The sequence below is a fragment of the Bacillus rossius genome, chromosome 1, assembly GCF_032445375.1.
Source record: "Bacillus rossius redtenbacheri isolate Brsri chromosome 1, Brsri_v3, whole genome shotgun sequence".
Taxonomy (NCBI): Eukaryota; Metazoa; Arthropoda; class Insecta; order Phasmatodea; family Bacillidae; genus Bacillus; species Bacillus rossius.
Window position 1 is genome coordinate 38,964,937 of NC_086330.1, and position 72,089 is coordinate 39,037,025.

The 72,089-nt window shown below is 36.1% G+C and overlaps 5 protein-coding genes across 5 annotated transcripts; 3 read left to right on the top strand and 2 right to left on the bottom strand.

Moving 5' to 3' along the window:
* Nucleotides 1–6,371: 6,371 nt before the first annotated feature.
* LOC134528401 (pro-resilin-like) lies at nucleotides 6,372–9,153 on the top strand. The gene is made up of 3 exons (XM_063362003.1): nucleotides 6,372–6,454; nucleotides 7,858–8,694; nucleotides 8,776–9,153. Exons 1-3 carry the CDS (start codon nucleotides 6,434–6,436, stop codon nucleotides 9,031–9,033), a joined length of 1,116 nt encoding a protein of 371 aa, XP_063218073.1. The 5' UTR covers nucleotides 6,372–6,433; the 3' UTR covers nucleotides 9,034–9,153.
* Nucleotides 9,154–18,554: 9,401 nt separating this feature from the next.
* Nucleotides 18,555–21,574, bottom strand: LOC134528411 (pro-resilin-like). The gene is made up of 3 exons (XM_063362012.1): nucleotides 21,510–21,574; nucleotides 19,051–19,728; nucleotides 18,555–18,967 (listed from the first exon to the last, which is right to left on the bottom strand). The coding sequence occupies exons 1-3, from the start codon at nucleotides 21,516–21,518 to the stop codon at nucleotides 18,710–18,712; spliced, it is 945 nt and encodes a 314-aa protein (XP_063218082.1). The 5' UTR covers nucleotides 21,519–21,574; the 3' UTR covers nucleotides 18,555–18,709.
* A 3,346-nt stretch (nucleotides 21,575–24,920) lies between these two features.
* LOC134528420 (pro-resilin-like) lies at nucleotides 24,921–29,193 on the top strand. The gene is made up of 3 exons (XM_063362024.1): nucleotides 24,921–24,981; nucleotides 28,183–28,734; nucleotides 28,816–29,193. The coding sequence occupies exons 1-3, from the start codon at nucleotides 24,970–24,972 to the stop codon at nucleotides 29,071–29,073; spliced, it is 822 nt and encodes a 273-aa protein (XP_063218094.1). The 5' UTR covers nucleotides 24,921–24,969; the 3' UTR covers nucleotides 29,074–29,193.
* An 11,677-nt stretch (nucleotides 29,194–40,870) lies between these two features.
* Nucleotides 40,871–44,608, top strand: LOC134528428 (pro-resilin-like). The gene is made up of 3 exons (XM_063362037.1): nucleotides 40,871–40,909; nucleotides 43,132–43,959; nucleotides 44,043–44,608. The coding sequence occupies exons 1-3, from the start codon at nucleotides 40,901–40,903 to the stop codon at nucleotides 44,298–44,300; spliced, it is 1,095 nt and encodes a 364-aa protein (XP_063218107.1). The 5' UTR covers nucleotides 40,871–40,900; the 3' UTR covers nucleotides 44,301–44,608.
* Nucleotides 44,609–65,401: 20,793 nt separating this feature from the next.
* LOC134528438 (pro-resilin-like) lies at nucleotides 65,402–71,455 on the bottom strand. The gene is made up of 3 exons (XM_063362050.1): nucleotides 71,418–71,455; nucleotides 66,122–67,273; nucleotides 65,402–66,038 (listed from the first exon to the last, which is right to left on the bottom strand). Exons 1-3 carry the CDS (start codon nucleotides 71,424–71,426, stop codon nucleotides 65,781–65,783), a joined length of 1,419 nt encoding a protein of 472 aa, XP_063218120.1. The 5' UTR covers nucleotides 71,427–71,455; the 3' UTR covers nucleotides 65,402–65,780.
* Between the last annotated feature and the right edge of the window lie 634 nt (nucleotides 71,456–72,089).

Here is a 72,089-nt window from a genome sequence, read left to right on the forward strand (position 1 = left end):
AATAAATATATATAATCAGAACTCGTTTCCATTTTTTAAAATAAAACTCTACTAAAAAAATGTAAAATTATTCCAAATATTGAATTTTGGTGCCTTTGCTAGAATATTTTCAACGTTAATATTTTTCTAAACGTGTAATTTATAAATTATTTATTTGTGACAATCACATGTTGCAAGAACACAATTTCAACTTTAGTATTTTTCTAAACGGGAATTTATAAACAATTTATTTTTGGCATTCACATGTACCACGAACACATTTCTACATTAAAAACAATGTTAGAAAAAAATTGTGTTCTTTGAATGATTCTAACTATGGGGAAGAATATTTTGAACCATTATGTAAATACACCATTGATGGTTGTCACTGTAGATCAAAGGAAACCATAAGAATTGACATGAACGATGCACGCATAACCATATTAACAAGTAGCAATTAGCCGAGGTCAAATGTTAAAAACATATACAGCACAAAGAATTCTGTGGACGGAATTAATCGGAAAAATTATAACAATACAGTCTAACACAGTGGGCTGACAAGGGACGAGACATTTGTATTTTATATCCAGTAAAAACCAACAATATTATATATCTATATCTATGTTAAAAATTATATATGAGTTACACATATGCTTAGTATAATTATTTCTAATAATTTAAAGGCCCTATATAAGGAAAAAAGTAATCTTAATTTGTAGTTTATTTTTCACTTCATCCTCATAAATATGTGAACAGAATGTTTAATAAAACGTCATACTTTGTACTGCCTAATCGTTAGTAACATTAGTTCACGTTTTCTCATCACTGCAGGACTTCCAACTAAGACTTGCATTAGTTTTAAGCAGTTGCGTAAACTTTTACGTAAATACTGGCTTGTTAATATTCCTGCTATTTTGCATTGGAACTACCCCTGTGTGTGCTGGTGTGTTTGTGTGACCTACATATTCTGTAACTGTATTTAAATGTTTCTATGCTGAATTACGTACGCCATTTAGATTGCACATTACGGTGGATTAAGCCTCGCCATCTTGAAATTTAAATTGTTTTGATATCGCTGGAAATAAAGATCTCGTGATCAATAATTAGATGATTTATTCAGTATACTTTATTTAAGTTGTGTGCAAAGCAAAAACCGCGTACCGTATTTATAAATACCTTATTTTTAGTTTTAAAACATTCTTGATTACAATTTAATAAGAAATAATGTTTTAAAAATATTTTTGTCATTATATTTGCAAAATTCAAAGCTTCATTTACCACACACCCAGATACGTTTTTTTTAAATACAATAATTTTCGTAGGAGAATTAATTTCCCTGGTGGCTGCAAAACTACGGATCTTAGCCTTTGGCATTGTGGCTCTCGCTACTTGTTGAAGACAACACTTGTTAACTTGTGTGATCATTATGGTAGTTGAAGTCACCCACGTGAAATAATAAGTTATTTCCTCACGGCGCTTACAGACTAGAGCCTGTTAGTAAACACGTGGTTGCAAAAAAAATAGAATGTCTGGGATATATGATTTATGCTTCATATGACACAAATTGGGAAATATAGTTCAATACTAGAATTATAGCTAAATGAAAAACAATTCCAAAATGGCGTCGCTCAACAACACAAGACGACGGGACATACAAGAAAAGAGAAGCGCCGAACCACATAGGTGCCGACTCACTGCTTATGAATGAGTCATATCGAGGTTTAGGACCGATCCGAGACCCACGTCACACGAAAATGGACTTAAAAGACTTCGATCTCCAAAGTATTTCCGATGATGACGAGATATCCTAGCACAAAGATATGGGTATGTAATTTGCATGTCTCCCAGTAGATCTGAGACAGTGTTCCATTTATTTAAATAATGTGTGCACAGAGGATCCAAAGGCAAATCATGAGGGGAACAATTATATTACATATTATTACTTCGGAATTAGACATTAGGGCATGGTTTTGATGTGGAAACATCTTAGCTCACGGTATGCTGATTTTTTGTAGTAGTAATTACGTGAAAATTGAACGGAAGTCAATAAAAAAAAGTTACACAAAGAAGGCAGACCCACGTGTAGCAACATCAACCCGTATATAGTCGCTTTCGTAAACATTAGGGCACACAACAAACGTATTAATGTGCCAAGTGAATCATAATGTTATTGAAACTACAGTGAAATATATTTGGTAAATTGAAATAATCATAGTAAAAAATAAACTCAAGTTTAAAGATATTTTGAAAAAAGACATTACAATAATTATAGTACATATTCTCCTTATTATATGTATACGATCTCGGCAGTAGCCTACAGCGGAAAAAAGGCGAGCTAGTTAACCTTAATCTCGTCACCGGAGAATTTTTTAAAAACATTTTAACATATTATAAACTAATCATGTTGATTCAGCTCAGTAAGGTTAAGATTTCTTTGCAGTAAAAATTTACAGATTGATTTCAGTCATTTAAGAATAATAAATTGTGAAACATATATTTGGTGATAGGGTAGCCCGGGGCTATTTCGAACATGGGGCTATTTCGAACACACCAAGTGTTTTGTCACACTGCGCACATATCTTGCGCATTGGCTTCGCCATGTTGTGTACAGTTGTTAGGTAAGGGTCGCGGAAGAAGTTTATTGTAATGTGTCTGCGATTGCTACATAGATTCGGCTGCGACGTTGGATTTATTCGGTGAAGGTATGTACCACAACCGAAAAATTTAGCCAAATTAAACTTTCTAGCTATACAAATTAAGGCATAACTCTTAAACGACCTAATTTTTCGCCGTGGGTTAATCAGGTGTGTTTACTTGCAAGACTTCTTTTTTATCGTACATTTTAGTTTTGTCATAATTCTGAGTGGTTATAGGGTGGCTAATTTATTCGAATTTGGTTAAATTCGGGGCTATTTCGATCACTGATACTGAGACTAGACTAATCACTTGATTATACTTATTAATTAATTTGAAAAATCGTAGAATTTTGGTAGAACTCATATGAAGTTAATAAAAATGTCCTAAGTAAACAGAAAAAAACAAATAAAATCTGCTGGAAAATTAAGTACTGCCTTTAATGTTTGTTAAAGTAATTCAACATGATCTATTTTTGTTTCTATTTTGCTAAATAATTGCTTTCTTTAAACAAAAATTTTTATATTTACATTTAATGTTAACAGGGTAACAATTGTTTCGGTGGTGAAATGGTATTATGCGCGGCTCGGAATCTAGACGGCTTGGGTTTGAACCCCGCCTGAGCTGAGGAAATTGTTTTCTTAATATTTTGTTCTGAAAAAATATTCAGATGTCAGTATCATTAACGTAATGCAAAATGTTGCCAAAACTAACCAACGAAAAGATTATTTAAGTAAGCAACCATGTAAAATATATAATTAAAAATTATGCTGTATAAAATCTGATTAAACCTATGTAATGCCAATCGGTACCTATTGGTTTAGGATCAGCATAAACTATTGCTTGGTATAACTACTCGTCTTGTGTTAAGAGACTTTCAGTTAATTCCATCTTATTGTTGCTGTGAAAAATGATATAAATGGTCGTGCCATAGCTTTTCATTCGTTAATTAGGCTACTTTTGAAAAATGTTAATGTAATTTTGTTTGAAACAAATTTTTATGGCCTACCTGAATTAACGTCTCTTTGAATGTTTTATGTCAGTTGAAAAAAGGAAAAAGAAGTTTTCAAGAGAGAAAAGTACACGTACAGCCAGTACTTCATCTAGGCCAAAAAAAAAAAAAGAAATTCATCAAAAAAATATTTTCTACCAATGATGAAGAATCTTCCATTGAGATCTCGGACGAGGACGAGGAAAATGTTCCCTGTGACTTCTGTGGTTTAAGATATTTTTCCAAACAGAGTGCATCAAATGGTGACTGGATATGGTGCCAGAAATGCAAAAAGTGGTTTCACGAGATTTGTGTACGTGCTGCTGGTAAAAAACAATTTATCTGTGGAAAGTGCAACTGAAAAACATGTTAGTGCCAGTGATCGGCAATAGCCCCAACTATGATCGGAATTACCCCGCACATGTGAAAAATTTTGTACTTTACACACATTAAGTTTTAAATTTTTATTTCCCATTAGGATTGCTTTGGAAACTCTTTAAAGTATATTAATGTGTAGCTAAGATATCTGTGTGTCATGTCCTTTAATATAAAAATAACATATTTTAGTAGTTTAACAGAAATTCGGGTTTGAATATGAAATGATCGATATAGCCCCGGGCTACCCTATTTGTGTTTTTAAATTTTTTAGTTTTATATATTTAGCAATGCCATAAAAGTATTACTTCTAACGTGGCGGAACATCAAAGTATTAACTATTAAGTGAATTTTAAAAAAATGAACATAATTGTAACAAATATTTTTTTGCAGAAATGTTTATTTCCAACATGAACAACATCAGAACACATTTATTTTTTCGTTACCGAGGTAAAATGTTTACATTTTACTGGCGAGTACTAAAAGACTCAAATATTTTATTGAAATACTTATAAAAACCCTTTCATAATCATTATTAACATCGTCTGTATCTAATATCTAGAAATAATTATTAGTACCTAGAAATTAAATCTATTAGGCTCAATACATAAAATAACTTAATATTTTTGGTTGTATAATTCAGGGATGTCCTAATATATTTTCAATATATTTATGAGGGTATTATAACGAATGAAATAGTGTAGTTACACATTAATTACATTAAAAATACTATTCTAACGAAAACTTTCCTGGTTCTCATGTATTATTGGAGAGGGGATATTCCAGATTCACGGTGCCTTCCAATTCTTCTCCCCATTTTTTTTTCCACGCGGATAAGTCAATCCTGTATCTGCCTCAGACTGTTTTTAAAGGATGAGGGACGTTTTCAACTCCGGAGAAAATGTGCTGCACGGATATGGGGATATTCGTGAAGTGGAAACATCCTACCTCACGGTATGCTGATTTTTTTAAGTAGTAATTTTGTGAAAATTGAACGGAAGTCTTTCAAAAGTAATGTCACACAAATAAGGCAGACCCACGTTTAGCAACATAAACCCGTATATAGTCGCTTTCATAAACATTAGGGCACACCACAAACGTATTGGCTGAAAAAGTGAAACTTAATGTTAATGAAACTACAGCGAAATATATTTGGTAAATTGAAATAATCATAGTAAAAAATAAACTCAAATTAAAAATATTTTGTAAAACTAGCATTACAATAATTATAATACTTAGCCTCCTTATTATATGTATACGATCTTGGCAGTACAGCGGAAAAAGGGCGAGCTAGTTAATCTTAAGGGACGTGATTTGAAAATCGTCACTGGAGATTTTTTAATAACATTTTAATATATTATATACTAGTCATATTTATTCAGCTCAATTAGGTTATGATGTGTTCGCAGTAAAACTTAACAGACTGATTTCAGTCATTTAGGCAAAATCAATTATAAAAATATACTAAATTATATTTGTGTTTTAAAATGTTTTAGTTTTATGAATTTAGCAATGCCATAAATGTATTACTTCGAACGTGGCAGAAACATTAAAGTATTAAATATTTAGTGAATTTAAACAAAACAAAAATAATTTAAATTTTTTACCGAATGTTTATTTCCAACATAAACAACATGAGAACACATTAATTTTCTCGTTACCAAGGTCAGATGTTTACATTTTACTGACGAGCACTGAAAGTCTCATTTAAATATTTATTTATTTCCAATACTGATCAAAAACATTGTATGAACATTATTAATAACATTGTCTGGATCTAATATCTATTAAAATTATTAGTATCTAAAACTTAAATCAATTTAGCTCAATACTAGATATCACTGAAATTTTTTGTTATATAATTTATGGATTTCCTAATATATTTTAATATTTTTAGAATGGTATTCTAAGGGATGAAAAAATGTAGTTACCCTTTAATTACATTTAAAAAATTTTCTAAAAAATATTTTGCCGGTCCTCAGGTTTTCCAGATTCACAGTGCATTCCAATTCCCCTCCTCATTTTTCGTCTCCGCGGATAAGTCAATCCTGTATCTGCCTCTGACTGTGTTTGAAGGATGAGGGACGTTTTACACTCCAGAGAATATGTGCTTCTCGGATGTTCAAGTGAAGGTGAGCTCTCCATTATTGTGTGTGTGAGAGAGATGAAAGACTAGAGCGGTACCGGCTGGCCCCGCCGTGGACCGTCAACACCAGCCGCCCACGAAAACTAGTTCACCCGCCGTTGCGACACCTCCGGCCACGCGCGCAAGAAGAGGGGAGGAGTGGGGGGATGCATCGGCGAAGACGGCACCCCGCGTGTATCGCAGCATGGCCGTGACGAAACACCCGGGACGATGCGACGATCCCCTTCGCTTTATAAGCCCCTGCGCGGTCCGGCAGTGGTCAGTCGCTTTCGGGCATCGCTCCTCTCGCTTGTCCCTGGCAGCAGCAAATGGCTCTCACGATGGCGAAGGTAAGGCCCACGTGGGGGTTTATGTTTCAGATATAGCACAGAAACGAAACAATCGTCCACTGATACGCTGTGAAGATTCTGCAAGGTTTTAGAAATATTTCTGAACCATTGGATTTGTTAATTTGATACAATTTAAATCTTTTTTATCGTTAGTAAAAAATAGACTAATTAAGTAGCATGCACATGTTACTGGAACATGGAATCGATCAGTAACCAGCAGTGAGGACTAATGAGAGATAAATAACATTTACAATATCAATTTTACTCCCGGTTTAGTATTCTTAGTTTTTGCTGAATCATTTCTTGTGTTATTTTCAGTAGTGTCAGAATCACATTTTGCCCCAAATTTTTTTCACCATAGATTGATTCCAGCACTGTGTATATTCATAGCAGCTATCTGGTTGAATGAAATACAAGCAACATAATTTACTGTTTTAAATATTCAGAGCAAAATCAATTAATATATTTTTATTTACATATTTGAAGTGAAGTAAATCTAACATGAAAATATAATAAGTGTCTATAAAAGACTATTCAATAAAATAAAGCAATTTCATAAGTTTATTTATTAAAGATAGCATGAAAACTAAAAACAAAGAACCAAAAAATTTTATGAGGTGATTATATCATAAACTGTCTCATTACACAAAAAATCAATTTTTCCTCAAACTCGAAAACAAACCATATTTTTTTATGCTAACAAAACTTATATTAAGTGATTCCAATTTAAATAATTTAGTAAAATATATTGCTTTTTACTATCGTTCAAATTTTCAGAATATAATAATAACTCATTTTAAATTATAGTCGTGTTTAATGACTGGTAGTGCAAATAAACCTGAAAACAGTATATTATAGTGTATATGCACTGATATATACTAACTCAAAATATTTAGATAATCAAATAAAGTTGTGGCTAAGTAGTACACGAATGAAAAAAATAATTTTAAAAAACTATTTTGAGCAAAATATTCGACAAATACTGTTTAATTTCTAGAATAATGAAAGAGTGTTTACAAAACTGTTTAGGCTAAAGGGGGTTATTTACAATTACAAAACCTTAATTTTTAATATCAAAATAATTGTGACTTTTAATTATACTTTGAAGTTAAACATATCCTCAATATTTTCCAATAATACATTGATTTACCAAAACAGTTTCATCATAAGTTTATAGGGATTTTTCTGTTTACAAAAGACAATAAAGAACATCACCATATAAACTTGGGACAAAATAAACATCAACCAAAATAATTTATATGAATATTTAATCAAAGTATGCACCAATATGTCTCATATTGTACACTAATTTACTTAGAAATATATATTTTGTTCGTAATAATTATAATATTGGCTCTACAAACCAATAAATATGAGGTTAACAATTTCCATTTTTTCCACAGGTTTCACTGTCAGTGGTTATCGCTCTAATCAGCTGCGTAGTGGCAGAGCCGCCAGTGGGAAGGCAGTATCTACCTCCTGCTCAACGAAATGGTGGACTTCCATTTGGATCTCTTCTCTCCGGCAGAAACGGCGCGCTATCAGCGAGATACGGGGCACCCTCTCCCTCCGCTGGTGCGTTTGGTCGTGGTTACAACACTCCTCTCTCGTACAACAGTCGCCTGAACATCCCCAGCTCCATCTCCATGCAGTACGGTGTCCCCAGCGGGGTTCCTGCTGCCGCGTCTGCCTTCAACGCCTTCAACGCTCCTATTCCTGCAGGCCCTCTGGCTGGCCCTGCCTTCCTGTCCACACAGTACGGCGCTCCCGCCGCCTCCAGCAGGTTTGGTGGACTGAACGGTCTCTCCGCCCAATACGGCGCTCCCGCCGCCTCCAGCAGGTTTGGTGGAGTGAACGGTCTCTCCACTCAATACGGCGCTCCTGATGTTTCTAGCAGGTTTGGTGGAGTTAACGGTCTCTCCGCCCAATACGGCGCTCCCGCCGCCTCCAGCAGGTTTAGTGGAGTGAACGGTCTCTCCACTCAATACGGCGCTCCTGATGTCTCTAGCAGGTTTGGTGGAGTGAACGGTCTCTCCTCCCAGTACGGCGGTCCCGCCGCCTCCAGCAGGTTTGGTGGAGTGAACGGTCTCTCCGCCCAGTACGGCGCGCCCGCCACCGGAAGGTCTGGCCTCGCCAACACGTACGGCGCCCCCGCCGACTTCTCCCGCAACTCCGGACTGCCGGCCGCCCAGTACGGCGCTCCTCTCGCCGGCTACAGCGCCCAGGAGGACCCTCTAGCCGTGAGTAGCCTCCGCCTGCTCACATGTGTGTGAACACTGGCGGCTAGGGACGGCGCAGTGAGGACGTGGCGTGTGTTGCAGGAGCCCGCCAACTACCAGTTCTCGTACGCCGTGCAGGACGAGGAGTCGGGTAGCGAGTTCGGGCAAGAGGAGACTCGGCAGCTGGAGACCGCCCAGGGCTCGTACCGCGTGCTGCTGCCGGACGGGCGGCTGCAGGTGGTGGAGTATCAGGCGGACGAGGAGGGCTACAAGCCCGAGGTGCGGTACGAGGAGACGGCTGTGTCGCGGGGCGCCGGCGGGCCGTACCCCGCCTCCAGGGCGCTGCAGGGACCGTACTGACACGTGAAGCACCAGTATCTGATCCATGACGGTGTTTTGTAAATATTGACTATTTCCTTGCATATATCATTGTAATTTATGTTTTATTTGTAGAAAAATAAATTTTCAATATTAAAAAAATATGATTTTTATTTTTCTCCCAAAAATATGTATATATTTATTTTGAACAAATGTTTTTTTTTTTATAAAATATTACTATGCCAGGAAGTCCTAAGGCCGAAATAGTTTTCTCCTACCCTATAATATAATATAAAAATTATGTTCAATCTTCTCGCTATATTTAAGGATTAATTGTAGTAAATATTTACAGAGTGAATTTATACGTTTGAGCCAAATCAGATACATACATTTCTTCTTAGTGTTATAATAAGTTTTTAAAAATGTCTCAGGTTAATATTTTAGTGATTTCATAGAAGAATAAATTCTAATGTAAGAGGAAAATTTGAAGGATTGGGGCCGGTCTCATCGGGAAAAAACACACCTCTCACTGGAATATTTGATTCTGGTTACCAAGTTTACTCCTTAAAAATTACAATGTAAACAAGACGTACCCAGATGGGGCCTTACCTGTATATGTAAAGTCAAATTCAATGTAAAACTAACCTAATGCGTAGTTAATTACAAGGTGGCAAAGCATTCTCAAGAATTTAACAATATTTGTTTTATTTTTCTCTCTTCAAGAAAAACCATACTACAATAAACAGTATAATAGCCAATGTGTTCATTCATCAGTTCCTTGAAAATAATGTTTCTGATTTTATATTGTGTTTGAAACAACACATTCCAAAATATAGGCAACTGATTATAAGCCAACAAGAAAAAACATTTAGGGCTGTAAAAATCAAAAAGATAAACTTGGCAGTATAAATAACATATATAATATAACTTCTAACACAAGTGGTTGGCGAGCTTAAGAAAAAAACAATTAACTGAATTAAGTATGGACACCATAACTTGTTTTCTCAAATTACGAAAATAGATAAATGCCAACTAGAAAGCAACATGGCATTAATAGCATTCAACAAAACTCTTTAACACTTTTACCTTTAAGCAGAAGGCATCGCAAGAAAACAAACTAAGTCCAATCGATGCCACATCAAGCAAAAGTACAACTACCATTCAAAGACTAAGTACAACAACAATATTATATATAACTTAGGAAATTACTGCTGGCCATTGCATACACAAACTTTATACTTACTATCAAACACCCATTCCAACTATGCTGACCCCCCTCCCCTTTTCACTCTCTTTGTGTTTAATATTCCATGGTCGGCTGATGGTCCTGCTGCTCTCTAGTCTAGCTGCCCAAATCATGAGTACATATACCTTAATTACCCCCCCCCCCTCAAACTAACAATTGCCACTATATTCTCCAGGAGAATATCAAGTTTTAGAGAATGATACCAAAAATTCTAGAAGGATCTTCACTATAGTCAAAACAATTGTTACACAGACGAGTCTTTCAGTTATTTTTTCTTCTTCTTATTAAGATATCGGTTGATATCCCTTAGTTAGAAGCTGTTTTGGAAGGAACTCTGATGTTTTTTCTTGAAGTGTACATTATTTTCCCGCACACAGCAGTAACCTATCGATGACTTATGATGGTCACATGATGTAAAACATCTGCATGTAAACAGGTAAGGTTAAGTGTTTTTCTTGTGTCCTTAAATGTTTTTAGAGGTAGAAATTAAAGAGACAAGTCTTGTGACCAAATACACATGGTCACAGTAATAACGGTTTAGTGAATTTCAATAAGATGGACTGTATTTTAGTAAATATTCTTGTGGCAATGAAGGCCAAAGTCGGGGTTTAGAATTTTTTCCATTTTTGTTTATTTTTATGGGAGCCGTTTATAATAAAATTTCGGGTTGTCTCGTGCTGCCATCTGTGGGTGATAAAGCGAGCAAAAGTTATGATTCATGCAGCGAATTCTAGTGGCGGGCGCAGAAAGTAAATATGCAATACATTTAGAAATTTTTGTGTGTACTTTAAATTTATATATTTTATTGTTAAGAATATTTATCATACTCGGCATTATTTTATAATTTTGTACTTTTAATTTTATGTCCCCATTTCGTATTTTAATTTTATGGGTTTATTTGTAACATGAACGACATAAGATCACATGAATTGGCTCGTTACCGTGGTTAGATGTTCACACATCACTAGCAAGTACTGAAAGACTCACATGTTGGTTTCTTTGTGTTTTTGTTTTTTTATACAAATCTGTTCTTTATTACTACCTGGATAAAATATTGCACTCTTAATGTGCAAAACAAGGGAAAAATCACTTTACATCTCATTTCGAAAATAATACCCATATCCTTCTTTCTAATCTTTTAAATAAGGAATTTTGCTCACTTATGTTAACAAGGGTGGTAAATTTTTGTCTACACCTGATTAAAGAAATCTGTCTAACTCCGTGTCCATATGAGATTTCTGAAAACCACCTAATCCCCCTTTCCTTTACCTTTAACAGAATTTTAGTGTTAACTGAAATAATTGTGTGGGTAATTCTCATGAAATTCCGAAATTAGGTAGAAATAAATTAATAGAAAAAATTTAATTAATTTGAAATTTTTTCTGTCAATTTTGTAGTACTTATGTAACTAGATTGTACTAATATAGTGGTCCCTAGAATAAACTTATTTTTAGCGATTTACAAGAATGATTTAAAAACTTGAAAGTGAGGGAATTATGACTAATGTGAGGGAATTATCTTTACAAGCAATTCATGAACCTTAATCAATAAAAAATATTAGTTTTTATAGAAAACCTTGTTATTTATTTTCAAAATATTTTTATAACTTTTCTAAGGAATATTAACTTAAAAATTATAAAGTTTTGCTAATATTGCAATATAAAGATGATATTACTTTACTTGAAACTTAATTTTGTATATGGCACTTAGTCACAATGGAATTGCAAAAATAACCTATAAATGGACGATTAACAAGAAATATATTACTTCCTGAGACTCTTTCAAAATTTCTTATAGAGATTTTAAAACATGCTTTTAAAATCATAATAATAGCCTATTCAGTCTCAAAGATAATACTATAATAGTCGTTCATAGATTACACAGTCTACATTACAATATTGCTATCGAGTCTAACATTAAATCTTACAACTTGAGCTGATCTATTTCTCTTACTGAATAACATCCTCTTCTGATCGATTTTGGAGGTTTAATTTTCTGTAGAACATCTGTCCAGGGGTACAACTGCTCATCCTTGATTGTTGGCCACCAGGATTTTCATACACTTTATGAAAGCGGCTTCTTCAGAAACTGAAATTAAATTTCGTAGTTCTATTTGATAAGAACATGATCACCTATATCATAGGTTACATCGATGAGAGAATCGTTACCGACAGAAAACATATTAGAAGAATGTCCACAGTGAGACCGTGTTTGTAATTTATTACTCTTTGCTAAAATACAAGGATTTTTTGGAGACGAGTAGTATCCCAGATGAAAATGACTACATTTTATCACACATTGAGAACAAAAAAGGCTTCTGAATTCCAGCATATCACCAGTAAACACAAACTGGTGAATTTTTTGAGTTCCACGGAATGTAATGATGGTTTTATGAAGTTTTCCTATCGTATTATTTTTGTTTATAATTTTTCTTCTGCGTCAGATTATTTATTTTTCTTGCCATTATTTGTTCCTGAAACAAGGTAAAAAAATGATGAATTCAAGGACTACACAAGCAAAGAAATAAAAAAAGCCAAGTTAGACTAGTTTAAAGGTCATTCATTACCTCATAAATCGCCATTCCCTTTCAAATTGGAATGAGGGAATGACGGTGAGCGAATGACGAAATGAAACATAGTCTAAAAAATCTTGCAACATAATCTTTTGTTACATCTGAATTTTTGTGTCCGTTCACTATCTCTAAAAACCTACTTCACAGTGCAATTTTTATTTAGATATAGTAAATACCTCTGTTTTTCTTCTATGTGATGGAATGATGGCTGAAAATGCAACTTTTGAATAATTTTCATAATTAACTTTTGCTACAGATACTCTAACACGCATAAGACCAATTAATTGGCGATTTAGAACAATTGCCAGTACTGCCAACTATCAAAAACCAATGAGAGCGTTCTTAAAAAATTCAAAGTGCGTTCATGTATCGACTGATGGTAAGGGTGTGAGGGAATGAATTTTTTTGATGGGACATGTGTAAAAAATGTATTTGTAAACTTGTTCAATACTTTTATTCCAAATTGAAATAATTTTTAAAAATCCGTTGTATTTTTAATATATTAGTCAAATTTGCAAACATTTTTTTGAAAATATTTTGATTTAAAAATTCGAGAGTATTACAATCTGTTGCTTGGGTCATAGTGAGGGAATAATAATCAGGGTAATATATTTATTTATTTAATTTTTTAAAGATACCATTATGGTTCAAATATTATAACCAACACTATTAGCCTCAGTAATGTTCTTTTCAAGGAAAACAATAATTACCATTATATGTCGGTTAGATTTTTGTAACAACTGTAAGGACAATAATTTCGAGATTTCATGAGAATCACCCATGTCTACTTAACAATAAAAATGTTTATAAATAATTGAACTACATTTGATTTAAAAAAAAAAGCAAGATTTCGAAAAACCACTCTAACACCTTTCCCACCTTTCAAATTAGAATTTTGGTACTACTTGATAACATTTGCATGGGGAAAATTACTCTTATCATCTGATAAACTTTCTTCATCACAACAAAATACCACATAAATATCTTAATTTTACTTAGCCTAGAAGAAATTTTGCACACTTAGGGGTTAAAATTTAAATGAAATTTATGTATATATCTAATAAAAAAAACCTTTTCCCTAAATGTATGATTTTTTTTGCCTGAATTACTCACTGACTATATATATATATGTATATATATGTATAATTCATTGTTCAGTAAAATAAGTTTCCGTTACAAATTTAGGTAGGTACTAATTTTTTATTTCTCTTGTAACAAATAACTTCAAATTTGTTTAGTAATTTTAATCCAAAACAGAATAACTTCTAACCCACGAACTTAATAATACGATTTAGGTGTTTTTTTTCCTTTTGATAAAGACTTGTGTTACTTTTGCAGTTTCTTTTTTTTTAATATTTCGTCCAAGTATGTTTTTGATAATGGTACTGATTTTTAACGTCCTCTTTTATTACAATATTTTGAAATGGATTAGTTATTCAAAAACATATAGATTGCAGTGGTACCTGTATTTTATGGTTTTGAATTCGTCTCCACCATTTGTTCGATGGTTATTTTCTAATAAATTGTATGTTAATTCTTATATTGATACCTTTTTGCCCTGTAATTTTATTTATTTTAATTGTGTTATCTTTCCTTGTGCTGATTTCTATTAATGTTAAAGAATTACGAACAATTATTTAAAATCATACATCCATAATATTCTAAAATTGCTTTCAAACTAAAGAGAAATAATATGTATCATGATGAAAGTAGAAGGCCTGTAAACCGGTTTACTTGCCACCTTGTGTGCCTAACAGTGAGTAGTGATATTGCAGAGAATGCGTGCAATGCGCAGGGGCCGGCGAACTACGAGTTCTCGTACCAGGTGCTGGACGAGCAGTCGGGCAGCGAGTACGGGCACCAGGAGAGCCGGCAGGGCGAGGTGGCGCAGGGCTCCTACCACGTGCTGCTGCCCGACGGCCGGCGCCAGGTGGTCGACTACCAGGCCGACGAGCACGGCTACCGCCCCGTCGTGCGCTACGAGGACTCCAGCCGGGGCGGCTTCTCCGGGGCCAGGAGCGGCCGCCACAGTAGGCGCATTTATATCTAGAAGCCTGAGTAACCGTTACGGCCAGGACAAGCAGGTCGCTTGGAGGGGGTTAACCTTGTGACTGTGCATGCGCAGGTCGCTTGCAAGGGGGTTGATCAGGTGACCGCGCATGCGCAGAGCGTATGGGTTAGGCTCATACTATCGAACCAAAAAATATAAACCTTTTTTCTGTAGTTTCTGTGCAGGATAATTTATAATGTATTGTCATTTATGGAGAACGAAGCTAAAACTATGGAACCATCTATTCCAAAAGAAAAGGCACAGCTGAGGACAGCTGCAGCCACTGGCGTGTCTCGTAGCACAGTGCAGAGAATAAAAGTGGAAGCAAAAAGGCTGAGCATCGGAGAAGGATGTTATTTCGTTACACCTGATAAGAAGAGACATAAGACCTGTAAATGCGATCTAGATAATTTTGACCAAGCAGTACTTCGCATAACTGTATATAATTTTTATGTAACAGAAAAATGTGTCCCCACAGTGGAAAAAAATACGAACAAAACTGCAACAGGACATTAATTTCCAAGTTGTAAAACAACTTTACGGAACAATTAAAAAAAAGTTTGGTTTTCGGTGGCGAAAAAATAAGTCGCAACGTCTCATTTTGATTGAAAAGTCTGATATACGACAGAAGAGAATCGAGTATTTGAGAAATATACGTAGTTTCGGAAACGGAAATCGTAATATTGTGTAATGGACGAGTCTTATGATTTGTCATCCAATGTGTAACAGAAATCCTGGAGCGATGGCTCGATCCACGGCCTGTTGACACCTGTTTCTAAAGCACAAACACAAATAAATGGTTCATGCTGGCAGTTGAAAATTGTTTTGTCCCTAATGCCTTAGTGATGTGGAAATCTCAACAGGCTACATGAGACTACCATCACAACATGAATCAACAAATGTACGAAATGTGGGTAAAAGAAAATCTTATACCCAATCTTCTTGCTAATACTGTTGTTGTTTTCGACAATAAACCGTATCACAACGTCAAGATAAATAAGTCACAAACATCTAACTCGACTAAACTCTACATGCAACAGTGGTTACGTGAGCATGTTATTCATTTTGAAGATGACATTTTCAAGCCAACACTTTACGCAATTATTAAGCAGCATAAGCCGAAGCAAACACCTTTTTCAGTAGATGAAATTTTTAAATGCTACGGGCATACAATACTGTGTTGGCCACCATATCACCTTGAATTAAATCCCATCGAAAATATATGGCCAAAAGTGAAAGGCAAAGTTGCATCGCACAATGTAACCTTTAATTTACAAGACGTAAAACAGCTCTGCGAAGAAATATTTCATAGTATGGGGGCAGACGACTGGAAACCATACTGCGAGCATGTGAAAAAAAAAACTTGAAAACGATTACTACGACCGGGATGCACATTTCGACATAGATTTTGATCCCATTATTATTAAACTAGGAGGTGTGGACAGTGACAGTGGCAGTGGTAGAAGTTATGGCGACTGTAATACGGATTATTCAAGCGACGAAATGAAAGGTATTGCTCCATTGCCAGTGAGCGGTGAATAGATCAGGTGAGAAGTCAAAATTTTTAGTTACGATATAGACTTTTCGGTTGCCTCCCCACCTTGTTCCCTCCCTCCTTTGTCGCACCCCCCACTACTGTAAATCTGTGAAGTGTCCCAAGCTTCTAGAATCCTGCGCTTACTGTAATGAGAGTCCCCTCCACCTCTGCCCTCCCGCCATGCACTAGGTGCTTCACTCCGCCCGTTCCCAAATCCGGGAGCTAGAACACTGGTAGAAGTCGTCGTCTACTCCTCCGCGTCTAGCAGTTAGCAGTTCCCGAAACGTCGCTTGTTTTCTGTTTTAGAAAACTGTTGTGTTTGTTTCGTCTTTTAGTTTGGTCGTGTTTTTGTCTCGTTTTGACTGTTGTGCTGAATTTTTTGGGTTCGGTATTTTTTGCTGTCATCATTTGTGTTTTTTTTTTCGTTCTGTTAGTCCATTTTTCTTTGTTTTTCTTTGTTTGTTGACCATATTCCTGTTGTGGAGTATTGTGTGGCGTTAAGTCCTGACAACAGCAATTTTTTGCTTAATTCGTGTTTTTGTCATTTGTGTTTTTTTGTAGTTTTCTTCTATAGACATATATATGCTAAGCAATGGCGTATGTCCAAAAGCTTACATCAAGTATAGTATTTTTGGTTTCATATTTCACCAGTATTCTCACACAAATTTTAGTAGTCGAAAATGAAATATTTAAATAGGTATGTAATGAAAATGCTTTTTTATTTAATGAATTTACTCTCTGTGGATTAGCTAGCAGGATCACGTTGTGTGAACAAGCGCGAAGATTTTTAAAACGCAGATAAAAATTATATAAAATAAGTAAAAAAATCTACACAATTGATGTTCCATAACAGTGTAAAGAAATAAATTTATGCCAGTGTCAATTACTTGGGTAATACCTTTTAATGGTCCAATTTGGCATGTTAACTGACATTAAGTAGTAACTCAATTCTAAACTTTTAGTTAATCATATCTACTCTAAAGCAGTTATTAATAAAATATGGAAAAAAGCTGCACTGTCAAGATGTAGAGGTACAAGTAATATGACGCCTACATGATATACTTGATATATATCATAAAATGGACCAATAAAAAAGTGAATTGAACTGTTAATATATTTTGTGACAATGTAGTCTGTAGTCATATTAATTTACACTAGATATTACTGACTAGAATTGTTTTATTTCGTGTAGAATAAGCATAACCTATTTTGGCTACATTTATTAGTAAAAAAAGTTTGCTCAACTTGTGTTTTATTTTTTTTCTTAAGTCATACGAAGGATTAGGAAATAATAAGATAATAATAAGATTCAAGGAAATAATTTTATAGCTGATTAAAAGTTTGAAATAATCTCACATGTCAGCAATAAATCAAACATGCAATGTGTATGGTTAAATATAAAGAGTTAACTTATATGAATCAAATATTTGAAATGTGTACGACATTCTCAGAAAATTTGAAATAGAAAGTAAATTTATGAAACTAACAACATATTAGAATACTTTGGCATTAATGAAAAGTGTAATCCCTTCAATACGGTTAAACTGTTGTGACCATTCTCCACAATATAATCGTCATTCCATATTCTCTAAGTGTTCCATGTAGGGTATGCTGTGAGCTGTAAAGTGCTCATGAGTGAGCAGGATCAAAAAGAGGCAATTCCTTGTTCAGTGCTTGAATTCACAAACATCAATCAGAAGAAAGAATATGTACTATATTTTTTTTTAGCAAGATACGCCTTAATTTTCAATAAAACTTTACAGTGGTAAGATTACAAAAAAACTATTCATTTTGTTTATGTACAAATATATTTAATTTTACATTTATATGTAATTAGCACCGTAAACTTTTTGCATGTACTTAGATGTAGCATCGTGGAATAGATGGGTTACTTAACAAAATACTATCAGAGAAACAAAGTTTTAAACATCTTGATTCAGGTGTCTAGTCCAATATGATCGTAAACAAATATTATATTAAAATTTTTGAATAAAATAATATGAAATAAGAAAAAACTTAAGAAAAATAAAACAAATTTATAATAATTCTGCTTGAAAAATACAAACATTTTTAATTATATAAAAAATCCTCCTTGCGAGTAAAATTAATAGATACATTAGCAACCCTTTACGATATCGAAATAATAATAAAAGTTTCATTCTTTTATAAAATATCTGCATTTATTTTCACATAAATAATACATAAATTAAGTGCAGTTGGAGAATATAACTGCATATATACAAATCACAAGAAAATAATCGTTTCCGCTTTAATATAAAGACCGTCATGGACCAGGTACTGGTGCTTCACGTGTCAGTACGGTCCCTGCAGCGCCCTGGAGGCGGGGTACGGCCCGCCGGCGCCCCGCGACACAGCCGTCTCCTCGTACCGCACCTCGGGCTTGTAGCCCTCCTCGTCCGCCTGATACTCCACCACCTGCAGCCGCCCGTCCGGCAGCAGCACGCGGTACGAGCCCTGGGCGGTCTCCAGCTGCCGAGTCTCCTCTTGCCCGAACTCGCTACCCGACTCCTCGTCCTGCACGGCGTACGAGAACTGGTAGTTGGCGGGCTCCTGCAACACACGCCACGTCCTCACTGCGCCGTCCCTAGCCGCCAGTGTACTCACACACATGTGAGCAGGCGGAGGCTACTCACGGCTAGAGGGTCCTCCTGGGCGCTGTAGCCGGCGAGAGGAGCGCCGTACTGGGCGGCCGGCAGTCCGGAGTTGCGGGAGAAGTCGGCGGGGGCGCCGTACGTGTTGGCGAGGCCAGACCTTCCGGCGGCGGGGGCGCCGTATTGGGCGGAGAGACCGTTCACTCCACCAAACCTGCTGGAGGCGGCGGGCGCGCCGTACTGGGTGGAGAGACCGTTCACTCCACCAAACCTGCTGGAGGCGGCGGGCGCGCCGTACTGGGTGGAGAGACCGTTCAGTCCACCAAACCTGCTGGAGGCGGCGGGAGCACCGTACTGTGCGGACAGGAAGGCGGGGCCAGCCACAGGGCTTGCAGAAATAGGAGCGTTGAAGGCGTTGAAGGCAGACGCGGCAGCAGGAACCCCGCTGGGGACACCGTACTGCGTGGAGATGGAGCTGGGGATGTTCAGGCGACTGTTGTACGAGAGAGGAGAGTTGTAACCACGACCAAACACAGCAGCAGATGACCTGCCGAGGGGAGAGGGTGCCCTGTATCTCTCTGAGAGCGCGCCGTTTCTGCCGGAGAGAAGAGATCCAAATGGTAGTCCACCATTTCGTTGAGCAGGAGGTAGATACTGCCTTCCCACTGGCGGCTCTGCCACTACGCAGCTGATTAGAGCGATAACCACTGAGAGTGTGACCTGTGGAAGAAATTAAATAAATATTATTGTTCTTGTGTTTATTGGTTTTCAGAGTTAATATTATAGGTAAAAAGAACATAATTTTTATTCCTTATTAATTTAATGTTAATACGAGAAAAAATATTTTATTTCTTATTTAAGTATTAGTATAAATTATTTTGTTTTTAAATTTGTGACTTATAATTTATAAAGTGATTTATGTTTTTATGGTGAAGGACTTACTGCCTGATATTATAATCGTAAAATAATAATTCTTTTAAGTTCATTAGGAAACTATTTTAATGAATTAACATATGAAAGGAATATATCAAATGATTTTTATTTGCATTTACAATTAATAGCTAAAATTATATTGAAACTGAGATTGCATTTATGTTGTAACATACAGCTCTAGCACACCCCTTTAAACATTATCTCTTACTTCTAGAAATTTAATTCTTCGAAAAAAAATTATTTAGCTCAAACTTGTTTTCTATGGTTTTTATTCGTGTACTCTTAAGGCAAATTATGAATTTATGATCTGAATCTCTTTTGTTAATAAATATTAGTGCATGTAAACTCAAACAAATACTGTGTTTTAACTTAGTTACATATCCAGTCGATAAACACACTTACAAAATAAATTGAATTATCTTTAAATTAGGGAAACTTGAACATTATAATAATGCAATAACCTTGGGAAATTATTTAAATCGCCTGAATACTTCACTTGTATTATTTTATAAAAAAATTTTTGTGAGAAGACATGTTATATGATATTTTATAAGTAATAGGGATGGAATGAATATGAATAAATATATATAATTAAGGTAATTGACTCTAAATAACGCTTATAGTACATAAAATACATCCAAATTCAACCTACAGTCAAATGGTATGACTATGAAACAAGATTGAATGAACTGTAGCTCTGCGTGTGAAGTTATAGAAAAAATTATTATTACAAATTAAATTGTTTGGATTTTTGTGGGTTTTATATTTTTTTATTAAATACAAATAAGAATTGTGGTTTTAATTTAATTTGCCTATTATTAATACATAAATTATTTTGTTATTTGATTTACGTTAGGTTAAATATAATCTGATACAGAATATTCTGAAGTTTACAGAAGGCTGAAGGCTGCTGTGATTATATAAAGTGAACAAAATATTGGTTCGTAATATGATACTGACGATTCCTAACTGAATCTTACACCGGAACTGATCCAGCATAATCAAAGAATACTAAAAAGAGAGTAAAATTGATAGGGTAATAATTACATTATCTCTCCTTAATCCACATTTGCCAATTAGTGATATATTCCATATTCCAGTAAAACGTTTGCGCTATAAATAGTGTCTACTTTCAGTAACGACCAGATAAATAAAACAAAAATTTGTCAACCTACCACATCTAACGTCTCAGTTAGATATCTTTAAATTTGCAGAATCATCAATACGTTTCAGTATACTATTATTTTGTTTCTGTGACTGATCTGAGACTTCGCCCAATCACGTGGGCTTTAGCATAGGGGAGAAACTCTAAATTATGAGACCAAACAATATTAAGTCTTTTTTGCATAAATAAGAATTCTTTCTACTAAGTATGTATTGGTCAAAAAGTTAAATTATCATTATATAACTTACTTTATATTTTAAACTAACACTCCCACCCGATTTTTGTTAGTAGTTATGAGCCCACCCAACAGATAGCGTCACATGTCGCGCAATCTATGGTATCAATTGGCACTTTAATAGTCGCACTCCTACATCTCTCTCCTTGTTCTATGTTTCTTACTTACCTTCGCCATCGTGAGAGCCACTTGCTGCTGCCAGGGACCAGCGAGAGGAGCGATGCCCGAAAGCGACTGACCACTGCCGGACCGCGCAGGGGCTTATAAAGCGAAGGGGATCGTCGCATCGTCCCGGGTGTTTCGTCACGGCCATGCTGCGATACACGCGGGGTGCCGTCTTCGCCGATGCATCCCCCCACTCCTCCCCTCTTCTTGCGCGCGTAGCCGGAGGTGTCGCAACGGCGGGTGAACTAGTTTTCGTGGGCGGCTGGTGTTGACGGTCCACGGCGGGGCCAGCCGGTACCGCTCTAGTCTTTCATCTCTCTCACACACACAATAATGGAGAGCTCACCTTCACTTGAACATCCAAGTAGCACATATTCTCCGGAGTGTAAAACGTCCCTCATCCTTCAAACACAGTTGAGGCAGATACAGGATTGACTTATCCTCGTGGAAAAAAACGGGGAGGGGACTTCAACTAGTAGCGAGAGCCACAATGTCATGTTAATCCCAATATTGATCTAGAAATCTTTATTGTCAGCGATGTCAAAATATTTTAAATTTCAAGAAGGTGAAGCCTAATCTACCACAATGAGCAATGTAAATAGCGTACTTAATTGAGAACAGTAACATTTAAATAAAGTCACAGAATATGTAGATTACACAAACACACTAGCACACATAGGTGTAGTTCCAATGAAAAAACGCATGAATAATAACTAGCCAGTATTCACGTTAAAGTTTACGCAACTGCTAAAAACTAATGCAATCCTTAGTTGAAAGTCCTGCAGTGCTGAGAAAACGTGGACTGTTACTAAAGTTTAGGCATGACAGAGTATGCCATTTTATTTGACATTCTGTTCACATATCTATCAGGATGAAGTGAAATATAAACTACAAATTAAGATAACTTAATTCCTTGTATAGGAACTTTAGATTATTAGAAATTATTATATAATGTATATGTGTTATGAATAAAAAGTTAAAAACACATTAATTTATATATATATAATATTGCTGGTTTTCACTGGATAGAAACTACAAGTGTCTCGTCTATTGTTAGCCCACTGTGTTCGTCTGTATCGTGATATATTTTCCAACTAATACCTTACACGGAATTCTTTGTGCTGTCTATGTATTTAACATCTGACCTCGGCTAATTGCTACTTGTTTATATGTTTCTTTATGGGTGCATCGTTCTTGTCCATTCGTGTGGATTTCTTGGATCTGCAGTGACAACCATGAATGGTGTATGTACATAACATTGTTTTTATTAATTATTCTCTACAGCAAGAATCATTCAATGAACGCGAATGTTTTTTCCAACATTGTTAAATACTAAAAATGAGTTCTTTGTACAAATTACTGCCACAAAAAATAATTATAAATTCCTCGTTTAGGAAAAAAAAATAACGATGAAAATATTCTAGCAAAAGCAACAAAATTTAATATTTGTAATCATTTTAAAACTTTTTAGCATACTTTTATTTTAAAAATCGTAAATGGCTGCTGTTGTTAAACATTTTGAAATTGAATTTTTGTTAATATTTTTTAAATTTAAATTGAGTTGATTTTACTGTGTGTTAACGATTCTTTATTAATATTTTGTGAAATCCAATTATTGAAACCAAACTATCATTTAATATTTTTGTTTGCAAACATTTTTTGAAGTAAATCAATAACGTGCAATATATTTATTTGAATTGCCGTTAATTATAAAGTTAAAAGTTTAAAAATATTTTTTATGATAAGGATTTATGAATATTTTACTTCCAGTGACTTAGAACGAGAATTATGTAGCTAAAAAATAATTTAAAACAATTTAAATAAGTAAAAATAGTGTTTTACATAAAAAATATATAGGTCTACATACTTGACATAATTTACTTATATAAATATTTTGCAAGTAGTTAATTAAGTGAATTAAGTGAATTATTTGACATTTATATTTACGCAACAATTGCTTCATAACTCTAAGACAGTTATTTTTAGTGAATTAAATACTTAAATCAGCGTCAGTCTATCAAAGGCTTGAAGGCAGCAAAATAACAGCACCCAATATTTATATTAAAGTATATTCTCCTATCATTAAGTGAAAAACATTGCATCTATATTAGGTTCATCTTAACGTTTTACTTGAAAATAACTGATGATCCCGTGCTTCGATACGGAAGTTTGCAGACAGAACACTCATAAACTGCTATTCAAATATAAAAGGCGCAAAATATCGTTCTTAGAGTATCTCTATGGCCTGCGAACAAGCCATGAACCTATGTGAGCGATCTAACCCTTTTGTGTTTACATATACATTGATCAGGCAGAGAGAGGGTTTTGAACCTCATAGTCAGCGTAAGTAATTATACCTGGTCTCTACTGCCAACATGATCTCAAACCGTACTAACATACCTGATTCCATCCAACAGTTTTCCTTTAATATTTGATAGTCAGAGGTTCCTGTTTTTGTTCCTTAACCGAATTGAAACCATTTAAATTCTGAAATTAAAAATCGATGCTAAAGTCTAAAATAATAATTATTTTTTTAATTCAACATTTTTTGAGGCATTTTGGATCCGATGATGAATGGAAAGCCTAATTATTTTTAATTAAATAAAATATTTAATCCTTTTCCCCCATTTTTGTTTAAAACTATGGCCAGATTTTAGTTACCTATTAATTCTGTGAAAATTTAAAACATTCTATCTATAAATTTTCCAGTGTTAATTTTAATGGTTCCAAAATTCCCCCAGACTTTGCCTATTAATTTAGACATTTAAAATAATCATCTTATTCTACATGCTGATATTATGATAGTTATTTTATTATTATTGGAAGCGAAGGTGGTTGGGAAAATGTAATCGAAAAAGGCTAAATATTAAGATAAAAAAATGAATTTAATTTCGAAAAAATAATTATTTCAAGATGCGCAGGGACTCCATAATACCCTATTTCACCGCTCTAAGGCCTTTCCGTCTTCGCGCTACGCGAGCGACAGTTAGACAAACGCGCTATTTTTTTATTACATAAATAAATATGTGAAAAGACTTTCATAAGTTTTTTAACTTATTTTACTGTACCTGAACAGTTCTATAATATAGACTATGGAAACATACACTCAATCCGCTTCACGTCTTACAAGGAACGTTCTATTTTAAGTTCCCGCGCGTATTGAATAGAAGATGACTCTCAAGATATGTGCGAAATTAAATTAAAGCGAGGGCGAGCTCCGAAAGGAGCAACTTAACTGGTTCGTGTCTTGAGAAATTTAGAGCGGTCCAGGTCAAGGGAAGATGTACTGGACTGGACAAGAAGAAGAAAGTGCCTTCGGAAGACAGCCTGGTGGAACGTGTTGTAACCGCGGTACCCTACCACGACCACACGTAGCACTATATAAGTGAGGTTCCAAAGCATTCGAGGCATCAGAACAACCCGATCGCCTCTCTGTGATCAAGAGCAAAGGAACGACTCCAGTATGGCAAAGATCGTATGTATACAGCCTTATTCATGCAATTACTTTTTAATTTTATATGATTATTTTTTAAAATTCTGTATTTATAAATTAGAAAATAAAAAAAATATATATTTAATATAAACTAGTATTTATTTAGTGACGTTAACAAAAATAATGAACATACTTAATATTTATTGGTGGTGCCGTTAATTATAACGTTAAACGTTTAGAAATATTTTACAAAATATAATTTTACGAAATTTTAAACTACAGTGATCCAATTAATACAAACTAAAATAATAAAACTAATACAAATCTATAAAAAGTAAATGGTATCAAAATTTAGGTTACGTTTGCTAAATAAGCAAGAACTCTCTAAATCGTATTTAAGGTAAAAAAAAAGCAACCAAATTCTCTGTAAACTGATGCACTAAGTAAGGAAATAATTAAAACAAAGAAGTAGTTTTATTTTGTGGGTAGAATGAAAAAAAAATTAAATTGTAAAATTAAGTGTATACTACTTGTTATGTCGGTTTTGGTAAACATATTTATGGTAATTTATTTCAACTAGTGCAGTTTTCCTTTGATATATTTAATACGAATTTTATAAGTATAATATATATATATATATTAATTAATAAAAATGTGTCATAAGTGTAATTTCAAGTTCGACCAATACCGCCATTATTGATGATTATATTCTACCGTTACGTATCAATACAACAATAAATTATTAAAAAATTTGATGGATGTTATGAACAAAAATCAAACGCAAATATATAAAAGTTTATTATTGTAATGTTCAGCAATAATTTACCTCAATTTAGAAAACACGGGACTTACGCACTAAGAAACTTATAATTTAAAATACTACCTCACACTTAAGTTATTTATATTATTCTGCATAAAATATAAAGTAGATAAAAAACCAAATATTGAAAATAACTAATGGGTGATAAAAATTTAATTAAAGTAAAAAAAATTACATTTTTGAAGTAAATGCTAACTGCTTGTGACCATATTTTGTATGTGTTTCACAATAAAATTTGATTAGATTCAGTATGCAACACATGTCTGCAGAATTGAAAAACTTTTTAAAATTTGGTTTTTACTGTTTTTTGATAGAAAGAAAAAGACAGACGGATACTGTTAAAACAAAATTCAGGGAACCTGGAAGTGAAATCGATCATGACCTATGGCAAGGAAATATGTCTGCATTTTCCGCAAATCATATCGGGAAACTATCTAAATATTAAGGGTAGGTAAAGTGAAATTAGAACCCACATTATCCTGAACGTAAGTTTCGTGATTTATCTTTAAGTCATACGCTCATGTAAAATGTCTTGTTACACAGCTAGGTAGCGCATTAGTAAGATTCTTCTCACGTATCACAAAGAAAAATAATTCATATCTTAGACCGCCTATTAAACTTATCCATAAATTCCCAAAATCAATACTGTTAATTTATTAAAATAATATTCTTTATTTGTGTTTATTGTTTCCATCTTTAACAGTCCTCCAGTCCACAAAGTCTCAAATATAAAAATATTGTTTCTAAGTGTTGAAACAAAATATTATATAATCTGGCACTTATAAACACAATGTAAAGTAAAGGGCTAAAAATATAACAGGCACTGGAATAAGTATGTCTGAATCATTCATATTAAAATATAAAGTTTCAGCTAGTATATAAATATCTCACTAATATTATAAATGTGAAAGTTTGGATGGATGGGTGTTTGTTACTCAATCACGCCAGAACAGCTGAACGGATGTGGATGAAATTTGGCCTACAGCGAGCTCATAACCTGGATTAACACATAGACCCCATATAAATATGAAATTCCATCCCTAAGGGAGTGAAAAAGTGAAAATTTCATTTTATAACAGAAAAATATCATAGGTCATAGACATACAAATAGTGAGTGAGTGTCATTTCTCTATGTCTACCACACGAACATACACATAGTAAGGTCTGGCAAATTCATATTTTTCTCCTTGGTGAGACCAGCCCGCTTAGTGGAGCTCACAGCGGCTAGCAAAATAAAGGCGCTAATAACAGTTTTGTTCTTAACTTCGTCAATAGATAGAGTTGCCTTGAATTTTAAAAGCACCATCGTTTGATGCGTTTGTCATGTCTTTAATTTTGTTTGTTTGTGCCGTATGCGTTCCTATACCATTCATCCGATTGCGATGAAATTTTGGTGAGTTGTTATGCGCATGCCCGCGAAGGTTTCTGAGACGGTATAACTATTTTGCAATAGTTGGAGCACGAATCGTTTCAAAAAATGTGTTCATTTCATTTATTATATAGCGGCACTTCGTCTGTTTTTGTTGTATTAGTGCGCACGCATGACACAATTTATTTAAATATAAAAGAGAGACAGAGATGGAGTGATATATATATATATATATATATAGAGTGAGATAGAGAGAGACAGAGAGATAAGTTGAGATAAGCGAGGTATAGAGAATGAAATGGGTTAGATGAAGAGATATGTATCGAGCTGTATAGAGATTTATATATAGAAGAGAGAGGTATTGGGAGCTATATATGTATATATGTAGATATAAAGAGATAAATAGAGATATAGAAATATATATAGATGTAGATAGAGATAAATATATATTTAGAGAGATGGATAGATGATTTGTATATGTGTAACTACTTCAAACATATTACAAAACAAAACTGAATGAGACAATGCAATGCATGCCCAGAATTAGCTAGATAATAAAATCTTTTCAATATTATTAATCTCGTATTTTTCAGCTTTTTTTCTATAGTGCTTTGTAGAGTCTAGATTACATACAGACAACCAGTTTTTGGCTATATACGGGTAAATAACTATACACTGGCAGAACAACGTCTGTCCGGATCTGAAAATGATATAAATTTTTTTGCACAATTGGCATTCAAATTAAGAAGCTAATTACTAACTACATATGATTTCGAAAAAGGTACCCTTCACCATGTGTTCAGCCCGGGCAACACCGGGTACTGGAGCTAGTATTATAATAAATTATAAGTTACTAATATGCAGTAAAACAAAATGTAATTAATATTTTTTTTTAAATTTATTAAACTGACATATTTAATATAGCCCTTCAATTTAATAAAATATTTATTAATAATATGTAAAACAACATAAAATAATATTAATACTTATATCTACTAAAAGAAGGCTAGTATAATGCAAAATATATACAAAGGAATGTATAATTTATTTTCAGGCAATCGTCGCAGCTACAATCGTTTTGGCGGTGGGTGTGCTGTCCGAGCCCCCAGTTGGACGACAGTACCTGCCGCCGGCTGTGGGTATCGCACGAGCTCTTACGAACAGCCGCTACAACGTGCCATCAGCGAGATATGGGGCACCCTCTCCCCTCGGCAGGTCATCTGCTGCTGCGTTTGGTCGTGGTTACAACTCTCCTCTCTCGTACAACAGTCGCCTGAACATCCCCGGCTCCATCTCCACGCAGTACGGTGTCCCCAGCGGGGTTCCTGCTGCCGCGTCTGCCTTCAACGCTTTCAACGCTCCTGTTCCTGCCGGCCCTCTGGCTGGCCCTGCCTTCCTGTCCGCACAGTACGGAGCACCCGCCGCCTCCAGCAGGTTTGGTGGAGTGAACAGTCTCTCCGCCCAATATGGCGCTCCCGTCGCCGGAAGGTCTGGCCTCGCCAACACGTACGGCGCCCCCGCCGACTTCTCCCGCAACTCTGGACTGCCGGCCGCCCAGTACGGCGCTCCTCTCGCCGGCTACAGCGCCCAGGAGGACCCTCTAGCCGTGAGTAGCCTCCGCCTGCTCACATGTGTGTGAACACTGGCGGCTAGGGACGGCGCAGTGAGGACGTGGCGTGTGTTGCAGGAGCCCGCCAACTACCAGTTCTCGTACGCCGTGCAGGACGAGGAGTCGGGTAGCGAGTTCGGGCAAGAGGAGACTCGGCAGCTGGAGACCGCCCAGGGCTCGTACCGCGTGCTGCTGCCGGACGGGCGGCTGCAGGTGGTGGAGTATCAGGCGGACGAGGAGGGCTACAAGCCCGAGGTGCGGTACGAGGAGACGGCTGTGTCGCGGGGCGCCGGCGGGCCGTACCCCGCCTCCAGGGCGCTGCAGGGACCGTACTGACACGTGAAGCACCAGTACCTGGTCAATGACTGTGTTTTGTAAATATTGACTATTTCCTTGCAAATATCATTGTAATTTATGTTTTATTTATGGACAAATAAATTAATAATAATTTAAAAATATGTTTTGGATTTTTTTCCCGAAAATATGTGAGAGTTTTTCTTTGATTAAATGTTTTGTTTTATAATTCATATTATGCCAGGAAGTTTAATACAAATATATTTAAATTTGAAAGTTAACCACCTGAATATTTTTATATTGGGTGGCAGGAACTGACCTCGTTGTATAACTTAGTGATAATTAAAATTTGTATTATATCACAAATTATATAAGTTTCATTTTGCTACTTTAATATTTATTACAGTTTGGTTTTTAACCTTTATAAAGGACTTAAGTGTGTTTCAAATTATTTAAATTAGTTTTATCTCTTCATTTACTAGTATTTCAAAAACTTATATAATTGGTTTAGCTTTATGAAAACGACCCTTATGGGTTTAGTTGTAAAATCAATGGTGTAATTTGTATTCACTTTTTGTGTTTTTTTTTTACAATTTTTTTTGAGCTGCATAATATTGTATTATCGGATGTTATCATCATAATTTTGAAGTCTTAGAGATTCTAATAATGAACGATTTTGAATATTTTCTAGGTGTAATGTTTAAATTATCTTCAACTAGTAGCCTACACCGGCTTCGCACGGATGCGGTCAACTATTGTGGTGTCATTTACATTTATGAAATAAGTACTTATGTGTATCAAATTTCAAAAAATTATATACATACTGAAATTCACTGCCTATAACTAAATAATACATTTGCAAACAATTTTTACAAAATAATTTGTTCAAGTCACACGTGACAAAGTTGAGAAATATCAATTTGGCTGTTACAGATAAACCGATAAAATTAATTATTTATCTATGAAATAATATCGCCCTAAAACTATGATATGGTTTGAAGGTATGTTTTGATCTAAATTGAAAGTTAACTTACATTTTTAATTGTATAAGTATTAGTATTATTTCGATCAAAATAGCTTCCCATAAAACTCATTATTTTTACAAATTTTTAAAGTTAAGAATGGTTACTGTGGTTCATCCTTAGAAGATAGACATGTTACCGCGGACTCTTCTGTAGGATTGTTTAAGACCTTCAATTATGTAGTATATTTAATTGATGTATCAGTCATTTATAAGTCAGCTAAATCCATTTAAGCGCTCTAATATTGTAATTTAAGACTGATTAAATATAATTATTTCTTTTCTATCTTTAAATGTTATTATATGTATTATGAAAAAAAAAGTCTGAGAGAAATTCTCGAAACGATGTTGAAAATAGCATTAAAAACTATTTGTAGGTTAGAAGTAAGCGAACTAGCAGACAGAGACGCGGATAGCGATTATGTTTTCAAACTACAGTGTAAACTCTATATAACGACACTTAACGGACTGAGCATTTTTCGGCGTTATAGAGAGTGGTCGTTAAATGGAGAGAAATAAAAGATATCATTTTACTATTATATAATAATATGTATTTACTAATATAGTACACATTTTACACACGAACATTAATATTCATACAAATAAAAACACTCATTGTATATAGTCTGTTATCTTCGTCTGATGTTTTTTGCTGTTCCAATATTTTAATTTTCTTTTCTTATGTATTTTACTGATGTCTTGAGATACTACCGGATCACCTTGTTTATATAAAAAGTATTTTTCTAATAGTTTCGTTGCATAAAGTGCTTAATAAAACTTTTTCGTCAATACACAAAGATTTTCGTTTACTCGTCATGTTTTCAGTTCGAAAGTCTGTAAGCAAATTCGAAAATGATAACGTGTTACAACTTGACAAACATGTGTAAACATGTGTAAGTTCATAAGTTCATCATACAAAAACAAAAGACAAAATTTCGTAGAATCTCCGGTACGTCAGTCGAAGAAAACACGTGCTAGATAATACAATAACAAAACAGCGAACAAAAGAACGTACATAGCTGCAGTTCATATCAACTTCGGCAACTAGAAAGTACTGCTTAATGATTATAATGCCGTATTGTTGTCGTTAAATAGAGTGAGCGTGACGCTATGTAGATTGTATTATTGTATAGAAAACAAGGTAAACCAACCCAAAGTCAAGCAATTTCGACGTTTTAAGGAGTATGTCGTTAAATCGAGTGACGTTATAAAAAGTTTACACTGTATTTAGATTAGGGAAGAAATATGTACTTGAAAATACCGAAATTGTTAGTCTCTGCATCAATTTATTTTGGTAATTTTGAGCAGATCCTTGTGCATATAAAGATCAAATTTAATACGGTAAATTGAGATGGATCAATACACAGTAATAACTACGTACGAATGTCTGCGGAAGTGAAGAGGAGCGGAAGTGGGCGTTTGTTTTATTTCCCGCTCAACTAGTTGTTAATGTAACGGCTCTAGCGTTGATTCGGGCTGCCTCTTAGAGATGAATGATACTTCCACTACGAGGCCACGAGTTCCCGCCGTGTACTTTTCAATTGGGGTCTAAGTTCAAAGATGATTTCAGGTTGTCTCCAATTGCAAGTTACTTTGTGATAGCACTGCTGTAGCCTTGTAAAATCTTGCACAAGTCTCTGTAGGAATTACGCGTCTTATAAATGGGACGGCGAACTTCAGCTGTTAAATTCAACAGTAGGAATTTTTTGTATAAAATTCAATATTCATATTACTTTATCAGGCCCAAAATTATTTTTTTAAATTGAACTTTTTCCTCTATAAAGTACGTTTCTACAATTTATCCTTGATAGTTTCAACGTTTCATAAGAGAATATTTCACTAAAATATAGTTTTAAAATGTAACTTTAGCTGGTTTAGTAATAAAAGAAGTAATATAACCATCAAATTATCGTAATTATGTTTACAAATGTTTTCCTTTGTAAATATTATGACAAGAAAAATAGAAAATTATACAAACAGCAACGCTTAAACTACTAATACTGCAAAAATGAACGCAGTAATTTAATTAAGGGAAATTTGAATTAAACGACTGGTTTCATCGATAACATAAATATACAGTTTGTTAGAATATATACATATATATATAATGATAAATAATAATATAATTGGAAATTGGTGGGAATAATCAGGCACAAAAATAGTTTTTCATATTTTATAACAAAATTTCAATCTTAATCAACATCAAAATTTAGCTGCAATAAGTTAAGATATATCCATTATATAGGTATATATACATCATATATATGTGTGTTTCATTGCTTTTTATGAAATTCTAATTTGATATTGGTTTTTCTATTTTAGACCTACAAACAAAAAAAATGTATCGAAAACGCATTTTTTAACCATTAAAAAACTCCAACAAATGTAAACTGCTGTAAACAAGTAAAAGCTGCACAGGTCTCCGTAGAAATTACGCGTGTTCTAAATGCGAGAACTTGAGCAAAATGTAAAATCCCTCAGTAGGAATTTTTTTGTATAAAATGCAATATTCATATTACACATTATTTCATGCATGAAGTTCATAAAGTTGCTGAGTGTTTCGTAAACTACCACATCAATTTCATGATCATTTTTTCAAAGAATCAATGGAGTATTTTGTATCCTGTTCAGTTTGCGCTATTGCAAAATGTATCACGAGAGAGATAGTTACATTCTCAAGTAGCTACCGTGGATAACTTCATAGAGGTATGTAGTTATGTTTATATACACACATATGTAGTAAATATGTGAATAAAATTTATTAAAAGTAATTTTTACTAAATAATATTTTTATGTAAATTGAAGTTTGAACACCTTTGGATTTAACTTCACTATTTACGTAATAATTAATAAAATCAAAAGTGGAAACATCAAAATTAGCTAGTTACACAGAACGAAATTATTTTTGTGTGATTTGGAGTGATTTGAGGCGCTATCTACTTAATAAAACTTTAACGCTGACGGATTGACTGACAGACAACGCACAGCTTAATCATATGGGTTTATAATGATGAAATTTAGCGTAGGAGTCCTTATATAACGTATATAGGATATTTTAAAATTCGTCCCCTCAGTAGGTTAAACATGAGATGCAATTTTGTTTGGAAGTTTGTCAGTTTTGAAGTTAGAAATACATATGGTCTTTAGGCCTCTGTTTATAAATAAAAGTCAGTTGCATTAGCGTTTTTGGTAGTTCAAAAATGAGGATCAAATACTTTCCCATCAGAAACACGGTTAGTTTTAAATAAAATTTTAAGTTTAGTATGTTGCTTAGCTAGCTAATTGCTGTCTACAACCGTTTATGTTCACCCGTTATTTTAAAATGACTAATTTTTATAAATTTAATTAAGGAAAAATTTAATTGTGAAAAGTTTGTTGACGCAAACAAATGACTGACGAATCATTATATAATATTTTATGCGGGGGGGGGGGGGGGGGATTGTGGGAACCCATCACTGAGGACGTCCGCTTGCGCTTGCAATATTGTGCCAGTAAAACGAGGTCGATAAAATAATTTAAACGTCAAAACTGTATTTCATGGAAAACTTTCTGAATATTTTAAAGCTTTCTGTGTATTGCATACATATAGGCCAAAATATTAGCAGTACACACAACATACAAGCACCATATCCAGAGATGTCTGGTGTGACAGCGTTGAAAATATTTGGATATCCTTTCCCCGGAAAATTTCTCAGTGATTGCAGCCTTGAAATCAAAGGGTCTATGTAAGTGACACATCCTCACTATTTGGAAACAGCGAAACGTTCACCTTGTGCGTCGATGTTGGTAGGGGCTACAAAGACGCTCAAAAATAGTTCGCGATGGTTGCGAAACTGACATGGATACGTGAGCGAGACCTTTTAGTAAGTCGGTGGGCTTTAAGTGGTAGGTAATAGCAGTGAAAGGCCTGTCGTTTTGGTTCGCTCGAATGAAAGAAGGCAGTATCAGTCTAACAGTAGATGGCGAGCAGATAAAGAGTAATCCTTACTTCTTGCGTTTGAAGGTTCGAGGAACAAGGCGGCTCAAAAAGTAGTCGAAGTTGTTGAGAATGTGTGTGAAAGTGGTAAATGAGTATATGATTAAGATGAGTGAAAACGTTCACAGAAATTTTTCAGGTAAAACTAATTCACTGGCGGTAGGACAGGTCAAGGCCTTGATCAATCAGAACCTAAAGAAAAGCGCAATACTCAGGATTAGGGTGCTGGTTTTTGAAGAGAAGAAGGAGGGCGCGAAAACGAATAAATTAGAGGGTCAGATAACTTTGAGACTCTTTGCAGGTTTTTTTTATCTCCATGTTTGTTATAATTTTGAATGTCCTGTGTGAACTTACATTGTATGCTATATTGTTCAGTATTTTATTTCAATTAAATTATTTCAGAGTGAAGTTTCACTTGAAACTCGCGTGGTGGCCAGGCACGCGTATTTTGTCCATGTAAATACATACTCCACAATCAGAGTAGCAAATTTCCCTATTTAATCAACATATTAAAATAATTAAATGGCTGACCTCCGTAGTTCATAAGGAAGCTCACCGGCTTCCGGAACAAGGAGTTTTTGGGTTAGAGTCCCGGGAGTATTATATATTGGTAAGTACTGTGGTGCTGTGATGCCAGGCGCCATCTTAGATTGTGACTTCACGGTGGCCATCTTGGAAGACCTTATTCGTGAGTTTTGATCTAGACCTTGACCCCAGCCGCCTTTCTGAGTAACCTTCACCCTGGCAGTCATCTTGTGTTCCACCATTTTGAATCCTGACGTCACGTTCGCCATATATAAAATATGTAATTATTATCCAAAACAAATCTATAAATCTTTAAAAATTGAAAGAAAAAAATTAAATTATATTAATACAATTCTTTTAAAATGTAATTTTTTTTTATATTTTTCGGATAATGATTACCACAGTTCAAGATGGTAGACGTGACGTCATAATTCAAAATTACGAAATCCCAGATGGCGGAATCCAATATAGTGGCCGGGTCAAGGTCAAGATCAAAGGTCACGACCAAGGTCATCCAAGATGGCCGTCGTGACGTCACAAGCAAGTTGGCAGCCGGCATCACAGCACCACAACGATTAACCAGCCGCAGGACTACCAATATATACTACTCCCGGGTAAGGCATGGGTGTAATGTTATGATTAGTCACCACTATGGCGCACAGTAAGGACATTGTTGAATGGGAAGTTTAAAGTTAAAACTGGCCAAAAATAAGTCATGGTTGGCTCGTTGGCTATGAAAAAAAATTGTAATGTTATGATTAGTCACCACTATGGCGCACAGTAAGGAAATTGTTGAATGGGAAGTTTCTAGTTAAAACTGGCCAAAAATAAGTCATGGTTGGCACGTTGGCTATGAAAAAAATTACGGACATGAAAAAAAAAGTAGGATCAGTGGTTAGAGAGTTTCTTGTTGGTGATCCAAAGGTCACGTGTCTGCCTTCCGAGCTAGGGATTTTTAAACTGTGGAAAATGTCCTCCCTGAGTTCTGGACTGGGTTGTTCCTTTGCTTGTGGAAGGCCATGGCGATAACCAGCACCATAATATTTAAAATAATTATTTTGGACACACACCATTGCTCGATTGCACTGTATGTCATAGAGAAAATCCGAATAATGGACAAAGAAAAACAAATATACAAACAAACCAAAATCAGCAGATGCCAAATGCCAAATTTATGCAGCGCAGAGAATCCCGTGGAAGGAATTCGTCAGAGCAATATCATATCACAGAAAAACACAGTGGACTGAAAAAAACAGACAGTTGCAATAAAAACAGCAAATATAGACCAACAGCAGCTTTAGACAACGCAGTGAAAGACAAAGGCACCCAACTATGATATTAAATAGATAAACTGGAGAGCACACCGGCGGCGATGAAATTAAACAGGTATTCTAAAAACAAAACGATGACCGCACAGACAAACACTGTAGTCTTCTTAGGTCAAAAAAGTTACGATGTTTCGTCATCTGAGATCTGTTCCCGTCATCAGGCACAAACAAAATGAATCATTTCTCGCCTAGTGAATCTCATTAAGTCCGTATCCTTAGGGATACAATTCAGTCTATCATAATAAATGGCTACTGTGAACATGTTCACCATAATTTATTGCCATGTTTACTATCGAAGCAACACGAGACAGTTATTTCATTTTAATAATTTACGTTTAAAGTCCAATATCTTGGAGGATCATAACATGATAGGTACGAAGAAAATTTTACGTATTAAACTTCATAGATTATCAGTGTTAAATTTTTGATTTACTCTATTTCTTCTAATATTTTTTCTTCGAATCTTTTTCCTCGAATATGGAATCCTTCAAATTTTATGATATTGGAGGATTTCAGGATTTTATTGACCCATACCTAGTCAAAACTATTTATAAACTATCATCTGCATTAATTTTATAACTGATGCATTTTAAACCGTCGGCATTATTCAAAATTAAAAACGCAAAAAAATAATTCAGACTTGTAGAACATTTGGCTCTCCCGCGAGTGCTGGCTTGGAAGAGCCGCGGTGCGTGTCTGGTGAAGAGATTCAGGCGCTTCATCGCTGTTGCGCAACATGCGGGTCTTGGCTCGGGCCGGCACTTACCCGCCCCTCACGATTGTACTCTTCATTCCCCCTTCCCCCCTGCTCATGGTCTCCACCCCCCTCCACCATCACCACGCACTGTGACCGTCAGGGACCTCGAGCAAGCATGCGCAGATGGGAATCCTACAATCCTACAATTCACTTATCTCCGATCAGTTCTTCCAAAACAGCCGAACTTCAACCACTGGCTTGTATAAAGGTTTGCCTTAATTTATACATATTTCACGATTTTGATGTAGTTTAAATGTCACTTTTTTAGAGAGACAACTAGCCAGACGTACGGTAACTTACCCTCCAAGGGAAAAAAATAGTACAATTTTTTCCCGAGAATATAAAAACTTTAAAAATGATTTTACATTATTTATGTTACCTACCTAAACTTACCAACAATTTATTTTAGTTTCTGTGAATGTGCGAAAAACTACTCTTCTGTAAAAAATAAGATTATTATTTTTACCACTTAAAAATAAGAAAAAATATATGTTTCATTTATATAACTACTTTAAACATCCTTTAATTTAAGTTGCGTTTAACAACACGTTGGAAAAATTTTCCTTCATTCCTCCATTCCTTCGTATCCGAGAGTGTTTCTTGTACCCTACATAGGTTACATAGCTGACCTAACCAAACTTTGCCTTAGAAATAATAATAAAAGAGAGTGAATCTTTCAGTAAAAAATAAATTCGTGTGTTCTCATTTTGCAAATACACTTACAGTACGAAATTTGGATACGGAATTGAACGTATAATTCATTAAAATAATGCCGTTCTTGATAAATGAACGCAACATTGTGTTTTCAACTTATTTCTGGACGCGAATCACATGAAGTTTCTGCACCCGCGTCTAGAATGCACTGGCCGAGCAATAAAGTTTACTACTGAGTCATTTGATTAGCACACATATATTTTTAACTGTCTAATGAAACGGCTCCGACCAAAGCGAAAAAGACTTTAAAAAAAATTATATACCCCGGCTTTTAAACTGATTTTCGATGAGAATTTTCTTCTAAGACACGTTCCATCTTGTTCAATTTCATTATATTGTTTCACTATAAAGTTTCCTTTAGTCTTTTTCAGCTTGAGTTCTAGCTGTCCACCACAGATTACAACATTACACAATTCCGATCTTTTACTTCCGTCGCATTCGTGAAATTACTCCCGCCAAATGACGTATACCGAGAGCTAAAATCTTACAATAAAAAAAAGGTTAGTGAGTATACGTATGTACCTACGTGCGTTAGAAGTTAACTTACTTGGCATAATAAAAAACAAACTTTAATTTTGCATGAAATAATGTATAGAAATAAAATAATAAAAGGACTGGAGATATATCATAAATAAAGTTGGCAAAAAATTCTTTCAAATAAAAAAATGAAATAATTTCTATGTATTTACTATAAATATAAACACGCCTATAAATTTAATCATTTAAGTAATATAAAGAAAATAAATTTTAATTAATCATAAGAAAATACATATGGTGAATTTTTTGTTCTAAGTTATTAATTTTAATAATTTATCAAATAATAATAAAAATTTAATAATTTATAATATACTAGCAGACCTGACAGACGTTGTCCTGCCCGAACGTACTTTTTGTGAGATTGGTGGTAAGTATTTCTACGCTGTGGATCCACTGAGCCACATGTACACCAAAGACGGACTGCGAGTAGCACAGGAATATGACGCATTACCAATAACATATGATGCGAATTGGGACGATTTTCATCTTGATTAAATAACAGAAACAAAGAAAAAAAACTCAAATCATTTCCATGACAGTCATATTTTTGTTAATGTAAAAAAATAAAGTATCGAAATAAAGGTTGATTCTTAATACTAAAAGAAATAAAGTTTGTTTTGTTTTTATCTTAATGCAAGTTTGTAAAAAAAATGTTTTTCTTCAATCCCTGAGGTGTATAAACGAACAAAATTGATGGTTTGCCTACGAGAAAACACGCAACATCCAATTGGCCGTGTGAGAAACACGGATTTTCTAGATCCAACCCACAAATGGACATTGTTTGGCCTTGTGATTTATTAACAGTCATTTCGAAAGCCAAGCGGTTTGGAAATGGCAGGCGTCTGAATGGTATGGGCGAGTCTGAAAGGATCGTTGGGATCCGTGGCTGGAAAACAACTTCACTTCCAAACTTTCCGTTCAAAATGATTTTTTGATTATCAATTGCGTGCCATTGCTTAGCTCAGGTGCATTTAAATTCCGAAGCAAAATGATTGGTGAACCAATTTTTAATCACAAGCTAAGTGGTGGCATTCCCGGTAAATTCAGTGAATTCAAATATTCAACAGGGTAGTTGACTGCTTCGTCAGGATCGACAAGATTGTCGATCGATTTGAACGATATCTCATCGCCAGGCAATGACCGTTGTATGTTAAAATTAATAGCGTCAACATCGATAATTTTTGTTGCGGCCGAAATATCTCGAATTCACGTAGCCACGCATGATCAACGTAATTAGCACGCAAATCTGGGAAAATTCTTTCAATCAAAGCATCTTTCGTGGCTACCATGTTGCGAAAATTGTCTGACAGTTTGATACATTGTTTATTTACATGCGAAATAATTTCTCCCATTGCCAATGTTGAGCGATTTTTCGGAGAATGACAGTGCCAATGTATCGTGTTGCAGTTGAACACGCGTAATGTATTGACATTTAAAACATGCGATAATTTCGTCCGCATATGCACCGCGTGGGATGACGGGCAATTTCTGTCTAAATTCATCGGACAGCATCAGTAGAGCACCACCGAAAAGTCTGGTATTATCTTCGAGATAATAATTTCATCGTTCTATCGAAAGCTTCAAGTGAATGCTTGTGGACCATAGTGCATTCATCCCAGATAGTTTTGCAAAACTTTAGCCATGCTGGAATGCATCTTTATGTTGCACAGTGTGTCTGGATTTGTGTGAAAGTTCAATGGCAACTTTAGTGCAGAATGTGCAGTCCGACCACCATCAAGCCAAGTCGCTGCAATGCCTGATGAATCAATTGCCAGCGCGATATCATTAAGTGATCGAATGCGCGCAAGTGTCAATGAGATGAGGAATGTTTTTCCAGTGCCGCCTGGTGCGTCCAAAAGAGAAATTCCCATTGTTGTGCTGCAATTGACCAATTAATTCGACCATTTATGTTCTTTCGTTCAACAGTGAGTAGTTGCTCATTACATTATTTGCAACAAAAGTATTCAAAGAGGCAGCATCGAACTGTTTTTCACGCTGATCTTTTAATAACTAATATTTACAATAACATTTTTCAACAGTTGAAACGAGACAAAAACACGACAAAACGAAAAGACAAAAAAATACAATAGTTTTACCAAAACAAAAACAAGCGACGTTTTGGGAACTGCTATCTGCTCCCGTCCTCAGGCAGAGACGCACATGGTACGGAAACACAGGTGCGACTGTTGTGCTGAATTATTTTGGTTTCAATATTTTTGTGTTGTCATCATTTGTGTGTTTTTTTGTTCGCTTAGTACTTTTTTCAATGTTTTTTCTTTGTTTGTTGACCATATTTCCGTTTCGGAATATTTTGTGGTGTTTATATTCTTGTTGACAACAGCAATTGTTTGCTTAATTTTGTGTGTTTTTTGTCTTTCTTGTGTATTTTTATTTATTTTATTTATTAGTTTTTCTTCAACAGAAAAAGGTCTTAGCAATGGCGTATGTCCAAAAACTTACATCAAGTCATGCGCTCCCATTGCACAAATCTTTTAAAGATAACATATAAGATTAAAAGCACATCTTTATTTTTTATTTGAAATGTAGATATACTTTTTTTTCATCCTGTGAAAATTTAGTTTTTTGGTGTGCGCAAAATAAAAAAAATTCACTCTGAACATTCTTTTACAACGCACCTAAAGAAGTATATTTTAAAAAAAGAAATGAGGAGATGCACGACCGTGGGTTATTCGGGCTTCTGACTGTGGTTCAATGACTCGCAGGCTCCCCCTGCCGCGAGGACCCGCTCTGGTTTCCCAACAGCCGCGTGCGCGATACAACCGCACGATCGCCACCGTCTGCTCTCGCCCAACCGCAGCGACCCGTTTCTCGCCGTTCGCATTATTATTATTATTATTTGACTCTCCATCCCGCCCGAACGTGATTAGCCTGACAGGGATGAGCGATGGGCAGGACATCCCTGGGCCCGCTCGCCGACGTGCGTGTATATAAAGGCAGAAAGACTCTCCTCCAGTCCACAACACACTCGCCTCGCCACCGGAGAACGCAACATGGCGAAGGTAAGCGAGATTTCCTTTTGGAGTAACACATTACAGTGCGTGTAAGTCAGTACACGTGATAGAAGTGAAACTTCAAACCTCGACTCGTTAGTATATTTTAAGAGGTAAGAGGTAAGAGGCAGAAAGTGTTAGTGAAAGTGAGGAAAAAGACAATTTTCTAAATAAATAATAATTAGCAAAACTATTATTTCAAATAACTGCTCAGAATATCAATAATTATTGATCAATCAATAATGATTATTCATAAATAAATATTACTCACAGTTTAAATAATCACAATATAAAGAAAAACCGTGCGTGTTACTGTTTCTTCAAACAATTAAGCCATTTGTAACACGCCAAATCTCTTTACGAAATATGAAATTCATAACAGGTAACCCTATCTATGCGTGAAATACAGGGACTGACTCAACAGCGTTTTCTACGCGGCTGGTTGAATAATGAGGAATGCGAGCGCTCTGGCAACAAATATAAAATTCAAGGCACTCACAGCTGAATCTATAGAATACCTATATATATATATATTTTTTTTTTCTGAAACAAGCGCATGCGCACACACTCTGTCTTATTCTTTCGTTCATCAATCTCTCTTGTTTCTATTTTCTTGTGGGTGGGGGACGAATCATCGCAGAAAGAGGAGAACGAAAACGAGACCAGCAATGTATATATCATAGTGCTCGCTTTATATTTATTTGGGCGAGTGCCTATACTCTGTCTTTTTCGCCTCAAAAACGTTTGACAAATTATTTCACGAAAACGTTGCATTAAAATTTGGCTTCGAAATTTTACCCTCATCGCGTCCAAAGAAATGTCAGTTCAACAATAAGTAAGTAGGCCCAATCTTCATTTTAATTTCTCTGTCAGTTGGGAAAAATTTAATCCAAAAGACCTAACTTCCACTTTAGGGGGTGGAAAAATAACATTCTGCTTTATGGGGTGGTTTTGTTAAATCTAATGTAGACAGTGATCTTTCAAATTTTTTCTAAATCATATGTTCTCGGTAATATTCCTATCATTTTGAATGTCAGAAGCGAAATATTTAACCATTAAGTACCAAAATTTAGCTTTAGGGGAGGGAAAGGGTATGAGAATGTTTATCGAAATCTAATGTAGACAGTGACATTCAACCAGGGCAACGATTTTGTCTTAATCAGGGCTGAAATAAGCCTGTTTGCAATGAAGAATCCAGTAAGAACTATACATCTCGAACAAAACTGAGAATCGCTGTAACATCACATAATTACAATAAAATGAAAAGCAGATGAACAAGTTGTATCCAGCAATTGTGGCTGAGTGATGAAGGTTAAACCATGTTGCAGTAACCACTAATACACAACAGATTATTGCAGTGAATCTTTTCCTTAAAATGCAATATGACAAAAATTCACATGATTCCTAGCTATTGAAACTTCAATCTATTTCCTAAGAACAAAACTGCAACCGGAAATGTTAATTTTACTACAACTTGTATTGTAATAGTATCCATTTACGAAATTGCATCGTTAATTTCTTTTTAACGAGGCAGCATTTGAATCACACTAACGCAGCTGAACTCTATATAAATAAATACTAATGCTTATGTAGGCTACAAACTTTGTGCTCTGGGTAATGTTATCTCTAGTCCAGTTTTATAAACACTACATTGAAAAAATGCATGTAAAATGTTAAATATATATTTATTTTTTACTAAAAGTCTCTTCAAAAGCGAGGACATGTAAGACGTCAAAAACGACATATACCAGGGATATTGGAAAAGGAATTGGTCATGGCCTATGGATTGATATTGAGAAACCACGAGAAATTAATTCAGAATGACTGGACCATAATTTGCAACTTAGAAGTCTGGAATGAGAATCCACTACCTTACCATACGATATCACATTTCATATTAAAAGAGAATAAAATATAATTAAATATATAAATTCAATAATCATGTAGAAGCAATAACTTGGTGTAGATATATTTGAAAGGAAAAAAAATTACTTCTTCTTTGCTTCTGATGGTGTTCCCGAAGGTTTTGGCATACTTTGTTACAGCCACCTTCATGGATGCAAATAGCAACAACGTATGCTAAATATTGGTCACGCCATTATTTACATGATTGTGGTCATAGCCCAGTAGCTAGGAAATAGTTTGGGACTTAAGCCACTAAAGCCCAAAATCTGGGTACATTCAAGATTTTGGTAATTTCTTAAACTATCCTGTTTTCTTTTTTGTTGCAGACTTTGTTCTTGATCGCTTTGGCGTTAGTGGCCGCGCAAGCCGAGCCCCCCATCGGGCGCCAGTACCTTCCCCCGGGCGCCGCCGCGCGACGACTGCCGGCGACAGGGAGCAGGTTCACACCCTCAGCTCGGTACGGGGCCCCGGGACCTGCGTCAGGCCGCTTTCGGGACGTCTTCGGCGTGCCGTCCCTTCCGAACAGCTTCCTCGGCGCCGATGCTCCGTCGGTCCGGTACGGCGCTCCTGCAGCCAGCATCAGGTTTGCAGGTGCCGGTGCCCTTTCAACGCAATACAGCGCGCAGGAACAACAAAGAAGATTTTCTGCGGCCAATGGACTCTCGTCTGAGTATGGGGCACCAATTGCTTCTGGATCCTTTAGGAGCTCTGGTTTTCTGTCTGCCCAGTACAGTGGTCTTGATGCCTCCAGCAGGTTTGGTAGAGTGAACGGTCTCTCCACCCAATACGGTGCTCCCAGTGCCTCCAGCAGATTTGGTGGAGTAAATGGTCTCTCCACCCAATACGGTACTCCCAGTGCCTCTAGCAGATTTGGTCGACTGAACGGTCTCTCCACCCAGTACGGTGCTCCCGCCGCCTCCAGCAGGTTTGGTGGACTGAACGGTCTCTCCAGCCAATATGGTGCTCCCGCCGCCTCCAGCAGGTTTGGTGGAGTGAACGGTCTCTCCGCCCAGTACGGCGCGCCCGCCGCCGGAAGGTCTGGCCTCGCCAACACGTACGGCGCCCCCGCCGACTTCTCCCGCAACTCCGGACTGCCGGCCGCCCAGTACGGCGCTCCTCTCGCCGGCTACAGCGCCCAGGAGGACCCTCTAGCCGTGAGTAGTCTCCGCCTGCTCACATGTGTGTGAGTACACTGGCGGCTAGGGACGGCGCAGTGAGGACGTGGCGTGTGTTGCAGGAGCCCGCCAACTACCAGTTCTCGTACGCCGTGCAGGACGAGGAGTCGGGTAGCGAGTTCGGGCAAGAGGAGACTCGGCAGCTGGAGACCGCCCAGGGCTCGTACCGCGTGCTGCTGCCGGACGGGCGGCTGCAGGTGGTGGAGTATCAGGCGGACGAGGAGGGCTACAAGCCCGAGGTGCGGTACGAGGAGACGGCTGTGTCGCGGGGCGCCGGCGGGCCGTACCCCGCCTCCAGGGCGCTGCAGGGACCGTATTGATGACAACTTTACAGCTATTTTATTGAGTAATAATGTAAATACAACGGCCTGGGCACATATTGCCATTGGATTCTTAGCTATATATTAAGTTGGGTATACAAATACACAATGCGGGCAATTAAACTGATTGTAAAATATTTTTTAAACGTTTATAGTTAATGAATGTAGTAAATGTTTAAAACAATCGAAGGAAAATAAATTGTATAATTTCTTATCTAGATTTTTTTTAGGATTATGTAGTGAGTTCTGAAATAATTATTTATTTAATTTATTAACATTAAAATAATAAAGTTTTTTTTATTTTGCAATATGGTGTCTCATTTATGTTCCTGTTCATTTTTTTTTACTTTTCTAAAGTTAAAAAACAATTTTTTTGTAGACGTAAATATTTATAAAAAACCATTGAATAAGTACCATTGAAGACATTAATTCTTTGGAGTATCTGTCTCAGTATTCATACTTACTGTTCAACTTTACTTATATCGTTATTCAAAAATTTCGGCCTGCAATATAATTTTACGACAATAGGTGAGACATACCAAAAGACAGGTACATTTGTCGTATGTACTCTTATCCTACATTTTTGTAAAAACTGTGATTTTAAGATGTTGCTACTCTTGAAAGATAATTATATGCACCCTAGTGAGGATATACACGGACATTATGCTTCAATTTTTATTGCTTAAACAGTGACAATTGCAATTTCAGTTGATTGACTCCATTTTTTAAGTTTATATTCTCATAATATCGTATCACATGAACCTTTTAAGTTATCGGTGACTATAAAATAGAATTATTTTTTTTATCATACTCCTACAATTGTGAATTGCAATATTTTCAAATAAATATTAAGTATGATGTATTACTGTTATTTTCTTAATTTTTAGAAATAAATATTTCTGGAGTTTATAATAAAAATCATGAACATACTCATTTCATATATTTATAAATTATTTAATGCATATTCTTAACATACTTGTGAAATAATCTGTTACTTCAAAATTGATTTTAAAGAAAATTTTGGCAATGCAAGATTTATGTAAATTATACTGTACATTTATTTATTCTCAGATTTGTAAACCTCCTATTGGTTGAATTTGAACTATGGCCATGAGTTTAACAAATTTGAATGCTTTTTTTAATAAAAATAAAAACGAAATATTATCGACTGCATAAAACAACATTATTTTATGCATATACTTCAATTATTTGAATTAATTAACACAATGCATTAATTTGTAGATAACTGGGCTATAGATGCGATACGTATTGAGTTCTTACATTAGCTTATAATAAAAAAGAAATGACTCCATAAAAATGTTATGAAATACAATTTTTAATTGTAAATGCAGCGTTTTGAAATTGCTTGAAAAAGCTGTGCAACGTTTTAATTTGCAAATTATATCTTAGAAAATGCAGTGATATTCAAGTATACATTCTGGTAATCAAGAAATATAAACTTATTTCAAGTAGTATAAATGAAATAGTGGATCTCTTTTGAAAGATGATTACTCGATAAACGTTGTGGCTATTAAGTGAAAATTAAAGATAAAAACTACTCATTTCATAAAAATACAAAATTTTATTTTATAAATTGATGAATATCGGAGAACCAAGGCAATGTTTCGTGAATATTTTCAGCACAGTATTCTATCAATACATTTGTTTACACATAATTACATACACTATCTCTAACGAAAGAATTATGAATAATAATATAATCAACTTTAAAATAATGATAACACGTTACTGAAGATGCAGTTTTCCGATACGATTTGCAACATATAGGATATTTTGAGAAATCAAAAATCATTCACTCCAGGTTGAATCAAAATTATTTTTCCGTCTTTGGTGTTAAAAATGACACAGAAATGACATCAGTCCCCTACTGTTTTATTTAGATTTTTGTGGAACATTTAATTTACCAACAGCCTAATCATTGGTCCAGGTAATTTTGTCATAAACTATCTTATTTTTTGTAAATATTTCAACTTACGTAACGTAAGTAAAAATAATTATAAGATTTGGTAGGAAGGGTAAGGAAATAAATTTTCAACCATCAAATCATTTTAACAGCCGCACATCTAGATACAGACTATGATTAATGGGTGTTTGTGTCTGAAAGAAAATACGTGGCGTATAAGCTTATAGAGATTTGTGAACTGTATGTGATTTTTCATATGTTTTAAATAATTTCATGCGATTGAAAAAATTTCATGCGCATAGTTGCACCGTTTGCCACTATACACGATTAATTACATTCATATTTTGAAAAATAAACTTATAAAATAATGCTTTTAAGAACGATCTTGATTTTAATATTTAAAAACTTAATATAACTCTTTTGTGTTTGCTGGGTGTCTCTTCTATTACGCTGTTGCTGCAAGGGCGGAGAAAAAAGGATTATTAAAATATCCTGTCTGTGGCCTCATATTCGGTTTGCATATCATTCTTCAAAATAGTGGCCGTGAATTTCTTAGAGGAGAGACCGCCCTTTTATTAGGCATTCTTTTGTTTGGTAAGTTCGGTAATCCAGACAGGTCAAGCCACTCAAGTACCGAATTATTTCAAAGGAAATTCGGACACTTCAGATCTCATAAAAATGGAAGAAGTAGCCTGACAATTGATTGAACATATTTATTAATTGCCAACAACGTTCAATTTTATGGGCGCTATTGTCACTGACCTTAATTTACATGTTCCTGGAAGTTAAAATAATTTAATTGAAAAATTAGTCCATTTAAAGACTGCAATCACGATGGATTAGAACGGCTCCGATAAAACCACTCATTCCAACGCCCGCCTTAAGGGGGTTTGCGACTCTCCTTCTTGCAATTTTAAATATTTTGATACCGCTTGCAACTAAGCTTCCGTGCTCATTTTTATTTAAAGCTAAACATGGCTACTTGTTGAAGGCAACACTTGTGAACTGGTGTGATCATCTTGGTAGTTCCAGTCGCCCGCTTGAAATAATAAGTTATTTATTCCTCGCGGCTCTTACAGACTAGAGCCTGTTGGTAAACATGTGGTTGCGACAAGGTATAGAAGAGCTGGGAGATTTTATCAATGCTTTGGAGTAGTATATAAATGGGGCTCCTGCGTCCGGCTTCTGGCTGTGGAGCCTGTGGAGCCGACCGCCATCTTGGATTTGTGACGTCACGGCGGCAAAAATTCCTCAAAATTCCTCAAAAATGACTCAAAATAACTCAAAATTTCCCGTTTTAAGAAAAAATTTCCCGTTTTCCAGGGGAAAATTCCCGTTTCGAGGGAAAATTTCCCGTTTTATTCCTTAAAAATCCCAGCGGCTGAAAATTCCTAAAAATGGCTTAAACATCCTTAACTCAAGCCAACGTTAAGCCATTTATAGGATTATGACGTCACCGTTGCAATTTCCGTTACGCCCACCATCTTTAACTTTTTTATTTATTATCCGATTTTAATGAAAAAAAATTTAAAATTTATAAAAAAATTAAATTAATAAAATTTTTATATATTTTTTATAAAAAATATACTTTTGAGACACGGAGTTCGGAGTCCTCGGTTCGAACCCGACGAGGTCAAAAAAAAACTAAAAATGGCGACAGGCTCCTTCCACCACGGAAGTCGCCTACAGACTAACCTACCACCACCAATAACAAGGTCAACTAGTATGATGTCATGTCCGCCATCTTGTCTTCGTCTGCTGGTAGCCATCATCATCTTGTTATCGTCGGCGAGAGTGCGCTGACACCATGTTAGTTTAATTCTTATCCGCTAGAGTGCAGTAATCATTTATTATTGCTGTGTCACCCGCCATCTTGTCATTTGGCCGACATCTTGGAATCGTGTAATTATTTAGCTAGAAATTCGGGAAAAATTCCAAAATTCATTAAATAAATCACTCAATTTACAGATTGATTCGATCAGTTTCAGTCCTTGATTCTATACCCGATCGATGCAATAATGTTTAATTTGATGTAAAAAAATAATAATTTCATTATTCCATGTTCAACATTCTTAAAGAGACATTAAAACCTCTACTGTCATCATCATCCTATAAGCCATCAACACCAACATATTGGTAATTCATAATTTTAATGCTAGAGATTCGGGAAAAAGTTCAAAAATCATTAAATAAATTTCCAATCAATGTACTGATTAATTAGATCGACTTAGGTCCTTGGTACGATTCTGGACGATGAAAAAAAAATAACAATTTAACATATTAGTAACAGGTTCGAGGAATTAAACACCACAAGTTCTTTCACAAACATAATATTTATTACATAATTTCTATTCTACTACAGGATCACTTACGAAAGCCAGAAAATTTACAATCATTTAGTTCCGCAGCGGTGTGAAATGACTCATTCTTAGCTCCAATCGGGATTATACTAGACAGAGTCCAGCCAGAACCTTTACAGACATAGTTCTCCTCTTCTTGACAGAGTTTCTGGATTCCGTTTTTAACAGTTTGCTTCACATCGTCAGAACTGTAAATTACTGCAGCCGATGTCTTGAATGCACACTTCTTCACTTTGTCATCTAACGGATACGGCTTTCCATATAGACAGTCCAACCACAAGTTATATTTCAAAGGTCCGTTTGTCGCTACGTCATCAGTAAGCTGATTGATTATGTTCTGTCTAATATCATCAAGAAAAGTACAAATGTCCTTCGACTCACCGAACGTATTTAGATAATAATAGTCTTTCAACGTTCCACGAAATGCAGACTGCGCCAAGTAGAATCCATTATCGTTTACTTGTAATGCACCGAACACAGTCTTAGGTTTAGTTCCATGTCCAGACGTCATAGCAATCGGTTTCTGCACATCTGTTTTATTGCTTGTACGCTCACGAGTCTCCAATCTAAAGCGAGGAGTCGAAATGTTGACAGGTAGTTCAGCAGGAGCACAGACTCCACCTTTACATTTTTTCGCATGATGTCGCAAACTGTCAATTCGAGTAAACCATTTAAGGCACTCATCACAGCGAAACTTCATTCGAGAAGGATTCTTCGTGCATTTGCTCCGCTCATGTCTTCGTGCATCATGGGAAAATGCGAACGACGTATCACAGTAGCTGCAAGGATACCGTGGTGATGAAGACGTGCCTTTCAGACCTGATCCAGATACAGGCGTTGCAACAGTAGTACCATTTCCAGGCATACTCTTATGCACATCGATGCATCGTTGTTGCGCCGAAACCTTTACTTTCTGCCGCACAGCAGGACCTTTGCATGCCTTCATGTGCGTTTTCATATTATCTTTTCTGGCAAACTGCTTATGACATTTCTCACAAACAAACATTTTACGATATAGGTTCTTGGCACATTCGCTCCTCTCGTGTCGTCGAGCATTGCTGCTGTTTGAGAAAATCTTGTCACAGTAACAGCACCGATGTTCGTTAGTTGCTGTCGATTCGGCATCCATTGAAGCCTCCATCGAGGGCGAAACGAAGTTCGTCGAGTTTTCCTGCACAGCCAGCACTACCGGCATTAAAGTCTCTTCTGCTGGTGGTATCGCGTCTGATGAAGTCTCCTTCAGTGTTGTCGCCGTGGTTGTCAACGGAATCTGCTCCTTCTCCATCGTAGCTGTCGTCAAGGATCCCGTAGTCGACGGTACAACCTCCATCGAGTTCGACGTTAAAGACGGTAAAGATGCCATCGAGGTCTCAAGAACAGACAATTACACGACTTATGCACCAGAAGAAACAAACTAGACGATCCTTACACCGCCGACGTCAGTAACAAACTGAGCGACCTGCTGTCTAGGACTCGTTTATATACATGCACCGGTTGGAATAATACACTAGTCAAATCAAGAACAATTTACAATAATACTAGAGTCAAATCTACAAATTAAAAAAGAGGATCATTTGATCGAAAAAAAATTCGATCTCTCCAATATAGGCCAGGCTCCAAGAGCTACAATTCACGTCATCAGATCCATCTACATTTTGCTCCTATGCTTCAATTGACCATTAGCTGCAAGCGCTCCAACAGCTCCATCAGCTCCAACACGTAATTTACGCAATGTACGCACAATACATGCAATTTACATGCAATAAATGTAATGATAACACAGTACACACAGGAAACGGAACGTACACACAGTACACACAGGAAACGGAACGTACACACAGTACACACAGTAAACGGAACGTACACACAGTACACACAGGAAACGAAACGTATACACACACTACACACAGGAAACTGAATGTACACACAGTACACACAGGAAACTGAATGTACACACAGTACACACAGGAAACGGAACGTACACACAGTACACACAGGAAACGGAACGTACACACAGTACACACACAGGAAACGGAACGTTCACACAGAAAACTGAACGTACACACAGTACACACAGGAAACGAAACGTACACACAGTACAGACAGGAAACGAAACGTACACATAGTACACACAGTACAAACAGGAAACGAAACGTACACACAGTACACACAGTAAACGGAACGTATACACACAGTACACACAGGAAACGGAACGTACACACAGTACACACAGGAAACAGAACGTACACACAGGAAACGGAACGTACACACAGGAAACAGAACGTACACACAGGAAACGGAACGTACACACAGTACACACAGGAAACGAAACGTATACACACAGTACAAACAGGAAACGAAACGTATACACACAGTACACACAGGAAACGGAATTATCACAAATGCAGTAGCGGAAACACACAGGCTTAGTTGGAAATCAGAATACAAGAAATAAAAACACTAATTTTTTACTTTTAATATTTAATTACTTCTCAACATTACACAAATAAAAGTAAAAGAAGCCATTATTGTATGTAGCCAGCTGTCCTCAGTTCTTTGAGTATGAAGGATATTTCTTTGATGCACGAATAGTTTCCTGCACAAAGCGAGCCATGTAGAAGTCTTAGCCGGTCAACCAATATGTTTGGATCATTCCATGATGTGTAATCAATCTCTTCTACAACCATCTAACTTGCTTGGTTTTATAAATACTGTTAATATCACAATCGTCCCAGTGATCATAATAAGCATTATCAGATTTATTATAACATGACGTTTCTATCGTTTCGGTCTCAGGACATCGCCACATTCTTCGATCTAGTCAGCTCTAGGTGCTTCATCACAGTCTATGCCTTTGTCAACAGCCTCAGAGTCACTGTAACAATCACTGTAGAAGACATCCTCTTCACCCAGATTACCGTATGAATTCGCTATCTGTGATGCCGAAGTGTCTTCATCGTCTTCATGCTTCCTTTTTAGGGGTCCATCATTTTTACAAAGAATGGAGGATCTACTGAATATAGGCTTGAATGTATTCTCACTTTTCACGGTGTTGATACTTCCATTAGTTTCAGTCTTCCCGAAGACATTAGCTTCCTTCAATTTATGTTCTTCCTCACGATCGGGTGAGCTAATATCATCACGCTCAGGACAAGGAAAATTATTGTCGTAATGCAGATCACTCTTCTTTAGTCTAGTGGATCTATCGGTGTCCTTTATGCCGTAAGTAGTCTTGACTTTACATGTTCTTCCATGTCTTTTTAAGCTGTCAATGCCTGTTAACAACCTGCTACAACGATTACAGCTTAACATGTTGCGTAGTGGGTTTCTAGCACAATCATTCTTCTCATGACGTCTAGCATGCCTTCTCATGGCAAAATCCTTGCCACAGTATCTACAGCGGCTTCCTTCCGATTCAGCTGCAGATAACAAACCACGATCCATGGTAGCTTCTGTGACTAATGTTAAATACAAACTGTCAGTTTTCTCCAATTGGAACCATTTCTTAAATAGAGTTTTTGAAATATTTCATCAGCGAGAGTTAAGTTATCTAATGCAAAGCAAATTGATACAAGTAGTTCTGGCTGTCGTCAACAGATGTCGCCACGTGTTGCTTGCAGGTAAATAATATCTATTTCATTAATGTGGGATGCGGAACGCGCACTATCGATCGCAAAGGGAGGTTGGCTTCGATAGTATCCAAGGAGAAAAAAAGTTCGTCCTTCCTGCAAGTGCTTCTCAGATTTCTCACGGTCCGCCATCTTGGATTGTGACGTCACGGCGGCCATCTTGGATGGGTGTGACCTTGACCTTTGACCGAAACCGCAGGTATGATCGCAAGCACACGGATTAACCATCAAAATATTGATAAGAATAATCAGGAGCACACGGAGAAAACCGCCACAAGTTTTCTTTGATATCATAAAAATACAAAAAATAAAAAAAATAAATAAAAAATAAAAAATAAAAACGAAAAAAAAAATTCAAACATTCTGGCTTGTACTAGAACTCTATCTTTGCTCAACAATGAGAAGTTCACAAGCTAGCAGAATGTTTGAATTTTTTTTTTTTTCGTTTTTATTTTTAATTTTTTATTAATTTTTTTTTTATTTTTTGTATTTTTATGATATCAAAGAACACTTGTGGCGGTTTTCTCCGTGTGCTCCTGATTATTCTTGCCAATATTATGATGGTTTTCTCCGTGTGCTCCTGATTATTCTTATCAATATTTTGATGGTTAATCCGTGTGCTTGCGATCATACCTGCGGTTTCGGTCAAAGGTCAAGGTCACACCCATCCAAGATGGCTGCCGTGACGTCACAATCCAAGATGGCGGACCGTGAGAAATCTGAGAAGCACTTGCAGGAAGGACGAACTTTTTTTCTCCTTGGATACTATCGAAGCCAACCTCCCTTTGCGATCGATAGTGCGCGTTCCGCATCCCACATTAATGAAATAGATATTATTTACCTGCAAGCAACACGTGGCGACATCTGTTGACGACAGCCAGAACTACTTGTATCAATTTGCTTTGCATTAGATAACTTAACTCTCGCTGATGAAATATTTCAAAAACTCTATTTAAGAAATGGTTCCAATTGGAGAAAACTGACAGTTTGTATTTAACATTAGTCACAGAAGCTACCATGGATCGTGGTTTGTTATCTGCAGCTGAATCGGAAGGAAGCCGCTGTAGATACTGTGGCAAGGATTTTGCCATGAGAAGGCATGCTAGACGTCATGAGAAGAATGATTGTGCTAGAAACCCACTACGCAACATGTTAAGCTGTAATCGTTGTAGCAGGTTGTTAACACGCATTGACAGCTTAAAAATACATGGAAGAACATGTAAAGTCAAGACTATTTACGGCATAGAGGACACCGATGGATCCACTAGACTAAAGAAGAGTGATCTGCATTACGACAATAATTTTCCTTGTCCTGAGCGTGATGGCATTAGCTCACCCGATCGTGAGGAAGAACATAAATTGAAGGAAGCTAATGGCTTCGGGAAGACTGAAACTAATGGAAGTATCAACACCGTGAAAAGTGAGAATACATTCAAGCCTATATTCAGTAGATCCTCCATTCTTTGTAAAAATGATGGACCCCTAAAAAGGAAGCATGAAGACGATGAAGACACTTCGGCATCATCGATAGAGAATTCATACGGTAATCTGGGTGAAGAGGATGTCTTCTACAGTGATTGTTACAGTGACTCTGAGGCTGTTGACAAAGGCATAGACTGTGATGAAGCACCTAGAGCTGACAAGATCGAAGAATGTGGCGATGTCCTGAGACCGAAACGATAGAAGCGTCATGCTATAATAAATCTGATAATGCTTATTATGATCACTGGGACGATTGTGATATTAACAGTATTTATAATAAACAAGCAAGTAAGATGGTTGTAGAAGAGATTGATTACACATCATGGAATGATCCAAACATATTGGTTGACCGGCTAAGACTTCTACATGGCTCGCTTTGTGCAGGAAACTATTCGTGCATCAAAGAAATATCCTTCATACTCAAAGAACTGAGGACAGCTGGCTACATAGAATAATGGCTTCTTTTACTTGTATTTGTGTAATGTTGAGAAGTAATTAAATATTAAAAGTAAAAATTTAGTGTTTTTATTTCTTGTATTCTGATTTCCAACTAAGCCTGTGTGTTTCCGCTACTGTATTTGTGATAATTCCGTTTCCTGTGTGTACTGTGTGTATACGTTTCGTTTCCTGTGTGTAGTGTGTATACGTTTCGTTTCCTTTGTGTACTGTGTGTACGTTCCGTTTCCTGTGTGTACGTTCTGTTTCCTGTGTGTACGTTTCGTTTCCTGTGTGTACTGTGTGTACGTTTTGTTTCCTGTGTGTACTGTGTGTACGTTCCGTTTCCTGTGTGTACTGTGTGTATACGTTCCGTTTACTGTGTGTACTGTGTGTACGTTTCGTTTCCTGTCTGTACTGTGTGTACTATGTGTACGTTTCGTTTCCTGTCTGTACTGTGTGTACGTTCAGTTTTCTGTGTGTACGTTCCGTTTTCTGTGTGTGTATTGTGTGTACGTTCCGTTTCCTGTGTGTACTGTGTGTACATTCAGTTTCCTGTGTGTACTGTGTGTACATTCAGTTTCCTGTGTGTACTGTGTGTATACGTTCCGTTTCCTGTGTGTACTGTGTGTACGTTCCGTTTACTGTGTGTACTGTGTGTACGTTCCGTTTCCTGTGTGTACTGTGTGTACGTTCCGTTTCCTGTGTGTACTGTGTTATCATTACATTTATTGCATGTAAATTGCATGTATTGTGCGTACATTGCGTAAATTACGTGTTGGAGCTGATGGAGCTGTTGGAGCGCTTGCAGCTAATGGTCAATTGAAGCATAGGAGCAAAATGTAGATGGATCTGATGACGTGAATTGTAGCTCTTGGAGCCTGGCCTATATTGGAGAGATCGAATTTTTTTTCGATCAAATGATCCTCTTTTTTAATTTGTAGATTTGACTCTAGTATTATTGTAAATGGTTCTTGATTTGACTAGTGTATTATTCCAACCGGTGCATGTATATAAACGAGTCCTAGACAGCAGGTCGCTCAGTTTGTTACTGACGTCGGCGGTGTAAGGATCGTCTAGTTTGTTTCTTCTGGTGCATAAGTCGTGTAATTGTCTGTTCTTGAGACCTCGATGGCATCTTTACCGTCTTTAACGTCGAACTCGATGGAGGTTGTACCGTCGACTACGGGAACCTTGACGACAGCTACGACGGAGAAGGAGCAGATTCCGTTGACAACCACGGCGACAACACTGAAGGAGACTTCATCAGACGCGATACCACCAGCAGAAGAGACTTTAATGCCGGTAGTGCTGGCTGTGCAGGAAAACTCGACGAACTTCGTTTCGCCCTCGATGGAGGCTTCAATGGATGCCGAATCGACAGCAACTAACGAACATCGGTGCTGTTACTGTGACAAGATTTTCTCAAACAGCAGCAATGCTCGACGACACGAGAGGAGCGAATGTGCCAAGAACCTATATCGTTAAAGGTTTGTTTGTGAGAAATGTCATAATCAGTTTGCCAGAAAAGATAATATGAAAACGCACATGAAGGCATGCAAAGGTCCTGCTGTGCGGCAGAAAGTAAAGGTTTCGGCGCAACAACGATGCATCGATGTGCATAAGAGTATGCCTGGAAATGGCACTACTGTTGCAACGCCTGTATCTGGATCAGGTCTGAAAGGCACGTCTTCATCACCACGGTATCCTTGCAGCTACTGTGATACGTCGTTCGCATTTTCCCATGATGCACGAAGACATGAGCGGAGCAAATGCACGAAGAATCCTTCTCGAATGAAGTTTCGCTGTGATGAGTGCCTTAAATGGTTTACTCGAATTGACAGTTTGCGACATCATGCGAAAAAATGTAAAGGTGGAGTCTGTGCTCCTGCTGAACTACCTGTCAACATTTCGACTCCTCGCTTTAGATTGGAGACTCGTGAGCGTACAAGCAATAAAACAGATGTGCAGAAACCGATTGCTATGACGTCTGGACATGGAACTAAACCTAAGACTGTGTTCGGTGCATTACAAGTAAACGATAATGGATTCTACTTGGCGCAGTCTGCATTTCGTGGAACGTTGAAAGACTATTATTATCTAAATACGTTCGGTGAGTCGAAGGACATTTGTACTTTTCTTGATGATATTAGACAGAACCTAATCAATCAGCTTACTGATGACGTAGCGACAAACGGACCTTTGAAATATAACTTGTGGTTGGACTGTCTATATGGAAAGCCGTATCCGTTAGATGACAAAGTGAAGAAGTGTGCATTCAAGACATCGGCTGCAGTAATTTACAGTTCTGACGATGTGAAGCAAACTGTTAAAAACGGAATCCAGAAACTCTGTCAAGAAGAGGAGAACTATGTCTGTAAAGGTTCTGGCTGGACTCTGTCTAGTATAATCCCGATTGGAGCTAAGAATGAGTCATTTCACACCGCTGCGGAACTAAATGATTGTAAATTTTCTGGCTTTCGTAAGTGATCCTGTAGTAGAATAGAAATTATGTAATAAATATTATGTTTGTGAAAGAACTTGTGGTGTTTAATTCCTCGAACCTGTTACTAATATGTTAAATTGTTATTTTTTTTTCATCGTCCAGAATCGTACCAAGGACCTAAGTCGATCTAATTAATCAGTACATTGATTGGAAATTTATTTAATGATTTTTGAACTTTTTCCCGAATCTCTAGCATTAAAATTATGAATTACCAATATGTTGGTGTTGATGGCTTATAGGATGATGATGACAGTAGAGGTTTTAATGTCTCTTTAAGAATGTTGAACATGGAATAATGAAATTATTATTTTTTTACATCAAATTAAACATTATTGCATCGATCGGGTATAGAACCAAGGACTGAAACTGATCGAATCAATCTGTAAATTGAGTGATTTATTTAATGAATTTTGGAATTTTTCCCGAATTTCTAGCTAAATAATTACACGATTCCAAGATGTCGGCCAAATGACAAGATGGCGGGTGACACAGCAATAATAAATGATTACTGCACTCTAGCGGATAAGAATTAAACTAACATGGTGTCAGCGCACTCTCGCCGACGATAACAAGATGATGATGGCTACCAGCAGACGAAGACAAGATGGCGGACATGACATCATACTAGTTGACCTTGTTATTGGTGGTGGTAGGTTAGTCTGTAGGCGACTTCCGTGGTTGAAGGAGCCTGTCGCCATTTTTAGTTTTTTTTTGACCTCGTCGGGTTCGAACCGAGGACTCCGAACTCCGTGTCTCAAAAGTATATTTTTTATAAAAAATATATAAAAATTTTATTAATTTAATTTTTTTATAAATTTTAAAATTTTTTTCATTAAAATCGGATAATAAATAAAAAAGTTAAAGATGGTGGGCGTAACGGAAATTGCAACGGTGACGTCATAATCCTATAAATGGCTTAACGTTGGCTTGAGTTAAGGATGTTTAAGCCATTTTTAGGAATTTTCAGCCGCTGGGATTTTTAAGGAATAAAACGGGAAATTTTCCCTCGAAACGGGAATTTTCCCCTGGAAAACGGGAAATTTTTTCTTAAAACGGGAAATTTTGAGTTATTTTGAGTCATTTTTGAGGAATTTTGAGGAATTTTTGCCGCCGTGACGTCACAAATCCAAGATGGCGGTCGGCTCCACAGGCTCCACAGCCAGAAGCCGGACGCAGGAGCCCCATTTATATACTACTCTTTGGCATGCTAAATTTTTTTTAGATAAATGGTTCAAAATTAAATTATAGCAAAAAGAAGGAAAAATCGATTATGGCGGGACTTGGTTCCCCTTAAAGACCCACCCCTCCCCCTTTTTTTTTTTTTTTTTTCAATTTCATGTAGGATAAGTTCTATGTGAATGCTGACTTCTACTGAATGTGACGTGTTGTCCATTGTTTAAAATAATAATAAATACCATTTTCTTAATGCTTTCTAAATAATTATTTTATTTTTAAGCATCCTTTCACCAAGGCCTACGTTAGTAAAACATTGATAAATCTCGAGCATGTACGCATACTGAAAATAAAATATAGTAAAACTTTTTATTTAAAAAAAATCAAACGAATAAAACAATAAAAATATATCAAAGTATATTTAACGTACGAAAAGTATGCTTCAGTGCTCTAAGGTGTTGGGTACCTGCGCTAATAAAGAAGTACTTGATAAAATATACTTTAAGAATGTAGCACGACAATTCAGCTCAAGAATTTTTGTTTAAGGACAGGATGCCATTGGGACTACAGGTAGTTTCATACAAATAAGGTATCTTTATCTTGATAGGCTTTAACTTTATTAGTTGTTAGTAATTTCTGTTTTGTCTACTAAGTATTTTTATTGCTATAAATTTTGCATGAAAGAAGTTGGTATATTCTTTCATTATTCTACTCTCAGAGTTATTAGACTCTACAGATAGTATATATAATATAAATAAATACATGTTTTAAATTATAATATGAATTGAGTAACTAATTAAAATATCTAACACAGTAAACAATGGTTTTGAACACTTTTTGTAAGCTGAATATGTGTGCCATACCTTGAAAGAAATATCTAAGAATAATTCTGAGCTTCAAAGATCGAGACAATTTTAATCGTCCACCCCCTCCCCATCCTTCCAAAATTAAAAAATAACTGCTTACGGCGCCCATGATCCCTCCACTCCCACACGTGACACTATATACTCCAATTGCAGACAATCACTCGAGGCCCTCTCAAAATACCAGTGGCGGATACAGGAAATTATTTCGGGAGGGGATGTTGTATTAAAAAAACTTCCGTCAAAAACAAGGGGATTTGATAGTTGAATTACAATTTTCAACACGCATCACTGCCTGTAGTTAATTATTCCAGTGTTGTGACATTTCACCTGCATCACCCAAAATTACGAACTGACTTCACCGAGACCCCGCTACTAGTGCATAAGGAAAGTCGGTCTGGTACAGCTCTATATACGCTTATTTTTTACACCTAAGGATGTCTTTATTTCTTTTAAGAAGCGATTTTCCCGTTATATATATCTAAATCATAATTTAAAAAAAATATTTAATTTAATTCTAAAAAAAACGCGGAAAATAATCTTCGCACGGGCGTCGCTTGAAATTATGCTTTTTCTCGGTGACGGAAACCTGAGGCTTATGCGATTAAAAAAGATCAAATATAATTCATCTTTGATTAGAGTTTGTCCGGAAAACTTTTTGCTAGCCACTGAATGTGTTTTTCCTTTTTGGTCACATTTAAAGGTTGTATTATGGTTTTATTTTATTCGTGAGACATATATTTTCTCAAATAAATTTATATGAAAAATCCTTTTAATGATTTTATCAGTAACAAAGAAAATGGATTACCTATCACGCATGTATTTCGCTAAAACAAAGTCGTCATTGTGTTTATGCTTAGTTTTTGCGACAAACATTCTTTGGTTATGCCATTTTTGTCGTATTTTTAATCGGACACGTGACAAATAACGTAAATTATAATTTCAAAAATAAAGCCACCTATTTTCTTGCAGCTGGTGACTGAAAATGAAATTCACGCTGGCCGCTCGCCAAATCTTTGACAAGAACAGGTGTTTGTGCATCCGCTGGCGTCGAATATGCCCTTTATTGGGAAGGAAAAAAAAACCTTTATTGAAAACAAAGTAATATTTCAATTAACATATCGTCCAACGTTTCTGCAAGAAACCACTTAACGCTCATAATAACTATTTCAACCGTGTGAGCTCATATTCTTTATTAGGCACATGTTTTCCATGCGCATTAACTTTGGGAACTGTATATTATTTTTCCTTTGATACGATATTCACTTTTAAAAAATATATTCACGTTCGATAATCTTGTTTTTTTTTTTTCTGAACGTGCCTGATGATAGAACTTTTACTTCGAGTTTTGAAAGTATGTGTTGCGGACCTCTTTGAATATGTGGTGTATCTAATCTTTTGGAAATTGCGGCTAGTAGTCTACCAAATAATAAGTCAGCGTGCACATTTTTGTAAGACATCACTACTCGTAATATAATTTATGGCAGCAGTTAGGCACAATAAATCACAAATATAACATAATTTGGTTTTCAGGCAGAAAGAATTGTTCTGAGGGTACAGAGTGGATTTTAAATCGAAATGGGCACTATTGGTATAAATAAGACAGAGTTTAAAATTGCTTAAGAACGCTAGGTTTGAAACACAATTTTGAAAGAAAAAAAAGATTGGTTATTCTTGGAATTTGTAGACAGTTCTGTGTCACATCAAAACCTATTTTTTTTTTTTTTTTTTACGTTTTATCTGGTCAGAGCAAGAATTTGTTGGGGTCTTTCTAAATACTTCAATTTTATCAATGTATTTCCAAGTGGTCAATTTGAATAATATATAGAGTAAAAATTAATTGCATCATTTGTTTAAAAACTGCTGTAAGTTTTAAAACGTCAAGATTGTGTTGTTCAATGAAATATGTTCTTAGATTATTAAGCAATTTAACCATATAGTTGAAGAATTATAAATTTAGCTAGTTGTAAGTAGAATTTCAAAGCTAAAAACTTACTCATAACATTGCGTATGTTAAAGAATCAGTTTTAATTGCATCACACTGGTAGTAATAGTTGAGTAGTTGTTATGTATGTAACAGAGTCACGGCCGTAGTGAGCCTTATTGGCCTTTTAAATGATTTAGTTTCATTTCGTAGAGACGTTGTAAACCAAAAACCACACTTTTGAATACTGAAATGACCAGCATAGAAAATTCCTCATAGCCGCATAATTTCTAAAATCAGTATAGGCACAGTGCACGGTTCTGATAATCGTACTGGAAGCGCTGTGAAGTGTCAGTTATGAACAACTTGCAGAACTGTCGCGAAGCACCGATCTCCGGGACACGGAGTTCGCCGACAAATTCTAAATATAATTACGTGTACTATTGTAATTAACTGTGATTGGTTAAATATATTATCATTACTGAGAATAGTTTATCAAAAAGGAAAAAAAAAATATCTGTTTAAGTAGTCATGTAAACAATGCCAAGGAAGTAAATAGAGGCGACTTTTATGTATTAAAAGCCGAAGTGTTTCGGCAAATGTGTTTTGCTCTTCCATCCTTCCATCTTACGTAAAATAATTTATCTCCCTGTGTTTATACGTAACAATTTTTTAATTTTAACTTTTAATATTTTGTTTTCGTTAATTGAGGCGTAAGAAATATTATAAATAGAAAATGTCATTGCCCGGCAAGACTTGAAAATTTCTCCAAAACGCGTTGATGCAGTCTTTAATGAATTAACGATGAGCGTAATATTTCTAAAACTGACGTTCCACAAACATGGAGAAAAATATGTTCGACTAGAACCATAGAGTTTTCTAAGGGAAAGTGAATAAGTGACATATTACCTAAGACAGATCTAAAATATCCTGTACCCACAAACAGAAAATCTTTGTGTTGGCAATGCGAAAGCGCTCAAGATTTCTGTAACAAGATACGACCAGGCAGATTGTCTGAAATGGTTCTATGAGAGAAAACTCTGCATCTCAACGAGGAGAAAAATATTTCCATTTGTTTTCAAATTCTTTTTTGGCAGATTCCCATTAAATTATTATAGTTGGTGCCGCCGCACGAAATGTGTAATATAGAAAATATTTTTAATCCTAAGCCACAGTCCATCATCAAAGAAAATATTATACAATATAGGTGTAAGTTGTGGTCTGATAGTCCATGGCTTTGTGGAACCCCAAATTGTATTGCAGTTAATGGAGGGAGGGCTGAAAGTTTATTAAAAGTTAAGTGTCTCATTGTATGCAGTAATAAGTGCATAATAGAAGCGGTAGTAAATATTAATTGTAATATTTATTTCTATACCAAAAGGAAAATGTTAAATTAAATAATAATACTATGTCTTGTATCCCGTGTCGGATACTAATGTATAAAACAGATATTGGTACATGTTTTTTGTATTTGTACAGTAGAAACCCACTTGTATACCTAACATTAGGAAAGGACGTAATATATGTTGAGAATTTCACTGATAAAATAGAAACCGTTTGTTTTACTAACTATTTATCTACACTTATTTCAGTTACTATACAATAATCAAAGAAATATTATAATTATAACAAATGCCATTAATCCAGACTGTAAGTCACCTGCGTTTATCTGTTTTCGTCTAGATTTGTTTTCTCTTTTTATATAACTTACCTCCACCAATCCAATATAATGTTTATTCAATACATGTATTACATTAAAGTTATAAATTGTTGTAGACGGTTTTATGCAATTTTTTTAATAGTAGGAGACTGAAATTTACTAAAAACAACACATATGAAAAATACTTATGTCAAAATATTTTCAACATGTTCAATTGATAGTTTGTGTAATATGTAAAATATTTTATTTTGTTGAATGCACGTTTCCACATTAATTCAAACACTGGCAATGCTGTAAGTAGTTTTCACTTCTTCAGCTGTCAATTTTCCATCATGAAGATTTAGTGTTGTTACAACAATGACCCTTTTGTTGGATATGCTTGTTTTATTTCCTGAAAAACCTTTGACAGCCATGACCTAATCGCCACATTCTAATAGACAATAAATCCAAGATTATTTCTAATGAATGTGTCACTTGATCTTCCACCAAACATTAATTCAAAACAAAATAACAACCAATGGTTTTATCAACATGTGTTTGTATCGCAACTTAGGTTTTCGTAATAGAATCACTCATAGTACTTTCATAAATTGCAATACTTATATATATTTACTGTTTTTAATATTTTTGGGGCTCTTTCTCCTCTTGAGAGCTTGAGACGTTGAAGCCTTCTTTTTATGTTTGAAAATATACTGGTTAGGTATTCAGGATTTTTGGGTTGTCCGACATTTTGTTTCCAATAAAATAAATACTATGTATTTTTGACACGGTTGATGTTACCTAAGTGAACCACCAAGACTGAAGGGAAAAAAACCCTGAAGGATCTAATAAAATATATCAACAATCAATTTATAAAAGTAATTTCTCATTCTTAATATTAAAATAAAAACACATTACACTGTCAAAATTTAGTTTTCCTTAAAATGAATAAATCTTGATGGGAAAACTTTATCCTTAAGTTCACGAACCATATGTAAAAAATGTATAAAGAGATATGACATTCTTAAAAAAATAATTGTTGTATTTTTTTATAAGTCTTTTGTTTAATTTTATTAGCATTTATGTTTGTTACAGCACGGAAATTTATAAATTCTCGTACTAATTTATAGATTGTTTTCACGTGTCTCCACTTTACTATCTCAGTTAAAGAAACTACGCACGTATTTAAGTAAAACTTGTGATTTACGTGCTAGTAACATAATATTTCCATAGTTTGTATGTAAATTAACGGACTTCCTAATAGGCCCTATCATATACACGCTATTTTTAAATGTATCATTATTTATAAGCAGTGTAAGCATTCAGCTTTAATTCACCATTTTTCATTTCGTTCATCTTAAGTTTTCTGCTTTGGAAATGAACAATACACAATTATATTATTACGTATTTTTGTAAGTATTACTGTGCCCAACCACAAATCATTTTGCAATGTCTTTGTCACCATCCTTATCGCTGATCGTTTTGAACAATGTCACCTGAAGGCTAACGAAGCGCAGTGTCTCAACTCTGCCGTCCTGCAGTTAGTTACCACGTTCGCCACAAGAGCAGCGTGCACGGTGCTCATATATTATGGCCATTTACTTCAGAGACTGACATTAAAAATATTTTTTTAAGCATCATTACGCCATTGACTTCAATAAGGCTGTCGGAACCCTAGTTATTGGAACTTGATGTGCAGTTAATTATAAGGGACAGGAAGTTCCTGGATGATTGGGAAATGCAAACATTCCCCCAAAAAATTATGTTGCCGCTAATGTGATGCGTTACGAGCCGTTGATTAGTGTCATTAAAATATATATTCTGCGTTAATTCATACAGTGCAACTTACTTATATTATTGTTTACACATTGACAAGCATTTTATTTTACTAATTTAATTGATTTGCGTGACGAATTTATATTAATATACACTAGCGACCCACCCCGGGGTCGCGCAGGTGCAATGGTGATACTAATAATACTACAGAAAGGCATACGATAGCTGCTAATCATAAAGCTCTGCAGGGCGAAGCGCGGCCTTCGACGCGCTATTTATAGGCACGCGCCGCCGGCCCCCCGGCCGGAACCGCCGCAACCGCTATGTCCCTGCATTTTAGAACTGTAATAACTTCGAAAATATTCATTTAAATAACATGCTGTACAGGGCCATATTGATCTAAATTAAATGCATAATGTATTTAAGGTACTTAATTGGATAAGGATTAATGCTGTATTGCTTAAAATCGCATCGTAAATAAGCCATTATTTCTCGTAAAATGTAAAGGATAAAAAATGGTTATTGTGGGTTATCCCTACGAGACATATACAATCGCGGACTTTTTTGTAGATATTTTTAAGGTGTACAATACTGTAGTACATTATTTTGGTCTATCTCGTAGGGTTCAGCCAGCGTTTGCAATGTAAGCGCAAAACAATGTGTTTATTTACGACATCACATTAGAAACCTCTAAAATTATCAGTGTTTCTCTACTATATTATGCATGTATTACATATATAAACCTTCCTCTTGAATCACTCTATCTATAAAAAAACTGCATCAAAATCCGTTGCGTAGTTTGAATGATCTAAGCATACATAGGGACAGACAAACAACGGGAAGCAACTTTGTTTTATACTATGTAGTGATTGGTTCTTTTATTGATAGAAATAATCACTTGGTCGTTTTGTCTACAAGATGGATACAAATACTACTGCAGTCTGTTTTATATAACTTACGAAATGGTACACAGTTATTTTAAAAAGAATTTGTTCCTTTTGTTTTATGCTAAGAGTTTTCAAGTACCAAAAATCTTATGAAAAAAATTAAAATCTGATTGATTTTGGAAAGATTCTGAATTAAACCACGATAAACATATAAAATAGGTACAATAATATTTCAATAATTTAATACAATTCTGATTGCTGTTTAAATTTCTTTGTGATAGTATCATGGTTGTTTATGAATGTAAACATTTTACGGTGCACCTAAGATTTTATTTACTGAATAAATGTAGGACTATATTCTAATACCATTCAAAAATTAATTTTGATATATTAGTGAAAAAAAAAATCCACAATATATTGGAAAATTATTTCAAGTATTTGTTAGAATGAACACCATTAATATTAAATGATAATAATTTATAACACAGTAAAAACCAAGACAATTAAAATATTAGAAAATACTTTATTTACACAAAACGCACATTACCAAAGAGAACTACAAGTATCAATAGACATATTTCACCACAGACGGATATATATACATTGTCATTTGAATCTAAATCTTATAAAAAACTATAAAAAAGGAAATTTCTTTATTTTATACAGTTTTACTAGATACTAGTAAACCATAAAAAAATATAAATATTTTACTAAACAACATGAATTGCACAAACTAAACTAAACTATGATTAATTTCTACGAAATATTTACATTTACAAATGATAACCAAATCGTTAGCCATAGACATTAAAATGGGTCAACATTTATTAAAATGTCCAAAAAAATCAAGGTGGGTTATTTCGTGATAAATAATCAATATCATCAGTACGGTCCCTGCAGCGCCCTGGAGGCGGGGTACGGCCCGCCGGCGCCCCGCGACACAGCCGTCTCCTCGTACCGCACCTCGGGCTTGTAGCCCTCCTCGTCCGCCTGATACTCCACCACCTGCAGCCGCCCGTCCGGCAGCAGCACGCGGTACGAGCCCTGGGCGGTCTCCAGCTGCCGAGTCTCCTCTTGCCCGAACTCGCTACCCGACTCCTCGTCCTGCACGGCGTACGAGAACTGGTAGTTGGCGGGCTCCTGCAACACACGCCACGTCCTCACTGCGCCGTCCCTAGCCGCCAGTGTACTCACACACATGTGAGCAGGCGGAGGCTACTCACGGCTAGAGGGTCCTCCTGGGCGCTGTAGCCGGCGAGAGGAGCGCCGTACTGGGCGGCCGGCAGTCCGGAGTTGCGGGAGAAGTCGGCGGGGGCGCCGTACGTGTTGGCGAGGCCAGACCTTCCGACGGTGGGCGCGCCGTACTGGGCTGAGAGACCGTTCACTCCACCAAATCTGCTAGAGGCGGCGGGAGCACCGTACTGGGCTGAGAGACCGTTCACTTCACCAAACCTGCTAAAGGCGGCCGGCGCGCCGTACTGGGTGGAGAGACCGTTCACTCCACCAAACCTGCTGGAGGCGGCGGGAGCGCCGTATTGAGTGGAGAGACCGTTCACTCCACCAAACCTGCTAGAGACATCAGGAGCGCCGTATTGAGTGGAGAGACCGTTCACTCCACCAAACCTGCTGGAGGCGGCGGGAGCGCCGTACTGGGTGGAGAGACTGTTCACTCCACCAAACCTGCTGGAGGCATCAGGAGCACCGTATTGCGTGGAAAGACCGTTCACTCCACCAAACCTGCTGGAGGCGGCGGGAGCGCCGTATTGGGTTGATGGAGTGTTCAAGCCACCGAATCGGCTTGATGCCCCTGGTGCTCCGTACTGAGTTGATGGAGTGTTCAAGCCACCGAATCGGCTTGATGCTCCTGGTGCTCCGTACTGAGTTGATGGAGTGTTCAAGCCACCGAATCGGCTTGATGCTCCTGGTGCTCCGTACTGAGTTGATGGAGTGTTCAAGCCACCGAATCGGCTTGATGCCCCTGGTGCTCCGTACTGAGTTGATGGAGTGTTCAAGCCACCGAATCGGCTTGATGCTCCTGGTGCTCCGTACTGAGTTGATGGAGTGTTCAAGCCACCGAATCGACTTGATTCCCCTGGTGCTCCGTACTGAGTTGATGGAGTGTTCAAGCCACCGAATCGGCTTGATGCTCCTGGTGCTCCGTACTGAGTAGATGGAGTGTTCAAGCCACTAAATAGGCGTGAAGCTGCTTGCCCGGAAGGTCTGGTCATGCCTCCGAACCTAGCTGATGCGCCAGGAGCACCATATTGTTGCGATAGTTGCTGCTGTCTCGCATTCTGAGCAGACGGCAGGTACTCTCTACTCAGAGGTGCCTCTGCCCACACACCGGCTATCGTCAGAGCAATGATGAAGTAGGCCTGAAATCAATAATTAGTTTTTTTTGGCAGTCTTATATTTGGACTACTAAATAACATATAATTGGACATGTCCTTTAAGTTAAGTATGTTTTACCCTTAGAATACTACTAAAGTTTAATTATGCAAAGGAAGCATGTTGCAGAAAGTTTTTTTTATTATTTGGTTCTAATGCCTTAGTTATAAGCGGTTCATTTATTGGATCTACTTTAACAGAATATATTTATTTTTAAATCGATATCTGTTCATCCATCGGAAATAAATAAAATGTTATCATACTAAATTTAAAATCTATAATTGATTAATAAGTGAATTACAACTTCAGTTACTTTGATCAGAATATTTTCAGTCTTGCCTACAAAGCTGTTTTCTTAGAAGCTATAATGATACTCTTTCCTAATTTAGTATCCGATTTTACTTGTTGTCAGTAAATTCGCAAAGCTACATTTTTAAAAATATAATTTGTTTAACATGCAAATTATGCATTATTCATTTTGAGTCTTTTTTCACCCTGAAAAAGTAATATGATTGTATGCTTCAGTATTTAAGAATCAAACGAACCATAAGTTAAAGCTATGATTATGTATTTATAAACATATATGTGATACTTTATACATTTTCGAGGGTTTAAGACGAAAAATAAAATTTATCGTAGCAAATACAAAATTACTAAAATTTTTGTACTAATTTAAAAAATGTATTTATGAGAGCAGTGTAAATGTCTTTAGTTAATAATACTTACTACATAAAACTGCTCATTTCCCGTTTCAAGCAAGAATAAACAGGATTATTATTTGGCTACTGGCTCTCACTGTCACAGAAATTGCTAACTGAAACATATTTAAATGTAAGCAAACCTCAGTATTAAGCAATCAGATAACTTTGATAAACTGTTAAGCCCTATCATTGTTTTTTTTTCGTTCACTTACTTTAAGCGAATATAATTTCTATACCTATTTTTTCCGTTTTAAAGCTGTGATTACTTATGTGCTATTATTTCATGACAAAGATAGGCAAAAGTAAGTAGTTTCCAAAATAAATGTTAAATGTGCTGATGTCAATGATTTGGGAATGTTGTTTGACTTTGATCTGGGTAATTTTATATGGGAAAAAAGTAAATTTTCTTTTCTAATTATATCACTAACACTTAGAAAGAGGTAAGTATATAATATATGCAACATATGTATACACAAATTTAAGTTATTTTATCTTTTATTAAAACTTTAATTTGGCTTTAAACAGCTTCGATATATTTAAAACACACCTGTATAAATTGCAGTACCAGCGATTCTGTCAATTTTTTCACTCTACCGAGAAGTTGTAAAACATGCAATACAATTTTTATGGAACTAAAGGTTTATGCTTTTTCAGTGCAATAAAATATTGTTGTGTATTTAGTGAAATGAAATGAGTAATAACAGTATTTGAAGAGCAATCTGAAGCTTAGATATTAGGTTTACAGGTAAATTTGGTATGACCAAAAAAAATACAGTCTTGCAGACAGCAATGAAACACTATGTTACAAATATAAATATAATTTTTTTAAATTGAATTTCATTTAATTAAAATTTCAACACAAGTTTATACTATTTAAAACCATTTAAATAATTGAAACGCATGATTGTTGATTTATTATAAATACGGTTTTAATTGTAGTATTTCACCATGTAATTACAAACAATTATTTTTAAATATTTTTTGGTAATTTGTAAGTAATACAGTGACAGGCTTAATGTTTTCTTGAAGAAAAGTGTATTTCGTTGTTGTAGCTTAGCATTTTTTCAACATTATACAATATTTAAGTTGAAGTGATTAAAATATTAAAATTTATTGAAAAAATGGTTTTCAACTAATAGTTAAATTACTTTAAGAAATGAGGAACAATTAGAGTTCTGTTATTTTTTTTACAAATAAAATGTATAGAATAACTAGCTGATGTGCCCGCTACGAGAGCCTACATGCAGAAAACTCTCCCAATGCTCATTACGTACGTCCCTTGTTATGCGTACGCCACTGACACACCTCCAACAAAAAGAAGAAAACACTAATTATAATTTTTAAAATCAACTAATGAAAATAATCGTTAGAACTAAGATAACACCAAGGAAATACTGGATTCAACAGTTTTCTAAGGGCCTTCAAGTTCGCATTTATCTAACCAACGACAAGCAAGCAACCAACGACCAACAAGCTGCAATTCCCGGCGTTGCCCGGGTAAGAATATATTATGATCTTAGTGTGTGTTTGTTGATAGTCAAACTGTAAACCAACTTCACTTTAAATTACAATCGTTTAAAAGTTAAGGGAATTTCGGTTGAAATAATAGGTATTCGCGGTGTAAACACAGTTTTACATTTTTCTTTGCCGGTTACTATGCTCGCTTCGATAGTGCTATTTATCAGACGTTTAATACAGAAACTTGTGCAATTACACAATTTCGGCGAATTCAGATACCGCAGGAAAAAATCATCGGCGAGCCAACTTTCAGTTCGAAACAGTGCAGCGGCATTCCTGGCGCGTTTAACGAACTAAAAAAAAATCGCTGGGAGGCATCAATAATCAGGGGCGAAGACAGGGGGGGGGGGGGGTATTAGGTGTTCCACCCGCCCCCCCCCCCCTTTATCATCAAATCTTTAATTAATTTCTTATTCATCACTCAAACAAATTTCATATTAAAATTAATAAAATTTTTACCATTACAATATTTAAATTTAAGAACCTAAACTGCTAAAATAGCACTATTTTACACCTTAAAATCCAAATTTCCCGGGAGAGGATCCCCGGACACCTCGCTTTAATACGGGGGGGGGGGGGGGCGGCATGCTTCTTAACACCCCCCAGACACAAATCCTGGCTACGCCACTGTCAACAATACAATAGCCGGTGCCCTGAAGACGAAGGAAGCATCAACAATGCAAAAGCCGTTGCCATGGACAACGTGCTCCAAAATTAAATTTTAAGAATAAAAATTAAAACAATGACGTACAGCACACTTCCTCAAAAACCGCGTGCGAAAAACCGGGGAGTGGTTGGGGAGAAAACTGAGAATTTGCCAAAATACCCCTTTATATATATAAATGCATGCATATTAATTCAGTTTTAGTTAGTATTAAAATGTGTTTTTGTACTTAAATAATCATAACTGAAGTAATTGTACAGAAAATCCTTAAAGTGATTTACAACAGCCAGCAAACAATTTATAATGTTACAAATACTCATCTGGCTACTTAATGATTTTAACACGTTACAGGTTTGATACGACATTTACGAAAGTTATTTTGGTTTTGATATTTTTAACTTAACTATCATAAAATCGGTTTCTTCGTTCAGAAGAAGGTTAAGTTTAAAACAAAAGATTTTTCTTTCCATAAAATAGTAAGGATATTTGCAAGGGAAATATTAATGGCTAAATGTGACATCGATTTTGCATTATTAAAACTTAAGAAGGAATTGCATGATGCAATACATTAGTCTATGTTTTATGAATTATAATCAGTAAGGATATGTTGGCTAAAGAGCAGAAATTACCCTTATCTTATATGCCTTCTATTCTCTGTAATTTTATACTTGCTTAGTTGACGCTTTCCGTTATTAATAGAAATAAATGCTTTTTCAGAGCCATGTTTATATATTAAAAAGAGTAATGCATTCTTAATACATTAAATTTTAAATTTTTCTCAATTTATTTTTATAGAACACAATTATATGCATATACGTGGGTGAGATTAAGATTCAAATGATCGCCGGATAATTTTATAAACGAGCTGGAAGCTCGTAAATTGCAAGAAATGCTGGAGTTTGGTCAGCGCAGCCCCTTCGCAACGCTTATTCCGATGTTTTAACTGAAACTTCTTCAGAAGGTGTCTTTAAAATATAAGTCCTTGCACCAAATATTTAGGGGGGGGGGGGGGGAGAGAATTTATATTCACGTAGATTACACAGCTTTCGCGGCCATACATATTCGAACAAACCATGTTGGCTTTCGGGATTGAGCCGCATCGAAAAAAGTTAATTATACGTGAAGATGCCTGCTGCAATGCAGGGCGAAAACGTTGGTACAATCCACCACTTGGACGGGTCTTAAATCCGGAAGACAAGATTGCTTGTGTTATTTCAGGGGTTTGCTGTTGAACAGACTCGCACTTACCTGCGCCATGTTGCCGGTGATCACAACCAGGGGCGAATGAGTGCCGAGGGTTGGTTTCCCGCCGCTATATATACATGAGTGGACTCCGTTGGTCCCCATGTCTCTCCCCCTTTCACCGAAGTCGCTCATCCTCGCGGCCATCACGGTCCGAAACGGTGACGTAGCTCGTCCGAGGTTTCCCAACGAGGGTCGGTCGTGTGCGCTGTCCCACGCGCGAACACTCGCATCCACTCACACACTCACACACTCACACACACACGCGCACGCTCTTCGGGACAGCCCGTTGCGAAACTCGCGCCTGTTCTCACGAGTCCGAGCGCCCGGCCGGTCACGTCACAGAGCGACGCGCGCGGCCAGATACAGTTAGTTTCTGTGCGTAACACCTGAGCCCTGGGCACGCGGCGTTTGGTGCGACGGAAGTCAAGGAGCGGAAATTTGTAGCAACCACTGTGCTGCCATCTGTGGCGGATGGCGCGAACCAAAGTTCAAGGAAAAAAAAAAAACGAAAACTTTCGAGTATTTACTTTTTGACGAATTTTAACTCGATGAGCAGTATTTCAGTAAAATTACTGGTCGAAAATCAGGTCCAAATCCGGTGTTAAGTATTTTTTTTTTTAAGATTGTTTTCGCTTTTATCGGAGCCGTTTCTTTACAAAATTCTAAAATTTATGT

Coding starts and splice junctions, on each gene's coding strand:
- LOC134528401 (XM_063362003.1), top strand. CDS start 6,434: ATGGCTCTCACGATGGCGAAG. Junction 6,455..7,857: donor TGGCTCTCACGATGGCGAAG/GTAAGGCCCACG, acceptor TTTTTTCCACAG/GTTTCACTGTCAGTGGTTAT. Junction 8,695..8,775: donor CCCAGGAGGACCCTCTAGCC/GTGAGTAGCCTC, acceptor CGTGTGTTGCAG/GAGCCCGCCAACTACCAGTT.
- LOC134528411 (XM_063362012.1), bottom strand. Junction 18,968..19,050: donor CCCAGGAGGACCCTCTAGCC/GTGAGTAGCCTC, acceptor CGTGTGTTGCAG/GAGCCCGCCAACTACCAGTT.
- LOC134528420 (XM_063362024.1), top strand. Junction 28,735..28,815: donor CCCAGGAGGACCCTCTAGCC/GTGAGTAGCCTC, acceptor CGTGTGTTGCAG/GAGCCCGCCAACTACCAGTT.
- LOC134528428 (XM_063362037.1), top strand. Junction 43,960..44,042: donor CCCAGGAGGACCCTCTAGCC/GTGAGTAGTCTC, acceptor CGTGTGTTGCAG/GAGCCCGCCAACTACCAGTT.
- LOC134528438 (XM_063362050.1), bottom strand. Junction 66,039..66,121: donor CCCAGGAGGACCCTCTAGCC/GTGAGTAGCCTC, acceptor CGTGTGTTGCAG/GAGCCCGCCAACTACCAGTT.